The following is a 72,089-nucleotide window of genomic DNA, read 5'->3' on the forward strand; positions in this document are numbered from 1 at the left end:
GCAAACTAGTACAGCCACTATGGAGAACAGTGTGGAGATTCCTTAAAAAACTGGAAATAGAACTGCCTTATGACCCAGCAATCCCACTGCTGGGAATACACACCAAGGAAACCAGAATTGAAAGAGACACGTGTACCCCAATGTTCATCACAGCAGTGTTTATAATAGCCAGGACATGAAAGCAACCTAGATGTCCATCAGCAGATGAATGGATAAGAAAGCTGTGGTACATATACACAATGAAGTATTACTCAGCCATTAAAAATAATACATTTGAATCAGTTCTAATGAGGTGGATGAAACTGGAGCCTATTATACAGAGTGAAGTAAGCCAGAAAGAAAAACACCAAGACAGTATACTAACACATATATATGGAATTTAGAAAGATGGTAATGATAACCCTATATGCAAGACAGCAAAAGAGACACAGATGTATAGAACAGTCTTTTGGACTCTATGGGAGAGGGAGAGGGTGGGATGATTTAGGAGAATGTCACTGAAACATGTATAATATCATATATGAAAAGAATCGCCAGTCCAGGTTCAATGCATGATACTGGATGCTTGGGGCTGGTGCACTGAGACGACCCAGAGGGATGGTACAGGGAGGGAGGAGAGAAGGGGGTTCAGGATGGGGAACACGTGTATACTTATGGCGGATTCATGTAGATGTATCGCAAAACCAATACAATATTGTAAAGTATTTAACCTCCAATTAAAATAAATAAATTTATATTAAAATAAAAGTAGGGAAAGCCAAAAAATAAATAAAGTAAAATATACAATTAAAACTACTGACCCACAAAAAAGTAAAGAGACACAGAAAGTATGTATTTTGATTCCAGACAGTAACAAAACAATGCCATAAACAACTCCACAAAAATAATAATAAATTTGCCATATAAAACAAAAAATAAATACTCTCTAGGTATCTTAAGACCATAAATGCAGTCTGAGATCATTTTGTAATATGACAGGAAAGTTCAGATATCTTTGGACATTTCTCACCCAAGGAATTCTCTACTGGTCTACTGGTTACTAATATACTTTTGTTGTGATGTCATTCACTACTGAATTATTCTACCTGAATTATACTCTTTTGATGATTATGGGACCAAATTGGTGGTTCATAGCCAAGGGTAAATATTCATAAAGAAACAGTACATTTCTACTATGACCAATGAAGTGATATGATTTATTAAGGCCACTTATCAAGGGTAAAGTGTGGCAAAGATAAATGGAGAAGTAGTTGTCAATGGTCCTCAAAATGTTGGCTAATGACATAGAAGTGAGTAAATTTGCCCCATCTGCTCTCTGGGCAATGAACTCAGTCAGTTTTGTAAGCTCATTAGATCTCCATGCAGCCATTAGGCAATTTCAAAATATCAACTGCTGCATTTAAATATCCCCAGTAAGGGAAAAAAGCATAAGGGTGAACATCAAGAATTCCCTGACTTAGCTGAAGTTTTCCATGTTTCCTGGAAATGATGAGACTCGGTAGTCAATATTCTGAAGAGACTACTTAAACCACATGCTTCTTTTTGCTGGCCCTTCAGCTAAAATTGGAAGGGTCTGTGATAGGGCATGTCCAGGTATTTTCTGAAGGGTGTCTGAATCAAAACTAGGTAAAGGCTATGTGGCCAGACAAGTGTTACTAGTGAAGCAAGCTTTTACTCCTCTTTTTGCATGGATAACATCTGTTTTTGAATGCATGACAAAGTGGACACCTCCTATTTACATGGTCTGTGAGCAATGTTTTAACTTAAAGCTGTGTATGACTTAACTATTGATAGCTGCTTTTGCCACTGAGTAAAGCTCTTCAAGCTTGGTGGACAACATTTTAAAAAACACTAATAACGTTAAAAGAAAGGCAATGCCAAAGAATGCTCAAACTACCAAATGATTGCACTCATCTCACACGCTAGTAAAGTAATGCTCAAAATTCTCCAAGCCAGGCTTCAGCGATACGTGAACCGTGAACTTCCAGATGTTCAAGTTGGTTTTAGAAAAGGCAGAGGAATGAGAGATCAAACTGCCAACATCTGCTGGATCATGGAAAAAGCAAGAGAGTTCCAGAAAAACATCTATTTCTGCTTTATCGACTATGCCAAATCCTTTGACTGTGTGGATCACAATAAACTGTGGAAAATTCTGAAAGAGCTGGGAATACCAGACCACCTGACCTGCCTCTTGAGAAACCTGTATGCAGGTCAGGAAGCAACACTTAGAACTGGACATGGAACAACAGACTGGTTCCAAATAGGAAAAGGAGTACGTCAAGGCTGTATATTGTCACCCTACTTATTTAACTTCTATGCAGAGTACATCATGAGAAACGCTGGACTGGAAGAAGCACAAGCTGGAATCAAGATTTCCAGGAGAAATATCAATAACCTCAAATATGCAGATGACACCACCCTTATGGCAGAAAGTGAAGAGGAACTAAAAAGCCTCTTGATGAGAGTGAAAAAGTTGCCTTAAAGCTCAACATTCAGAAAACTAAGATCATGGCATCTGGTCCCATCACTTCATGGGAAATAGATGGGGAAACAGTGGAAACAGTGTCAGACTTTATTTTGGGGGGCTCCAAAATCACTGCAGATATTGATTGCAGCCATGAAATTAAAAGATGCTTACTCCTTGGAAGGAAATTTATGACCAATCTAGATAGCATATTCAAAAGCAGAGACATTACTTTGCCAACAAAGGTCCATCTAGTCAAGGCTCTGGTTTTTCCTGTGGTCATGTATGGATGTTAAAGTTGGACTGTGAAGAAAGCTGAGCACTGAAGAACTGATGCTTTTGAACTGTGATGTTGGAGAAGACTCTTGAGAGTCCCTTGGACTGCAAGAAGATCCAACCAGTCCATTCTAAAGAGATCAGTCCTTGGATTTCTTTGGAAGGACTGATGCTAAAGCTGAAATAACAATACTTTGGCCACCTCATGTGAAGAGTTGATTCATTGGAAAAGACTCTGTTGGTGGGAGGGATTGGGGGCAGGAGGAAAAGGGGACGACAGAGGATGAGATGGCTGGATGGCATCACCAACTCGATGGACATGAGTTTGGGTGAATTCCGGGAGTTGGTGATGGACAGGGAGGCCTGGCATGCTGCAATTCATGGGGTCGCAAAGAGTCAGACATGACTGAGCGACTGAACTGAACTGAACTGAATAACATTAACACTAACAAAAGTTATCTTTATTGAGTACTTACTATGTATCTCTCACTGTGCTGAATGTTCTACATATATTATTTCTTGAGTTAATCCGTCAGAAGCTCTTAAACCAGTGCTAATCAAAATGAAGTATTTGAACCAGTTGCAGTAAATGAACTGTTTGTTATCAGTCCATGATGAGATAAGCATAGAAACTGAGTTTAGAAACTTCTATAACCACAATGACATTGTCACAATATTGAAGAAAGTGCTTATCTCACTGAGATGAAGGGTATTGATAAAGTTAGGTTTTTTGAACTCACATGGAGTTGCATTTGATGCAAGCTGTGTGGTAGTCATGCTCAGTAGGATCATGTGTGATATTTTAAGATCAGTTTATAAAGTAAGACCCACATATGTATAAAATATGACATCCATTTCTTTCATCAAAAGATAATTTTACTATAATTTTTCAGGTTAAAATGTTAGAACTGGCTATCAATGAACATTGAAGAGAGCATATACAGGAAAATGATGTAAAAAAAGAGAGCTGATATATGTTTTAATGTATGTATCATGGATTAGTTTTTCTATACACTTAAAACTAACACTATATTGTAAATCAACTATATTCCAATAAAAGTTTTTTTTTTAATTTGAAGTAACAGCATCATTTATTTCATTTTGAGTAAAAAGTAAAAATGAATAACTTGAGGTTTCTGAAGTTGCTTTAAAATCTCTTTATTCCTTTTAATGTGCTTATGTGAGATATATTTCTCATTTTAAGTGTTATTAAAACAAAGTAGAAAAAGTCACACATATATCATTTCTTATAAGTAGCATTGTCATCTATCCAGTCTAGATTATGTAAATTAATTTTCAAGAGGCATACTCATTTGTCCCATTAAAAACTTTACTTGTTGATACATGTGGTGTCTTCCAAAGTGTGCATATAGACATCAAATATGGGTAAGCCCTATTTCATTCATTTGACCATTGTCTATATTAACATTTTCATTGAATAACCTAGTTTTATAATTAATTTTTTCTTATGTCTGTTATTATTTATTAGCATGTATTTCATGTTTGTTGAATCCAATAAAAATCCAAGTTTGCATTTTGTATTGAATTCATTTTATTTTATTTTCTAAAAATAAATAAATAAATAAATAAAATAAAAAAATAAAAAAGTATTAGTCAATAAAGAAATTAATTTTTAAAATATCTGATCCTGTGTCAAAGAGAGTTTGACTAGTACTGTACTCCACTAAATCCGAAGCATAATAGCAAATTCTCAGTAATAGGAAAAATGATAATGATGGTCATGATGTCATCTCTCATTTAACTAACAGGGAAAATTTAGTCATCATTATCCTCATATTTCAGATAGGAAAACTCAGATTCTAGGAAGTTAAATAACTGGTTCAGCGTGACATTAAATAGTAAGTGATGAAGCCAAAAATATGTCTGATTTTCAAAGCCTATTCTCTCAGTCATTATCACTATATTGCCTTCCCTTTATACACAGTGAGTAATGCCAAACTTACAGAAAATTTGTAATTATGGAAGTACAGGCCAAAGAACAAAGAACTTTTTTCCCCCTAAAACACTGGAGAGTAAGTTGCCAACATAATGCCCCAGCAACCATGAATATGTCATTGTGTATTTTCTACCATATAAGACATTCTCCCACATAACCACAATACAGCCATCAAAATCAGAAAATTTGCACTGCTACTTCACTACCATCTATTTTTTAGACCACCAGTTAAGTCTCCACAATTGTCCCAATAATGTTTTTTTTGTAAAAAAGAATCCAATTCACAACCATACATTGCATTTGATTGTCATAACACTTTAATTTCCTTCACTGGAAGTTCCTCAAACTTTCCTTTGATTTTGACGTTTATAATTTTAAAGATAAAGGCCAGTCATTTTGTAGGTTATACATCTTTTTTTTTTCTGATGTGGTCTCATGAAAAATTCAGGTTATGGATCTTTGACTGGACTATTGCAGAAGTGAAACTGTATTCTTCTCATTGCATCTTATCAGGTGATACACAATTTCAATCTGTGTCACTAGAGATAGTGTTCACATTGACCGTTCAATTAGGGTGGTGCCTATGGGGCTTCTCTGCTGTAAAGTTACTCTTTATTATCTTCTGTAATTAATAATTATTTTGTGGAGAGACACTTGGAATATATGTAAATATCAGGGTCTTCATCATACTTTCAATGCATTTATTTCATCAATATTTATTAGTATAGATTCATGGTTTCTTAGTTTATTCAATGAACTATAACCCATTATTATCATTATTTATTCTTACACTGAAATTGTTCCTAATTTAACCAGTGAGAATACTACTGAAGTCACTTCCAGTATCTTTTTGACATGTCCTCATTAATCCCCATCACTATCTGATAAATTTTTTTTTTGCTTTCTGATGAACAAATTGTTCCAGCTTTATCTTATACTTTCTTTGCCCCAGTCGTGGAATCAGCCATTTCCCCCAAAAGTTCTGAATCCTTTTAAGGAAGGATTTTATTTAGAAGAAATGATGTTCTGGGCAATGGTTGTACTCATTACAGCCCAGACTGTTGTCACTGTTCCCAGACCCTTCAGTGGACAGAACATAAACACAAGTGTGTGCACGTGCACACGCACACACACACACACACACATATGTAAGCATCAAAACACACAAACACATATCTGCATTTCATATGTATCTGTGTATATTAAAACCATGAATTTACACTAAGAACTCTAACCCCAATTACATTACACAGTGTTCATCCTAACTTTCTCCCTTTCTATATTTGTAATTCCTTTTTCCAAGATGAAAAACTTGATTCCCTTTATCCTTAACATAATAAATTATTTGCTCAGTATCCCTATATGTGACCAATTCCAATTACCATTACTACACCTTTCTATATTCAGTTGTTCTCACCCTAGAAGAATTCCAGTATCACCCCATTTGAACTCTTTGCTGGGCTGCCATTGCTATTCCATATATGTACAATTTCCTCATTCCAGCCGTGCTTTGACACTATGTGCTAAGCCAACAATCATGTGTGGACTTCAATTTTACTCCAATCAGCCTATGCTATCCCACTTTGTTGTCCCTCTGAATGGATACTCTTCTCAGCCCAACATACCAAAATGCCCCACACAAACACATTTTCATTTCATTAGAATCATTAATGTAAAAGTTAAGACTTCTATGTAGATCACCAAAAAGTCTGTCAACAACAGCAATGTACTGAATGGTTTATTGCTTGTCTCTAAATCTGTCCTTGGAAAATGGAGCAATAAAGTGGTTGAGTTACTTAAAAAAAAGAAGAAGAAGCACATTACATGTGTTAGAATGCATTCTTCTCTTCAGTCCAAGGTGCTGAGATGGCTTTAATAAAAAATAAGTTTTTTTTCCTATGACTTAAAATCCATTGGTGATAATCACTGCAGAGTGATGTGTACTGATACACCAAGTCTAGAAACAATTCGATCTTCATTGTCTCCAGCAAGGAGAAATAGCCAGCTGATAGCTTACAGTGAATGGTGTCAGATTCATGATCTCCGAAGGAGAGAATTTTGCTTTGGGACCAAAGACACAGCTTCAGTCACCCAGAGCTTCATGTGGCAAAAGTTTTATTAAAGTGGAAAGGGATAGAGAAAATTTTTGACATAGACATCAGAAGGGAGCAGAAAGTGCCCCAGTCACTAGTTTGGATGGGGTTTTATATACTTTTTCAATTGGTTATTAACAATAGATTAAAAGAATATCTCAAGATTTTACAGGTCTTACCAGACCCATATGTCTTTTTTTTCCCCTATATGTCTTAAGATAACCAGATTAGTCATAATGTTCCTGTTAAAAGGGAGAAATGTGTCCTCGAGCAAGATATATTGATGTTATATAATCATTAGTACAGAGTTTAAGGAAAAACATATCCTTGATCAAGATGAGTTGTTTTATTGTGTAATTGTTAGCTCTGGGCTTAAAAAATAATGTCTTATGTGATTAAGATGAAGGGAGGTAGAAAAAAAGATTGCCCTTTTCTCCTCCTCAAGGACCCTGGACCCCTTTCTCCTCCTCAAGGGATTGAACTCCTTATCAACCTACCTAAGAATTGACTCTCTCACACCTATAGGGGGTAGATACAATGCATCATCAGCTGCATCAACAATAGGATATATTTCAAACATATTTATCTTTACTCTGATCCATAAAATCTAATGTTTTATAGAATTTTCCACCATTTGTTTCTTCTGCCTCAGATTCTTTCATAACTGTCCTGCCTATCTCCAAACCCAGGTTCTCCTTCCGATCTCAAACTCTTCATGCCAGTAGGTATAAACTACGAACACAAGAACATCCAATTCTGGAGTGAGCCACCATCGTGTACTGAGGCCATGGAATCTGGACCCAGATTTGGTTCTACCACTTATCAGCTATCTGACCTGAAAACCATGACCTCTCTGTCTTCTTATAAAGGGGTGAAAGAAAAGGAAGACATATGACTTTCTAATGTTTACTTCAGCTTTCCAGTTTTAAGACTTTTGAAAGCACAATATAGTCATCATGATGAAGAAGAAAGACCACTTGTCAGAAATCACCTTTTTAAGATCTAATCTTCTGATCATGTCCTTTGACCCTTAATATATTCATTTCCCTTACTCTTCATATCCAATTCACTAAGACTGTCTAAGACTTGGCAGTTTTACTACCTAAATATCTTTCAAAGATGTGCACTAACTTTCTTCTAGCCTGGTCCAAACAACCATTGTTTTTTGTCTAAACAAATACATCTACTTCCTCATTATTGCACATTAATCTACCTTCATCCCATACCTTCAATACTACAGTCAGGGTTATCTCTCTTTTTTTTTTTTTAATTCAATTGTAACCATGTTGTCCCAACCCATTTGTGCTTATAATTCTCCATTTGTTTTACATTTTCATTGGGATACAAACTAATTCACTGATGTAGCCTGTTTATTAACCTTTGATGGGCCAGCCTGGAACTACTTCTTCATTCTAAGACCTCTTATTATACTTATTGTACTATCTCTTATTCTAGGATCATCTTCTCTCTATCAGTGCATCCAGTGTTCCCTTGTAACACTCTATACTCTAGCCACACTGATATTATTTGAGTTTTTCATGCTCACCAGTCTTCCTCCCACCTTAATATCTTTGCACACATTATTGTGTTCATGGACCACCTGTCCCTTCCCGCAAATTCAATTAATGTTGACTCAAACTATGAATTCATCTTAAACATCACTTGCTCAAGGAAGCCTCCCCTAACCAATTAAATAATTCAAATTTCCATATTATAGAAACTCATTGACTTTATGCTTCTCCTTCATAACACTTTTCTCATTTGTAATTTCAGATCTATTTCTTAGGGCATTTGATAAGTGTATGTCTTCCACACTACTCAAAAAGAACAGGTCACTACTGCCTTCCCACACATAAACATAGTGTGTGGCACATAATGAGTTCTTGAGTCAAGTGGCCTGGATCATAGTTCTAGGTGTCTATTTTGCTCTGTGATCTTTGATATTTCAAGGAGTATAATCTCTTTATTATTCAATCTTCTCATCTTTAAAAGCAATAATCTCTATATCAGAGAGTTGTTTCTATTGGCCAAGTAAGATATAATCATTGAGAAGATGCAATGATTTATTTTTTGAAATTTCAATATATTCAGACCTGTGAAGTGAATGAATAAAACTCATGAAACTAGTACACTATTTATGTTATTGTTACAGTACCACCAAAGAAGTGGAGATGGTAGACATACTTACTGGAGACAATGAAGATCAATGAAGATCAAATTGTTTCTAGACCTGGTTTATCAATGTGCACTACTCTGTGTCACCAATGGATTTGAAGTCAATAAGAAAAAAGCTTATTTCTTGTCAAAACCATTCAGCACTTTGAGCTGCAGAGAAGAATGCATTCTGACACATGTACTGTGCCTATCTTTGGTTGAATACCCTATTTCCTAAGAGTTTGTGGCTGCATTTTCCAATGGAAAGGAATGAGCCTCTGTCAATGATCTTAAAATCCTTTTCTTATATATTATACGTTTCTACCCACATCCTTCTTTCTTCTTGTGCCTATGAAATAATTGTCACATTTTAGTAGGACCTTTCAGTGTTGATGAATTGGTCTTGAGAATTGATAACCTCAGAGATGGTTCCAACCAGAGATGCCCTTTGATTGGCTCCTACTGTTATATGAGAAAGTAAGAGGCACCTAGACCATATTGTTAGAGAGCTAGAGTGAGAGGACGAGAGAAGAGATTTTAAGTTTAAAACTTTCCATGTGTTTTTGTTTTATAAGAGACTTAGCCTCTACCACAAAAAAAGATATTGATAGTAACTAAGTTTTATACCAAGAAGCTATTGTGTCAGGAAGAAAGGAGAAGAAAGGCAGTAGCTATATATGTCTTGCTGACCACTGGATTCTTGGTATCTGCAATGCCTGGCACAGTGGGCCCTCAGTAACTATTTGTTGTAGGAATGAATGACATGAATAAATGACAAAATAAATGAGTAAATGGAAAGACATTGGCAAATGAAATTACAATCACTGAACAAAAACTTCACTAGTCATCACTTATTCCAACAAAGAAGGTTAGTTCTTGCTTTCAGCCTCCATTTAATCTTTTATAATGTGCTCAAGGCATAAAGGTACTTTAACATCAGTTATCTCCAGATTTTCCTGCACATGAGGTCAAAATGTCACTTGCCCTAATAGATGTAGTTGAGGCCAATTAATTTCAATAAAAATTAATGACCAATTCCAAATCAGTGCCTTCAAAATCCATTTCAAAGTGTATTTGTACTTGCTTCTTTTTGGACCCCAAGACTGTCAACCACCCCTCAGTGAGCCACACCTATTAAACATTTCCTGACTCTTTTTTGGTAACTTAGCACATGAAAACTGAGGTAGAAATAAACCTGGAAAATTCCAATAGGATCTTTAACTTGTTTTGATGAATCCAGAAGAAAAGAAATTGAGAAATACACCCATAATCTGTGTAGTTGGAGAGGTCAGAAATTTAATTTTAACCTCATAAAACTGACTGTAACTGAAACCATTTTTACTCAGTGTTTTATTCCATTACACACAAAATGATGACCCAAAGTATTTTTATATGTGCCGCCATATATTACAGTATGTACTGCCATCAGATATCAATATATTTTCATGTAATTTGTACACAAACACACATATACATTATTTACATGATATACATAAGCATATGTATCATGTCAATATATGATCCATGCCACTCTTTTACTTGAAAAGAAATGGAAATATATTAAGTAAATAATAATCAGAGTTGATGTGTTTGTTTGATGTTTTATTTTGGTTTTGTTTGATTTAAAACTCTTAACTTTTAGGAACAATCAAATCTTTTAGGAACAAACCTCATTAAATATGGAGTTTGGTTCTTCCCACAGAAAGATTAAGTTCTGAAAATCTAACTTCCATGTGTTTTGAAATCAAATGATAAAAATGGGGAAAAGATTTGTCAAACAAGACAGCCAAACACAACTACACAGTCTGAGCTTCAGATAGTTCCTACTTAAAGAGAGTGTAAAAACAGAACTACTGTGAGTACATAAAGAAAGAGAATCCATATAGCACCATGAAGGGCAACATTCAGCTCTTTAAATGCCAAGCAGTCAATCTATAAAAAGGAACGTGATTTTAGAGTCCTTGAAATGACTTATAAAAAAAAACTTTCAAAAGACTAAAATGTTGGTGGTGCTGTGCAAATGTCTGACTTGAAATTGAAATTTTAAAAATAAATGTTTACTTTGTTTTCCATTTAGAGAAAAAAATACAACGTCTCCCCCTCATCAAGAATGCTATCTGTTTAACCATTTGCTGAGTGGATAAAATTATTTACCTTCCCATCTTTTTATCCCAGACTGTATGAAGGGTATAGATATAACTTAACAATGGAATCATTCTATTCTTTATTTTTTTTTTTTTTGCTTTTCATGTTTTTTTTTTTAATTTATTTAATTTTAATTTTTGCTTTACAATTCTGTATTGGTTTTGGCATAGATTGACATGAATCCACCACAGGTGTACATGCGTTCATTGATAGTACTCTTGAGTTTTTTGTCCTCCTCCTATTTCCTCCTTCACTTCATTAACTCAACCTAAGGATCTGTGTCATCTTTACTATGTATATTATATAGTCATCCTAATTTGTTACAATCTTATCTACTCTATATTTTATGTTTCTGGCAATTTGGCAGGCTATATGTGCAGAGAAATGCTTCCAGGACAGAACACTGTATTTGTCTAACATATTTCAAACATATAATCTACATATTTCTGGCAATAGAGTAGACTAGAGGAGCAGAAAAATACCTCTTCATACAGAATACCTCAAAGTGCTACATAAAATATCTTTAGATATCCTTTTTAAAGCACTGTCATAAAATAAGAGAATCAATGAAGGAGCTAGAAGTGACAAGAAAATAAAAAATAACAGAGGGAGCCTTTGGCAATCATGTTTTCATCATGTGCCATTGCTTTCCTTGCACTGGGTTACTGCTATTTGGCAAGGAGCAGACACATGAGCCAAGCTGAGCTCATCTTTTTTTTTTTTTTTCTGGAAATTTAAATCTAGGATTCAGAAATTGCAAGTCAGTTTTTGAATATGGTTCTAAATTTGAGAGTTTTAAGACAACCATATACTTCCATAAGGGCATAGAAGCAAGGAAAGTTAGTCTTCAGTATAAGAGAAAAATGAAGTGGAAAAAGAGAATGAAGCAGTAGACAGTACCCCCTGGGTTTCTGACAGCTTTCTATTTCCTGATTCTAGTCCCTTTCTGAAGTCCAGATGTGTTTATACATATGTTAGTCTGATATAGCTATTATAACAAAGTACCATAGTGTTTTTAGGAACAAAAATGTATTTTATTAGAGCTCTGGAGGCTAGAAGTCTGAGATTAAAGTGTCAATAGATTGGTTTCTATTGAGGCTCTGTCACTGGCTTGTAGATAGTCATTTTCCCACTGTGTCTTCAGATGATATTCCCTCTGTGTGTGTCTGTGTCCAAATTTCCTCTTCTAATAATGACACCAGTCATACTGTATTAAGGCCAACATTTATTACCCCATTTAATCTTAATTAACTTTTTAAAACCTCTATCTGCAAATGTGGTCACATTCTGATATACTGAGTGTTGTAACTTCAACTTATGAATCTTGTCGAGGACACAGTGCAGCCCAATCCACTGCCCTTTGCTTCTATGAGACAAATTCATATCTTGGCATAACCCATATAAAGCTTACCCACCATGTGAATCAATTTCTATTGTGTCTCACATAAAGAATTTAAAAATCATCACACAAAACATAAATCAAAATTATTAAAATACTTAGGCATCAGTAAATGCCAAAAAGAGATTCCAAAGTTTTTACACTACAAAATTCCTTTAAAATCTTTCTCATCCACTTATCTCTTCAAAACCTCAGTCATTATCACCTTCCAATATCTTTCCCTTTTCCCTTGAAATATAAACACATGTGTTTGTGTGTGTTTTCTCTTTCTGTTACCACAGTAAAAGAATGTTGACTATTATGCAATGTAAGGAAAATCATTGTTCCACTCTATTACCTCCCTAAGAAGTATTTGTTTCTCCTTCTTTCCTGTATTTCTTCTATCTGATATTAAGCCTATTGTATTACTCAAATTTTGAAGATAAGATTTTACATAGACCTTTCTTTTTTCTAGGGTGTGCTTCCCTGATAGCTCACTTGGTAATGAATCTGACTGCAATGCAGGAGACCCCGGTTCGATTCCTGGGTCGGGAAGATCTGCTGGAGAATGGATAGACTACACTCCAGTACCCTTGGGCTTCCATTGTGTGACTCAGCTGGTAAATAATCCACCTACAATGTGGGAGATCTGGGCTCAATCACTGGGTTGGGAAGACCCTCTGGAGAAGGGAAAGGCTACCCAGTCCAGTATTCTGGCCTGAGAATGGGTCACAAAGAGGTCAGACATGACTGAGCAACTTTCACTTTCAAGGGTAGGAATGGGTTGGTGGCAGTGTACAGCTGTGACATAGCCACCACTCTCCAAAGAACCAGCAAGATTTTTCTCATTGTTCTATCATCCTGCTGCTACTGCTGCTAAATCACTTCAGTCGTGTCCGATTCTGTGCAACCCCATAGACGGCAGCCCACCAGGCTCCCCTGTCCCTGGGATTCTCCAGGCAAGAACACTGGAGTGGGCTGCCATTTCCTATCATCCTAGTACAATATTATTTGCATATAGTTACAGCTGCCCTAATTGTAAATAATATGTAGAGTCACCAGGAAACTTCAGGGTATTAAAAACCTCCTCTTCTACTTCACTTCACCAATAAGATCTCCTCTACTGATTCTAGTACAATTTCAACTCTCTCTCTCTCTTTCCCAGATTAAGTAACTGAAAGGCCAAATCAAATGTTAATGTATGCTCTGGAGAAAATAATCAATTAGTCTACTTAGTAAAGATAATGACCTTAAGTTAGTATGGCAGTGGATTGCTAAGTTTTGATGGGTGTAAGGGGTTGGAGCAGGCAAGAAAGTTTTAGAGTTTGGAAGGCTACTCAGGATGTTCAAGGTAACTAAAGAATAAAATAAGGGCAATTAAGTGTGTGGGAAAGGTATTGTGGGAAACCAAGAATTAAAAAGTGTTGAATACAAACTTTGCTCACATATCTGCAATTTCAATTTTTACATGAACACTATAGCTCAAAGACATCATCACTGTAAAATTATGAGTCTTGGACATGGAAGAATGACATGTGCTCTACTCTTTAGCTCAAATGCCAAAAGATTAGTTCATAAATAAAGCTTTCAAACATTTACTGTGACCAAAACCACTTGACCCTCTTTATTTTATCTCACATCTATTACAAGTCTTTCACATATCATCTATTAATCATCCTAATAGTCAAATAGAGATACCTGAAGCTACCATACTTAGCCTGTATTTGGCACATTATGCTTAGAAATAATGCAAACTTGTATTTCCTTTTGTTTTCACAATATACTCAATAACAAAACTCACTTGGCTCCCTCTGAACTACAATTCAATTGTGTGTGTGAGAGTGTGTGTGTGTGTGTGTGTGTGTGTCAAGACGGTTGTTTGCTTGGCTATTGTTGAATCCTGTGGCATTTCTCTTTGACTTTGTACTAAGATTTTTAGAACTCTAAATTATGTTTGCTGCTCTCCAAAGAGATTTCTTGAATTTGTATATATGATAAACATTGCACTATACTGAATTGGAGAAAGAGAGTCTTGAGGCATCTTTGGAGATTTGCTGCAAGCAATTAGCATGATTTATTTATTACCTGTATTTTATTCTCTATGATGTCTTTCATCCAAGGTGCTCAGAGAGTTATTCGAAATATAAACTAACCCTCAGCCCCCCTGGAAGTATAAAGAGGAAACAGGGATAGGAGGAAAATCCATCTATAGAGTATTCAAAAAAATTCCCCTGTCCAATGCAGTAGAGAAAGACTAGTCTTGGAACTATTCAGCTTAAAGAAACAACCCTTGAAAATGCAACCTGGGAAAAACATCTCCACTAGAACTGGAAACAAGCGTGGGCACTCAGAAGTTATAAATAAATTACTTTGTATTTCTCTCTCATAGAAAATCTCTGGAGAAAAGAACTATAGGAGATAGTTTCTCAGAGATGATAAGGTTTTCAATGCTCAGATGTGATTGTCAGTGGCAACTTTTCCCTGGGCACTGGAAGATAGAGAAAATGACCTTGAAGAGGAATTTTCTTCAAAATTCCTCTTGAAGAAAGGAAGATGGCAATGGATCAATTTCTACTATTGGCAAGTCTCTACCATGAGGTATAAGATAATAGTGTCAGGAATGTGCATATCTGTGTGGGTCAGTGCAGAAGAAGCAAGATTGAGGGAGGTAGATTTAGAACAAATCAAAAGGATGGGACCAAATGTATCAATTTATAGTGATGACTAAACCAGCTCTTGCTTCCTCTTAAATATTCAGGCCCAGGGAGAGTGGAAAACATTGATGTAGAAGTATAGGCTACCTCTTTCCAAACATACTCAAAGCTCTTCCTTTACATTCTATCTTTGTGGAAAGAATGAGAGAGAGAGAGGAAAAGAAAAAGAGCTGCCTGGTTTACAATGGGGATATTAAAAATATAAGTAATGCAAATATCATTTTTATAAATAACACTTATTGAGTGATGACAATGTACCAAGCACTGAAAAACTTTTACATACATAATCTCATTTAATTCTCACAGTAACCTTACAAGGTAGGTACTATTAATATTTTCACATAACAATGGGTGAAATGCAGATTCTGAAAGCTTACATAATTTTTCAATATTATGAAGTTAGTAAGTTACAGAGCCAAGATACTAACCTAGGCCTATCTGATTCCAAAACCTTTACTTTCAATCCCTGCTATATTGTATCTTTCTCTATAAAACACTAAAAGGGGCTTTGGATGCTCTGTTATATAACTGTAAATGCATTCCAATGTGACTGCAGACTTGGGAATGGATGACAGTATAGTTGTAGTGGGAGTTCTGAGAGGAAGATGAAAACCAAACAAAACATAGCAGCAATAACTGCTATGTTATTTACTAAAGAATAACTAAATAATCCTTTCCTTTCCCTCCTTAGCCAATTTTACCAAACTGTGGGGGGAGAACAAAAGGTTAATGGTAGAAATAAACTAAGTTAGGTGACACTGAACAGTGTTACTGATTTGTGGAAACAGTCAATGAGAACTCCCAAGCAGCCCCAGAAAATATCTGATTATATACAAAAGTGTTAACCAGGAGGAATTTCTTTCCTTTGATGTACTTCTTTCTGTATTAAAAGTTACTTGCATCTGTAGCATAACCATGATCTATAAAACTGCTTAAAAAGTGGAAGCTTAATGGTTCTGACTCTCCAATCCGCATCTATAGTAACTCACCCCCTTTGGGGATGCATAAATATATGTGCTGTCTCTTCTGCTGCCTCTGGCCCTGCACTGTCATGTCCTACCTCTTTGTTTTTTCTGTCCATAATACCTTCTCTAATTTTTTCCTCTTTGTCTTTAAACTTATTTACATTTTGTTGCATTTCCTTAGAGACTAGAAATTAAAAGGATACATTAATTTTGTGATAAAATATCAGTAATGATTTAAGAGCTTAACACTTTGAGATCACATTGGCATTAGAACCTCAATAAGTTATTACTGGTAAAATTACAAGCTCCAGATAGAGCTAGTGAAGTAGATACTCTAATTAGAGATCATTGCTAGTAAGCCATTTGAATCACATCATGTAAGAAACAGGAAACTTTGATGATATTATATTTAAAGCCAGACTGGTGCTACATGGAGGCAAAGATGCTAGCTCATTATAACAGCTGTCTTATCAGCCTCAGCTGGAGCATGGAAAAAGCTAACCCCAAAGAAACGTTGATTAGCAATTTACTCCTTGGCATAGAGGGAAAATGGAGAAGGCAATGGCAACCCACTCCAGTACTCTTGCCTGGCAAATCCCATGGATGGAGGAGCCTGGTAGGCTGCAGTCCATGGAGTTGCTAAGAGTCGGACACAACTGAGCGACTTCACTTTCACTTTTCACTTTTCACTTTCATGCATTGGAGAAGGAAATGGCAACCCACTCCAGTGTTCTTGCCTGGAGAATCCCAGGGACGGGGGAGCCTGGTAGGCTGCCGTCTCTAGGGTCGCACAGAGTTGGACACGACTGAAGCGACTTAGCAGCAGCAGCAGTAGCATAGAGGGAAAAAGTCTGACTATACTTTCATCCAGACTGAAGAAAGTCTGTCTATAATACCTCCGTTTACATGAGCAATATCTGTCTTAAAGCTTTTTTCCTTTATTGGAAAGAATAGGTTGAATACACCAGATATCTTCCTTTGCTTTGTATCCACTCTAGCTCCTTTGGAAATAAAAAAATTAAAAGAAATGAATGAAGGTTAAAAAGACAGTGGAAATTTAAACCATTAAAAATTACTCTATGTGGATTTTATCCTCTTTATACCAATAATACAAGCTAGCACATTTTTTGTTATTTGAGATAAAATTTAAAAAATTATAGACAAACATATCTAATGTCTCTTGTTTTCTCTGCAAAGAGTAAAATCAATAATTAATTATGTACTTACCTTCCCCTTTTGTGACAACCTGAACATGACTGGAATGTTGGGTCTGATCAATTTAGACGTGGAAAGTGGAAAAAAACAACTCTGCTAGAAAATTTGGGGGCCATAGCAAAGTGATTCTTTTAAATAAAGAACTTCTTGGCACTTCTGTATCTATTTTTACTTATAGCCCATTTACTCAACTCATTCCATATTCTGCTCTATCACTTTACGCCATTGCTTAAAACCCTTCAGGGGCTTTCCATGGACCTCAGAAAAAAAATGAAATTCCTTAATAAGATGTCTTAGTCCATTTGAGTTGCTACTACAAAATACCACAGACTTGATGACTTATAAACATAATATACATTTATTTCTGACAGTACTTGAGGTGGGAAGTCCTACATCAAAGACCTGCAAATTCGGTGTCTAGGGAGGGCCCTCTTTTTTTTTTCATTCATGCATGTCTTTTTGCTATGTTATCACATGGTAAAAGCTAGGCTTCAACAGTATATGAACTGAGAACAGATGTTCAAGCTGAATTTAGGGAAGGCAGAGAAACCAGAGATCAAATTGTCAACATACATTAGATCATAGAAAAAGCAACAGAATTCCAGAAAAACATGTACTTCCACTTCATTGTCTCTGCTAAAGCCTTTGACTGTGTGGATAACAACACTGTGGAAAATTCTGAAAGAGATGGGAGTACCAGACCATCTTACTTGTCTCTTGAGAAACCTGTATGCAGGTCAAGAAGCAACAGTTAAAATTGGACATGGAACAACAGACTGGTTCACAATTGGGAATGGAATATGTTAAGGCTGTATATTGTCACCCTACTTATTTAACTTATATGCAGAGTACATCATGAGAAATGCTGGGCTGGATGAAGTACCAGCTGAAATCAAGATTGCTGGGAGAAATGTCAATAACTCAGATATGCAGATGACACCACCCTTATGGCAGAAAATGAAGAATAACTAAAGAGCCTCTTGATGAACGTGAAAGAGGAGAGTGAAAAAGTTGGCTTAAAACTCAACATTCAAAAAACTAAGATCATGGCATCTGGTCCCATCACTTCATGGCAAATAGATGGGGAAACAATGGAAACAGTGACAGACTTTATTTTGGGGGGCTCCAAGATCACAGCAGATGGTGATTGCAGCCATTAAAATTAAAAGACACTTGTTCCTTGGAAGAAAAGCTACAACAAACTTAGCATATTAAAAAGCAGAGACATTACTTTGCCAACAAAGGTCAGTCTTGTCAAAGCTATGGTTTTTCCAGTAGTCATGTATGGATGTGAGAGTTGTACTATAAAGAAAGCTGAGGGCCAAAGAATTGATGCTTTTGAACTGTGGTGTTGGAGAAGACTTTTGAGAGTATTGCAAAAAGAGCAAACCAGTCAATCCTAAAGGAAATCTATCTTGAATATTCATTCGAAGGTCTGTTGCTGAAGTTGAAGCTCCAATACTTTGGCCACCTGATGTAAAGAGCCGACTCTTTGGGAAAGACCCTGATGCTGGGAAAGATTGAAGGCAGGGGGAGAAGCAGACAACAGATAATGAGATGACTGGATGGCATGCACATATGATCTTGTAACTAAGTAATTCTCTGCTCTCTAAGCACAACTCACTTGGCACTCAACTATCCAACTCTACTGGATTTCTTTAAGTTCCCCCAAATTGCTATAATCCTTATCCTGATTTCTCAGATGCTTCTGTTTCTCTCTAGTAAATAGCTTAAATCCACATCATCTCTGCTTGGATTTGTTCAATGAACCTTCACTTAATTCTTACCTCTCTATTTTTTCCCATTCCAATTCATTCTCCAGACTGCAGCCATAGTTACTCCCATCCTAACTGACTTATTGTTAGGCCTCTTAAGACATTCTCTAAAACACACATATTTCATTATGTCATATTATTAAGTTTCTTTAGGAGCTCACCACTTATTTTCAGGGTAAAATTTTAAGCTTCTTAGCATTCAATAGGCCATCCCTGATAAAAGATCCTACCTAACTTTCCAGCTACACAACTCCCCATTTCTTCATCTGCAACCCATGTGAGAAAAACATAGATGTGCCTACAGATATCTATAAATATTTCAGGTCCTTTAAAAAATCTCATTCATAGGGAAAATAGATATCCAATACTGATCTATGATTTCAGATGTCCAGAAAGACTCTACGTAAAAATATCTTACACCGTGCCCCTTTCATTGCTTATATATATGTACCTGAATCTCCAGCAATATAACTTTTTAAAAATATTTTGATTAAAAGTAATAAACAGTTTATGAATATAAGTATTTTTTTTAACTTTGAGGAAGATTTTGTTGTTGCTGAAACTCTCTGAAAGCTCTCTGGAAGTGAGTGAAGTCATTCACTCAATCATGTCCGAATCTTTGTGACCCCATGGACTGTAGCCCCTCAGGCTCCTCTGTTCATGGGATTTTCTAGTCAAGAATACTGGAATGGGTTGCCATTTCCTTCTCCAGGGGATCTTCCTGACCCAGGGTTCGAACTCGGGCCTCCCATGTTGAAAGCAGACCCTTTACCATCTGAGCCACCAGGGAATACCTATATTAAAGCTTCAGCTCTTCCATTTATGAAATATCTACCACATGAAATATCAAGAATTAAATAAGATAATACAAAGTTCATTATATACCATATATACTGCTTTGGTAATTCACATGCAACTTATATGGTCACTTCAGCTATGATTAGCTATTATATCTTTGTGTATTTTCTTTTATCTGCTTGCTTTCCTTTATGAAAGCTATCTTTAATATATTGAAAAGTGAGGATTTTAATTAATATTAATAAGTAATTAATTATATTTTGTAGAATATAATGGTATATAATGAACTTTGTACTATCTTATATACTATCTTATATACAACCTAGATAGCATATTCAAAAGCAGAGACATTACTTTGCCAACAAAGGTCTGTCTAGTCAAGGCTATGGTTTTTCCAGTAGTCCTGTATGGATGTGAGAGTTGGACTGTGAAGAAGGCTGAGCGCCAAAGAATTGATGCTTTTGAACTGTGATGTTGGAGAAGACTCTTGAGAGTCCCTTGGACTGCAAGGAGATCCAACCAGTCCATTCTGAAGATCAGTCCTGGGTGTTCTTTGGAAGGAATGATGCTAAAGCTGAAACTCCAGTACTTTGGCCACCTCATGCAAAGAGTTGACTCATTGGAAAAGACTCTGATGCTGGGAGGGATTGGGGGCAGGAGGAGAAGGGGACGACAAAGGATGAGATGGCTAGATTGCATCACCGACTTGATGGACGTGAGTTTGAGTGAACTTTGGGAGTTGGTGATGGACAGGGAGTCCTGGTGTGCTGCGGAGTCACAAAGAGTCGGACACGACTGAGTGACTGAACTGAACTGAACTGTACTATCTTATGTAATTCTTTATATTTCATGTGGTAGATATTTCATAAATGGAAGAGCTGAAGCTTTAAGATAAGTATTTTCTGGTGGCTCAAATGGTAAAGAGTTTACCTGCAATGTGGGAGACCCAAGTTCAAACCTTAGGTCGGGAAGCTCTCATGAATGGAAGAGCCTGGGGCATTACAGTTCATGGGGTCACAAAGAATCGGACACGATTGAGCGACTTCACTCACTTTCAGAGAGCTAGTCATGAACAACAAAATCTTCCCCAAACTTAAAAAAAGAAAAACCTTATATTCATAATTTATATGTTTATTACTTTTAAGTAAAGTGTTTAATAAAAGTTACATTCTCTGGGAGTCCTTTAACTTTATATCTCTCTCTACATACCCTTTTTGGATCTATTTTAAATCCTCTTTGTGTTGCATTCAGCTCAGCAGTGGTTATGCCTTTACTGAATAACATTTTGTTTGTTGAACAAGGAAAGATCTACCTTTAGGGGTAGTAGTTGAATTTTATATTTTATTCTTGGAACTAAGCTATGGCAAGTGAATCTATGACTGGTCACATCTCAATTTTCATCACTGAGCACACAACAAATGCATAAAAAGGTGTGATATCGTAGGTATGATTGTATTCCTGGTATCTCCCTTCAGTAATTTGAGTTCCAGGTAAGTAGTTTCTTTTTTTCCTAAGAAAAAAGTTTTGCCTTATTAACATCTTCAGAATACCAGATTAACCAGAAGAATCAGGAAATCAGTTCATAGATGCTTCATTTAAAAATTTTCAATCATACCATACACAAAGATAAACTCAAATTGGATTAAAGATCTAAATGTAAGATCAGAAACTATAAAACTCTCAGAAGAAAACATAGGCAGAACACTCCATGAATTAAATCACAGCAAGATCCCCTATGACCCACCTTCTAGAGTATCAAAAGTAGAAACAAAAATAAACGAGTGAGACCTAACTAAACTTAAGAGTTTTTGCACGGGAAGGGAAACTCTAAACAAGGTTCAAAGATAAAGCTCAGAATTGGAGAAAATAATAGCAAATGAAACAACTGATGAAGGATTAATTTCCAAAATATACAAGCAGCTCATGCAACTCAATATCAAAAGGTAGGCAGAAGAATTCAACAAACATTTCTCCAAAGAAGACATACAGTTGACTAATAAACACATGAAAAGATGCTCAACATCACTCATTATTACAGAATGCAAATGAAAACTACAATGAGATATCACTTCATATCGGTCAGAATGGTCATCATCAAAAAAATCTACAAACAATAAATGCTGGAGAGGATGTGGAGAAAAGGGAACCGCAGAAGAATTTCTGATACTTCAGTTTTTCTAGTATTCTTGAATTGTTGGTGTGAATGTAAATTGCTACAGGCACTGTGGGGGACATTATGGAGATTCCCTAAAATACTAGGGCTAAAATTACCACAAGAGCCAGCAATCCCACTACTGGGCAGGCACCCTGAGAAAACTATAACTGAAAAAGACACAGGTACCCCAATGATCATTGAAGCACTATTTACAGTAATTAGGACATGGAAGCAACTTAGATGTCCATCAACAGATGGAGTATAAAGAAGCTGTGGTATGTATACATGATGGAATATTACTCAGCCATAAAAAGGACTGCATTTGAGTCCATTACAATGAGGTAGATGGACCTAGAGCCTATTTATACAGAGTGAAGTAAGTCAGAAAGAGAAAAACAGATATCATATATTAATGCATATATATGGAATCTGGGTGGAGAAGGCAATGGCAACCCACTCCAGTACTCTTGCCTGGAGAACCCCACGGACAGAGGAGCCTGGTAGGCTGCAGTCCATGGGGTCACTAAGAGTCGGACACGACTGAGTGACTTCACTTTCACTTTTTACTTTCATGCATTGGAGAAGGAAATGGCAACCCACTCCAGTGTTCTTGCCTGGGGAATCCCAGGGACAGAGGAGCCTGGTGGGCTGCTGTCTATGGGGTCGCACAGAGTTGGACACGACTGATGTGACTTAGCAGCAGCAGCATGGAATCTGGGAAGATGGTACTGATGAAGCTATTTGCAAGGCAGAATGGAGACACAGACATAGATAACAGATTTTTGGACAGACACGGGGAAGGAAAAGGTGGAATGAATGGAGAGAGTAGCATGGAAACATATACACTACAATATGTAAAATAGATAACCATTGGGAATTTGCTATATGACTAAGGGAGCTCAAACTGGTGCTCTGTGACACCACTCTAAAGGAGTGGGATGAGGTGGGAGGTAGGAGGGAGGTTCAAGAGGGAGGGGACATATGTATACCTATGGCTGATTCATGTTGATGTATGGCAGAAACCAACACAATATTGTAACGGAATTATCCTTCCATTAAAAATAAATTAAATTTTAAAATTTCAATCAAAAACAAGTTTCTGGTATCCAAATGCTTAGTGTAATGGAGAGATGATCAATAAAAAAGTCAACAAAGCAGAAACTCTCTGGTTCTACAGTTCTCCCTCATGATTGTTATTTTTCTCGTTCAGTCGCAAGTTTTGTCCAACTCTGAATCACAGTGGACTTCAGCATGCCAGACTCCTCTGTCCACCACTATCTCTTGCAGTTTGCTTAAGTTCATGTCCCTTGTGTCAGTGATACTATTTAACCATCTCATCCTCCATTTCCCCCTTCTCCTCCTGCTGTCAATCTTTCCCAGCATCAGGGTCTTTTCCAGTGAGTCACTTCCTCACATCAGGTGGCCAATGTATTGTAGTTTCAGCTTCAGCAACAGTGCTTTCAATGAATATTCAAGGTTGATTTCCTTTAGGATTGACTGATTTGATCTTGAGTTCAAGGGACTCTCAAGAGTCTTCTCCAGCACCACAGTTCTAAAGCATCAATTCTTCACCATTCAGCCTTCTTTATGGTCCAACTCTCACATCCATACATGACTACTGGAAAAAAGATAGCTTTGACTATATGGACCTTTGCTGACAAAGTGATGTCTCTGCTTTTCAATATGCTGCCTAGGTTTGTCATAGCCTTCTTTACAACAAGCAAGTGTCTTTTAATTTCATGGCTAAAGTCACCATCTGCAGTGATTTTGAAGCCCAAGAAATAAAATCTGCCATCAGTTCCACTTTTTCCCTTTCTATTTGATATGAAGTGATGTAACTGGATACCATGATCTTAGTTTTTTGAATGTTGAGCTTCAAGCCAGCTTTTTCACTCTCCTCTTTCACCCTCATGGAGAAGTTCTTTAGTTCCTCTCTGCTCTCTGCCATTAGAGAGGTTTCATCTGAATACCTGAAGTTGTTGATATTTCTCCTAGCAATCTTGATTCCAGTTTGTGATTCCTCCAGGTTGATATTTCACATGATCTACTCTGCATGTAAGTTAAATAAGAGTGACAATATACATCCTTCTCTTACTCTGTTCCCAGTTTTGAACAAGTCAGTTGTTCCATGTCCAGTACTAACTGGTGCTTCTTGATATGCATACAGGTTTCTCAGGAGACAAGTAAGGTGGTCTGACACTCCCATCTCTTTAAGAATTTTCCACAGTTTGTTGTGATCCACACAAAGATTTTAGTACAGTCAATGTAACAGATATTTTTCTGGGGATTTAGGTCCCAAGATGGTGGAGGAATAGGACCAGGAGATCACTTTCTCCCCCAACAATTTATCAAAAGATCATTTGAATGCTGAGCAACTTCCACAAAACAACTTCTGAACCCTGGTGGAGGACACCACACACCCAGAAAGGCAGCACATTCTCTTCAAAAGGAGGTAGAACAAAATATAAAAGACAAAAAGAGAGACAAAAGACTTAGGGATGGAGACCCATTCTGGGAAGGGAGTAATGAAGGAGGAGAAGTTTACAAACAGCAGGAAAGGCTCTCACTTTCAGATCTGTGGGGAGTTTTGGAATCTCAGAGGGCAACATAATTGGAAGAGAAAAAAAGCAATATCCCAGAGAAAACGCACCTAAGCACAACTCCCAGAGAAAAAATAGCCCAAATGCTCTCATCCACCAACAGTGAGCAGGGGCTGGACAGGGAGGCACAGGTTGCATGCTTAGGGTAAGGACCAGGCCTGAATGCCCTGAGGACAATCTGAATGAGCTAATGTGAGATAGCAACCCAAATTTTCGGATAGATAGAGAGAGGAAAAAAAAATGTCAGAGAGAGAACTTTCTTGTGAAAGGCTCTAATCTAACTCACAGTCTGGCCTGCCCACAGAAAAAAGGATTGAGTGAATACCAAAGGAAAGCTATCTGGCTGCATACAGGCCCCTCCCCTGCCACCAGAGGCAGGGAGGCAGGCATGCAACTGCCAGAGCCAGAAGGTAAGGGGACATCTCAGCCCAAAGACTGGCATCCTCCACCAAACTATGAGCAGGCTCCCAGTTGTTAACCAAGTCTTCCTGGGAACCTGGATGGTTGACATCTGCCAGGAGGGTCAAAACCCGAGATCAGCTCCCCAGAGGAGACACATAGCACACCAGAGATGGTGCTTTTGTGGTGTGCCCGGGAAACTGAGCAGCCAGGAACTAGGGACTTGGTTAAAATGCAGGGCACCTGGAACAGTGTGCTCACACAGCACCTGGTCGCCTGATCTGCTTGGACCTGGGAAGGGGACAAAATGCACACCCGAGTCTGTGCCCTTGTGGAGTACACAAGAGCCTGAACCTAAGGAGCTTAGACCTGAGAAATGCACAAAATGCAGGGACCACTTCAGATAGAACCCCTGCAGAGCAACCTGGAGCCTGACCAGTGTAGGTCCAGAAAGCAAATGCTGCCGTGAGCTAGGGCAAACCCAGTGTGGTCCAAACACTGTGAGCACTCTCCACACATGTCAGTGATATTTGTTTGCAGAGTCCCTCCCTCCCCACAACACAACTGAACAAGTGAGCCTAAATAAGTGACCACCTCCGGCTCCTTGTGTCAGGGGAGAAATTACACACTGAAGAGGCTTGCAAACAGAGGAAGCCAAAACAAAGAAGAGGGAACCACTCTGCGAGTGACAGGTGCAACACATTAAACCCCGTCCTTAACGTTGACTAAGCATGGGAAGGGGCTTATAGACCTTGAGAAGAAGTCAAGCTGGAACAAGGAACATCTGAAACTGAACTGACCCCACACTGCCCACAACAAACAGCTCCAGAGAAATTGCAAGATATATTTTTACTATAATCATTTTTTTTATTTTTTAAGTTCTTTATTACTCCTTTAATTTTCATTTTTATAACCTACTATTACATTGCAAAAAAGACCCTATTTTTAAAGCAAATTTCATATATATATTTATAATTTTGTGGTTGATTTTGTTTTGTATTTTTAATATTGCATTTTTGAGAGTCTAACCTCTACTCTAGATTTTTAATCGTTGCTTTTTTGTGTTTCTTCTCAATTTTGTACCTTAAGAATCTAATCTTCAGTATCCATTTTCACTTAGGGGTGTGATTACTGATTTCTTCTCAATTTTGTACCTTTAAGAATCTAATCTTCAGTATCCATTTTCACTTAGGGGTGTGATTACTGACTTGATTACTGACTTGACCTCCCATTTCTGTGCCAGGTCACCTCTATCTCCTCCCTCCCCCTTATTTTAACTACTTAACTCTTTGAATCTCTCTGAGTGATCTGGGCTGTGGAGAATCCTTAGGGAATTGATTACAGGCTAGATTGGTCTCTACTCTTTTGACACCCCCTCTTCTCCTCTTCTATCTCCCTCCTCCCTCTTCTCATCTCTATGTAACTCTGTGAACCTCTCTGGGTGTACCTCACTGTGGAGAATCTTTTCACCATTAACAAAGATGTTTTATAATCTGTGCTGTATGAATGGAGAAGTCTTGAGGCTACTGTAAGAATAAGACTGAAAGCCAGAAGCAGGAGGCTTAAATCAAAAAATTGAGAACACCAGAAAACTCCTGATTCCAGGGAACAGTAATCAACAAGAGCTCACTGAAAAGCCTACACAACTACACTGAAATCAAGCACCACCCAAGAGCCAAAAAGTTCCAGGGCAAGACATACCATGCTAATTCTCCAGCAATGAAGGAACACAGCCCTGAGCATTAAAATAAAGGCTGCCAAAGCCATGCCAAACCCATAGACACCCAAAAACTCACTATTGGACACTTCATTGCACTCCAGAGAGAAGAGATCCAGCTCCACCCACCAGAACACAGACACAAGCTGCCTTAACCAGGAAACCTTGACAATCCAAGGAAATCTAAACAAGATGGAAAGGCAGAGAAATATTCAACAGGTAAAGAAACATGATAAATGCCCACAACCAAAGAAAAGAGGAGGAGATAAGGAGTCTATGTGAAAAAAAAATTTTGAGAATTGATAATAAAGATGATCCAAAATCTTGAAAACAAATGAAAACAAAATAAATAGACTAGAGACAAGGATTCAGAAGATGCAAAAAATGTTTAACAAGGACCAGGAAGAAATTTTAAAAAGAGCCAATCAATAACAAATAATGCAATAACTGAGATCAAAAGCACTCTGGAGGCAACCAACAGTAGAATAACTGAGGCAAAAGATAGGATTAGTGAGGTGGAAGATATAATGGTGGAAATAAATGAAGCAGAGAGGAAAAAAGAATTAAAAGACATGAGGACAATCTCAGAAACCTCTGGGAAAATGTTAAATGCTCCAACATTTGAAGCATAGGAGTCCCAGAAGAAGAAGACAAAAAGAAAGGCAATGATAAAATCCTTGAGGAGATAAGAGTTGAAAACTTCCCTAAAATGGTGAAGGAAATAGCCACCCAAGTCCAAGAAACACAGAGAATCCCAAACAGGATAAACCCAAGGTGAAACATTCCAAGACACATATTAATAAAATTAATGAAGATCAAATAAAAGGAACAAATATTAAAAGTAGCAAGGGAAAAGCAACAAATAACACATAATGGGATCCCCATAAGGATAATAGCTGATCTTTCAATAAAAGTTATTCAGGCCAGAAGGGAATGGCAGGACAGACTTAAAGTCATGAAAGAGAAAAACCTACAACCCAGATTACTATAGCCAGCGAGGATCGCATGCAAATATGAAGGAGAAATCAAAAGCTTTACAGGCAAGCAAAAGCTGAGAGGATTCAGCAACACCAAACCAGCTCTTCAGCAAATGCTAAAGGATCTTCTCTAAACAGGAAACACAGACAAGGTTTATAAACTCAAACTCAAAAGAACAAAATAACTGGCAACTGGATCACGCTTATCAATAATTTCCTTGAATGTAGATGGGTTGAATGCCCCAACCAAAAGACAAAGACTGGCTGAATGGATACAAAAACAAGACGCCTATATATGCTGTCTACAAGAGACCCACCTCAAACCAAGGGACGTATAGAGATGGAAAGTGAAGGGCTGAAAACAGATATTTCACGCAAATGGAGACCAAAAGAAAGAAAGAATAGCAATACTCATATCAGATAAAATAGACTTTGAAATAAAGGCTGTGAAAAGAGACAAAGAAGGACACTACTAATGATCAAAGGGTCAATCCAAGAAGAAAATATAACAATTATAAATACATTTGCACCCAATATAGGAACACGGTAATATGTAAACCAAATGCTAACAAGTATGAAAGGGAAACTAAAATTAACACAATAATACTGGGAGACTTTAATACCCCACTCACACCTATGGATAGATTAACAAAACAGAAAATTAGCAAGGAAAGAAAAACTTTAAATGATGCAATGGACCAGTTAGACTTAATTGATATCTATAAGACATTTCACCCCAAAACAATGAACTTCACCTTTTTCTCAAGTGCACATGGAACATTCTTCAGGATAGATCACATCCTGGGCCATAAATCTAGACTTGGTAAATACAAAAAAAAAAAAAACACTGAAATCATTTCCAGCATCTTTTCTGATCAAAATATGATAAGATTAGATGTCAACTACAGGAAGAAAACTGTCAAATATACAAACAAATGGAGGCTAAACAACATGCTTTTGAATAACCAACACATCACAGAAGAAATCAAAAAATAAATCAAACTATGCATAGAAATGTATCAAAATGAAAACAACCCCAAACCTATGAGATTCAGTAAAAAGCAGTGCTAAGGGAAAGATTCATAGCAATACAAGCTTACCTCTATATATATACAAGAGAAAAATCAAATAAATAACCTAACTTTACACCTAAAGCAACTAGAAAAAGAACAAATGAAGAACCTCAGGGTTAGTAGAAGGAAAGAAATCATAAAAAATAGGGCAAAAATAAGTAAAAAAGAAATAAAGGAGACTATAGCAAAAATCAAAAAAGTTAAAGCTGGTTCTTTGAGAAGATAAATATAATTGACAAACCATTAGCCAGAGTCATCAAGAAAGAAAAGAGAGAAGAATCAAATCAACTAAACTATAACTGAAAATGGAGAAACCACAACAGACAGCATAGAAATACAAAGGATTATAAGAGACTACTATCTGCAACTGTATGCCAATAAAATGGACAACTTGGAAGAAATGGACAAATTATTAGAAAAGTATAATGGTCCAAAACTGAACAAGAGAGAAGTAGAAGATCTTAACAGACCCATCACAAGCATGGAAATCGAAACTGTAATAAAAAATCTTCCAGCAAACAAAAGCCCATGACTACATGGTTTCACAGGTGAATTCTGCCAAAAATTGAGACAAGAACTAACATCGATCCTACTCAAAATCTTCCAGAAAATTGCTGAGGAAGGTAAACTGCCAGACTCATTCTATGAGGCCACCATCACCCTAATACCAAAGCCAGACAAAGATGCCACCAAAAAAGAAAACTACAGGCCAATATCATTAATGAACATAGCAAACAGAATCCAACAACATATTAAAAAGATCATACATCATGACCAAGTTGGCTTTATCCCAGGGATGCAAGGATTCTTCAATATTTGCAAGTCAATCAATGTGATATACCACTTTAACAAATTGAAAGATAAAAGCTATATGATTATCTCAATAGATGCAGAGAAAGCCTTTTTGAGAAAATTCAACACCCATTTATATAAAAATCCTCCAGAAAGCTGGCATAGAAGTAACATACCTCATCATCAGTTCAGTTTAATTCAGTCACTCAGTCGTGTCCAACTCTTTGTGACCCCATGAATCGCAGCACACCAGGCCTCCCTGTCCATCACCAACTCCAGGAGTTCACTTAAACTCATATCCTTCGAGTCACTGATGCCTTCCAGCCATCTCACCTTCTGTCATCCCCTTCTCCTCCTACTCCCAATCCCTACCAGCATCAGGGTCTTTTCCAATGAGTCAACTCTTCACATGAGGTGGCCAAAGTATTGGAGTTTCAGCCTCAGCATCAGTCCTTCCAATGAACACCCAGGACTGATCTCCTTTAGAATGGACTGGTTGAATCTCCTTGCAGTCTAAGGGACTTGCAAGAGTCTTCTCCAGCACCACAGTTCAAAAGCATCAATTCTTCAGCACTCAGCTTTCTTCACAGTCCAACTCTCACATCCATATATGACCAGTGGAAAAACCATAGCCTTGACTAGACGGACCTTTATTGGCAAAGTAATATCTCTGCTTTTTAATACACCTCATCATAATAAACCCATATATGCTAAACCCACAGCAAACATTATCCTCAATGGTGAAAAATTGAAAGCATTTCCCGTAAAGTCAGGAATAAGATAAGCGTGCCCACTCTCACCGCTAATATTTAACAAAGTTTGGGAAGTTTTAGCCACAGCAATCAGAGCAGAAAAAGAAATGAAAGGAATCCAGATTGGAAAAGAAGAAATAAAACTCTCACTATTTGCAGATGAAATGATCCTCTACATAGAAAATCCTAAAGACTCCACCAGAAAATTACTAGAGCTAATCACTGAATATAGTAAAGTGGCAGGATATAAAATTAATACAGAGAAATCACTTGCATTCCTATACACTAACAGTGAGAAAACAGAAAGAGAAATTAAGGAAACAATTCCATTCACCATTGCAACAAAAAGAATAAAATACTTAGAAATAAATCTACCTAAAGAAACAATAGACCTATATATAGAAAATTTAAAACACTGATGAAAGTAATCAAAGATGACACAAATAGATGGAGAAGTATACCATGTTCATGAATTGGAAGAATCAACATAGTGAAAATGAATATACTACCGAAAGCAATCTTTAGATTCAGTGCAAACCCTATCAAGCTACCAATGGCATTTCCCACAGAACTAGAACAAATAATTTCACAACTTGTATGGAAATACAAAAAAATAAAAATAAAAAACCTTGAAGCCAAAGCAATCAAGAAAGAAGAATGGAACTGGAGGAACAACCTGCTTGACTTCAGACTATACTACAAAGCTACAGTCATTAAGACAGTATGGTACTGGCACAAAGATAGGAATATAGATCAATGTGGCAAAATAGAAAGCCCAGAGATAAGTCCACACACCTATGGACACCTTCTCTTTGACAAAGGAGGCAAGAATATACAATGGATAAAAGACAATGTCTTTAACACGTGGTGCTGGGAGAACTGGTCAACCACTTGTAAAAGCATGAAACTAGAATACTTTCTAACACCATACACAAACATAAACTCAAAATGGATTAAAGATCTAAATGTAAGACCAGAAACTATAAACCTCTTGGAGGAAAACATAGGCAAAACACTCTCTTACATAAATCACAGCAGGATCCTCTATGACCCACCTCCCAGATTAATGGAAACAAAATCAAAAATAAACAAATGGAACCTAAGTAAACTTAAAAGCTTTTGTACAACGAAGGAAACTATAAGTAAGGTGAAAAGACAGCCTTCAGAATGGGAGAAACTAATAGCAAATGAAGCAACTGACAAAGAATTAATCTCAAAAATATACAAACAGCCCACACAGATCAATTCCAGGAAAATAAATGACCCAATCAAAAAATGGGCCAAAGAACTAAACAGACACTTCTCCAAAAAAGACATATAGATGACTAACAAACACATGAGAAGATGGTCAACATCACTCATCAAATCAAAACCTCAATGAGGTACCATCTCACACTGTCAGAATGGCTGCTATGAAAAAGTCTACAAACAATAAATGCTGGAGAGGATGCAGAGAAAAGGGAACCATCTTAAACTGTTTGTGTGAATGCAAACTACTTCAGCCACTATGGAGAACAGGGTTCAGTTAAGTTCTGTTCAGTCACTCAATCGTGTCCGACTCTTTGCGACCCCATGAATCGCAGCACGCCAGGCCTCCCTGTTCATCACCAACACCCGGAATTCACTTAAACTCATGTCCATTGAGTTGGTGATGTCATCCAGCCATCTCATGCTCTGTCGTCCCCTTCTCCTCTTGCCCCCAATCCCTCCCAGCATCAAAGTCTTTTCCAATGTGTCAACTCTTTGCATGAGGTGGCCAAAGTACTGGAGTTTCAGCTTTAGCATCATTTCTTCCAAAGAACACCCAGGGCTGATCTCCTTCAGAATGGACTGGTTGGATCTCCTTGCAGTCCAAGGAACTCTCAAGAGTCTTCTCCAACACCACAGTTCAAAAGCATCAATTCTTCAGTGCTCAGCCTTCTTCACAATCCAACTCTCACATTCATACATGACTACTGGAAAAACCATAGCCTTGACTAGATGGACCTTAGTTGGCAAAGTAATGTCTCCGCTAAAAACCTGGAAATATAACTGCCATATGACCCAGCAATACCACTGTTGGGCATACACACTCAGGAAACAAAAATTGAAAGAGACACCTGTACCCCAATGTTCATCGCAGCACTGTTTACAATAGCTAGGACATGGTACCAACCTAGATATCCATAAGCAGATAAATAGATAAGAAATCTGTTGTATAAGTATACATACACAATGTAATATTACTCAGCTATTAAAAAGAATGCATTTGAATCGGTTCTAATGAGGTGGATGAAACTGGAGCCTATTATACAGAGTGAAGTAAGTCAGAAAGAAAAACACCAGTACAGTATATATATATATATATACATGGTAATGATGACCCTATATGGGAGACAGCAGAAAAGACACAGATATAAAGAACAGACTTTGGGACTCTGTGGAAGAAGGCAATGGTGGGATGATTTGAGAGAATAGCATTGAAACATGTATATGAACATATGTGAAATATATCACCAGTCCAAGTTCAATGCATGGAACAGGGCATTCAAAGCTGGTACCCTGGGACAACCCTTAAGGATTGTATGGGGAGAGAGGTAGGAGGGGGCTTCAGAATGGGGGACACATGTACCCCTATGATTCCTGTCAATATATGGCAAAAACCACTACAATGTTGTAAAGTAATTAGCCTCAAATTAAAATAAATATAAATTAATATTTTAAAAAAGAAGTTTTACTTGAATCCCTTTGCTTTCTCCATGAACAAATGAATGTTGGCAATTTGATTTCTGGTTCCTCTGCCTCTTCAAAACCTATCTTGTACATCTGGAAGTTCTCAGTTCAGATACCACTGAAGCCTAATTTGAAGGATTCTGATCATAATGTTGCTAGCTAGCATGTAAAATGAGTGCAATTGTACACTAGTTTGAACATTCTTCAGCATTGTCTTTCTTTTCTTTGAGATTGGAATGAAAACTGACCTTTTTTATTCCTGTGGCCCTATAGAGTTTTCCAAATTTGTTGACATAATGAGTGAATCACTTTAGCAGCAGCATCTTTTTGGATTTTGAATAGCTCAACTGGAATTTTCTCAACCTCTCTAGTTTTGTTTTTAAAATGCTTCCTAAGGCCCACTTGACTTTACACTCCAGGATGTCAAGCTCTAGGTGAGTGATCATACCATCATGGTTATCTGGGTCATTAGGATTTTTTGTACAGTTCTTCTGTGTGTTCTTGTCACCTCTCCTTCTATTAAGTCCTTACCATTTTTCTTATTTATCATGCCCATTCTTGCATGAAATATTCCCTTGATAGCTCCAATTCTCTTGAAGAGATCTCTAGTCTTTCACATTCTATTGTTTTCCTATATTTCTTTGCATTGTTCATTGAAGAGGGCCTTCTTATCTCTCCTTGCTATTCTCTGGAACTCTGCATTCAGTTTGTATATCTTTCGTTTTTTTCCCTCCTTTTTCACTTCTCTTTTTTCCTCAGTTATTTGAAAAGCCTTCTCAAACAACCAGTTTGCATTCTTGCATTTCTTTTTTAGAATGATGGTTTTGGGCACTGTCTCCTGTATAACATTATGAACCTTCATCCATAGATCTTTAGGCATTCTGTGTACTAGATCTAGTCCCTTGAATCTATTTATCACCTCTACTGAATAATCATATGGGGTTTTATTTAGGTCATTCCTGAATGGCCTAGTGGTTTTCCCTACTTTCTTCAATTTAAGCCTGAATTTTGCAATAAGGGGCTCATGATCTGAGCCACAGTCAGCTCCTGGTCTTGTTTTTGCTGACTGTATAGAGCTTCTCCGTCTTTGGACTCAAAGAACATAATCAATCTCATTTTGATATTGACCATCTGGTGATGCTCACGTGCAGAGTTATCTCTTGTGTTGTTAGAAGAGGGTGTTTGCTATGACTAGCATGTTCTCTTGACTAAACTCTGTTAGCTTTTGTCCTGCTTCATTTTGTACTCCAAGTCCAAACTTGCCTGTTATTCCAGGTATTTCTTGACTTCCTACTTTTGCATTCCAACCCCTATGTTGAAACGGACATCTTTTTTTTTTTTTTTTTTTTTGGTGTTAGTTCTAGCAGGTGTTGTAGGTCTTAATAGAACAGGTCCACTTCAGCTTCTTCAGTATCAGTGGTTGGGGCATAGACTTGGATTACTGTGATGTTGAATTGTTTGCCTTGGAAATGAATTGAGATCATTCTGTTATTTTTGAGGTTGAACCCAAATACCATATTTCAGACTATTTTGTTGACTATTTTCTTGTCTACTCTATTTCTTCTAACATATTCTTTCCCACAATAATAGATATAATGGTCATCTTTATTAACTTCATCCATTCCTGACCATTTTATTTCACTGATTCCTAAGATGTTAATGTTAAATCTTGCCATCTCTGCTTAACCATGTTCAATTTACCTTGATTCATGGAGCTAACATTCCAGGTTCCTAAGCAGTGTTGTTCTTTACAGCATCAGACTTCCCCCAAATTTGGGAAAGAGGAACAAAGCCAAATTTTCATTGATGCATTCCCAGATTAACCTTTATATGTAACCCATCACAAATGGAATTTTAAAACTCACAGAATTTAAAAAATGAGTAGTATGCTGTTGCATAAACTATATTAATGATACATTAAAACTGTAACTGAAACAAAGTATAGAAATAAGACCCATAAATATAAACAGTTAGATTGAATACACCTAGAAAACAAAACTTGATAAGAATCTGTTCTGAAAGGATATCATCTGTCCTAGCATAAGTTGATAATTATGAAAGATTTAAACAAAAACTAAGTGCTTTCAATTCAGTTCACAGATATCTAGTGCCAACTTTCCCACTATTAATTTATTCATTAAAAAATATAAGTTCTTCAGACTTATGGACATGGGAGGGAGGAGGGGGTGAGACGAATGAAGAGAGTACCATGATAACATATGCACTACCATATACAAAATAGATATCCAATGGGAATTTGCTGTATGACTCAAGGAACTCAGACCAGTGTTCTGTGACAACCTAGAAGGGTGGGATGGGTTAAGATGTAGGAGGGAGGTTCAAGAGGGAGAGGATATATGTATACCTATAGCTGAGTAATGTTGGTGTATGGCAGAAACCAACACAACATCGTGAAGCAATTATCCCTCAAAAATAAATTAATTTTTTAAAATACACACCGAGGAAAGCAGAATTGAAAGAGACATGTGTACCCCAATGTTCATCACAGAACTGTTTATAATGGCCAGGACATGGAAGCAACCTAGATGTCCACCAGCAGATGAATGGATAAGAAAGGTGTGGTACATATACACATGGAATATTACTCAGCCATTAAAAAGAATACATTTGAATCAGTTCTAAAGAGGTGGATGAAACTGGAGCCTATTAAACAGAGTGAAGTAAGCCAGAAAGAAAAACATCAATACAGTATACTAATGCATATATATGGAATTTAGAAAGATGATAATGATAACCCTATATGTGAGAGAGCAAAAGAGACACAGATGTATAGAACAGTCTTTTGGACTCTGTAGGAGAGGGTGAGGGTGGGATGATTTGGGATAATGGCATTGAAACATGTATAATACCATATATGAAATGAATTGCCAATCCAGGTTCAATGCATGATACTGGATGCTTGGTGCTGGTGTACTGAGATGACCCAGAGGGATGGTACGGGGAGGGAGGAGGGGGGGGTTCAGGATGGGGAACACGTTTATACCTGTGGTGGATTCATGTTGGTGTATGGCAAAACCAACACAATATTGTAAAGTAATTAACCTCCAATTAAAATAAATAAATTTTTAAAAAATTGAATTAAATTAAGTTCTTCTTATTATTACTCCAGTATACTTCTACATCATAGCTCACAAAGGTGAGTAAAATACAGTCTCTATTTGCAAAAAACTCAGAATTTAATAAGACAAATGACAGTTACATCAATAATTATGTCACAAAATGGAAAGAGAAATAATACAGTCTATTGTAGAGAGAAAAGAGGAGAGGCAGCTTTATAGGAAGTTTCATGAAAGACTGAGTCTAGAGTTGCAAAAAAAGCATACTTGGAAATGTTCCAAACTCATTGCAGTGCTAGTTCCAAATTAGATGATCGCATAAATCCTTGCTGCCCTGAACAGTACTAAATTAAAAGGACTTGCATAGAGTGAATATTTGGTAGTGAAGTTGGGTAGAGTTAGAGGTTTAGATTGCAAGTAATTGTAGATAAAATACTCACCTGTCACCTGCTTCACCTCTTTCATTGTCTTGCTACATGTAGCCTTACTATCTTACTATCTGTAGTCAAGAAATGCTAACGAAACTGATAATCTAACAACTTTCAAGAACCTTTGGTTCTAAGAGAAACAAAACATAATAAAGGAAAAATAGTAAACACATACTTCTGCTTAATTTTTTTTTTAATTCCTCTTAGTTTGGTCACTAAATTTGCTTTACTAGTGCTAGTTAAACTTCTATAAGTCCTAACAAAGATGAATTGTATAGACTAGATTTATGGCTTCTCTCCAAACTAATTTCTCTATGGGAGTTTGAACCTGAACCTTTAATCATAAACAAGTGAGGTGGATGATAAAAATTAAAGAAATGAAGAATTTCAGAACTAAATATAATCATTACTGTATTCTTTTGATCCAAAAGAACTTAAGCCAGAGAGAGATATTGATACATTAAAAACAATTATTTTGAAAATACAAGAAAAAAGGAACTAAAAAAATCTTGGTATTGAATGGTGACATATAACAAGCATAATTTTCATTAGGTTTTAATCTCAGGTAAACAGTGTTTCTTTCTACCACAGCCATCCCACAATTATTGGTGTACATAGCAACACATGCAGTGGCATTTTTCCCTGTAAAATCTCACTTGATCATTTTACCTATATCCAGTGGAATATCAGAGATTCAGATGACCAAGTTTATAGTGCCAGATCTACATCTTACAAACTGTATCACCTTATATTAATTATTTACCCTTTCTAAACCTCAGTATTTTCAATTATTCAAAGTTAATAGTCTTTCTTACATCAAAAATTTGTGGATAGCATTAAATGAGGTAATCAGTATGAATGCACTTTGAAAACCCAGAGATATTATGCAGAAGACAGTAATGGCTTATTTTCATGAAGGTTCTTGACTGTAATCTCTCAGAGGCTTGACTGTGCCCTACACAGTCAGATAATATGTATTGTACATGTACAACATACTTAAAGAAACAAACACACACAAATATAGTATCACCGTGAACTTATGATAATAAGTGATAAACTGCTTTCTTCCTACTGGAGTATTCTCTGCTGGTAATAACTTAAAGATACATTAGCTGTTCAGAGCTGAAAATTTTTAATTTAATATATGATTGTAATAGTAATGGCACATGATAACTCATTAGTGCTCACTTAGTGTATGCTAATGATAATACATTAAATAATATCTCCATAATGGCAGTGCATTTAAACTACCCCCTCCCTCAGATGTGCCATATCTCTTCTCCCAGAGCTAAAGATTCAAGAACTAAAGATTTAAGCCCAGTAAACAATGATCAGATTGTACATGATACTGTTAAATAACCTCAAGACAAGTAAGCTTTCAGACGCTAATGCTTACAAGAATATTCACTCAGTGTCAAGGGGTATGTCTTCCAAATAACGTTTTCATTTTCACAGTATCTCTATACCATACCATTTTTGCTGAGGCCTGAGAAGTAACTCTAATGTGATAGAATTCGGGTTTGCAGTAAAAGAAGAAAAAAAAAGTAAGCAGCTGTTTAACTCCAGGAAACTTTATTTAAGTACCCCTCGGATAACATCATCTCGTAATTGTGTACTGTGCATTCACATTTAGACCTGGTCAAAGTTGAGTTTACTCACTTTACTAGAGATTATCAATATGTGAAATAGTTATTAGCTCTGCAAATAAAAATTGAGACTGACTACCCAAAATAAAAACTCAGGATCCAGAGTCAGAGAGAGGGCCAGCTTGACTAGAAACATCCGCTCTTGAAAAATTCACCCTATCTTATTTGGTTTATGCTCTATTTAGCCAAGTTGTAATAAAAGGCACTAAAAGATCTGAGAATAATATTATTTGGTGACTAGGGTTGGGGAAGTGCTGATATAATCACTGAGAATGATTTGAGCAATCAGGTAACACAGCATGTGCTCCATTGTACCATAACAGCATGCAAAGCATCAAAGCCCAAAGCCTACAAATTATCCTGCAGTGTATATATACCCTCAGAGCTCTGTTCAAGTCATACATGGATCCGAAGCAAGACTTTTAGAAACCATTTCCAAATATGGATCCTATCATATTTGTGTCATCCACTGTGCCTACACCCTTCAGTATTATCCAACTAAAGTAGCAATTATTGCTGATTTACCTGCTATTTTCTCATCATTAGAGTAGCACAAAGGGACAGAGGTGAGGTTCCCATGGGAACCATATGCTGGTATTTCTTGCCTTTCATAAAGGAAACACAATCAGAGTTGCATCATCAGCACTTATCTACTCATCTAAGCAAGTGTAGGTGGACACCTATACGATGTGAAAATGACAAAAATGACCCACTAGCAACTGGACATGAACTCTGGGTTGTTTTTTCTCTTTTTCTGAATTATAGTAAAGAAGTAAATTGAGTCAACTCTACTGCCTCATTCAGGCTGCTTAGTTACCAAAAAATCTATCAATTTTATAAGAGATTGTCCAGGATAAGGGCAGAAACTGCCTAAATCTTCCAAACATTTTATTACCTAAATCTTTCCTTGAAAAACACTAAATGAAACTTTCAAATTAGGGTAATTCTGTATTAACAGTCCTGAACTGAAAAAAGACAGATGTCAATACAAATGAAATTAAAGAGGAAATTCTAAAGCTTAGGGAGGACTGGTTCAAAAGACAAACAAACGAAAAGCCCATCAAGCATAAACTGCTTATTGACACAATAATATGTAAAACGTTTAGAAAACTCAAACTATATATGCTAATCCAAATGGTGAAGCTTTTACCTCTGCCACAAATCTCCTGCTTTATATAGCCAAACTAACTGATGGCTCCAGGCCTTGACCCTCTGGATCCATTGTTGTGTTTACATGGAAGTAACACTTCTCATGAGCTAGTACCAACCAATGAAAGCATGACAGGGGTATAAACAGAGATCTGTTACTGAGAGATACAGGACTTTTCCACTGGGCAACTTTAACTCAAGGACTCTGCTGCAGTCTTTTTACCCTATCTCTTTCTTCACTTCTCTCCTTTATGAGTGCCTGATCTACATCAGGATCTGAAAGTGCTCTCATTTTTTGTATCCAGCTTTTTCCCCTTGACACCTCAAAGGCATTTCTCCCAATAAAACTATCGTATATCCAATTCCATCTTGGTATCTTCTCAGAGGACCCTAACACAAGTAGATCCAAGAGAGGTCTAATAAACCAGGAAATATATGGGATTTAGAGACTGGCTCACTCAAAACCCAGTGGGAAAAGAATGCTAACTCGAGTGCTATATGGGATAAAAATACTCCCCTGGCACAAGCCAAACTGATAAATTTCACTGGCAATGACATGGCAAAATGTTCCAGTGAAGGGGAATATTTCTGCAGGAACAATGATTCAAGCACTTCTAAAGACATGCAAAGAATATATTTGTAAGAACAATGTAGTAGATCTGCTGTTTAGTAATCTGCATGAATGACCTGAAAAAGGTTAATGAGAAACTTGAAAGTTGTTAACAAAGAGTTAAAAGCCCAGGGTTAAAATCACAGAACCTCTGGTAGATTAATAGAGGTGTTTATCTCCTGAAGTGGAAGAGCAAACAGTACTGAGAAGCAGACACATGATGATAGAGTCACAGAGTTCCAGAGACATTTAAAAGCTCAGCAAAGGCATGTCTTTTATATTTAGGTTAGGACCCTAGGTAGAGAAACCTAGGAAATTAAAATGCAGAGGGATATCTATATGAATTCCCTTGAAAATATTTACTCTCCAGACTCCCAAATCCCCCAAACTTGTACCCTTTTCTATATATCCCACTCTATTCTAGAAGAGCTATCACTTCTACTGAGTTAGAAAATGTTGTAGAGACCTCTCTCCTGCAAGATTACAGCCTCCATCTTCCCATCCCTCAGGAGTTGTTCTTACCTTCTCTTCTGGCTGTGAGGTATATAACTAGGGTTAAATTTCAAGATAACCTGTGTAGGTATGTGCTGGGCCAAATACGAGAGAGAGAAAGAAAACAGTTTATACTCTGAAGGAGCTGGAAAATTAGCTAGCTTATACCATCAGGAATCAGGGTAATACTCCCGGGATTGGATTTTGAAGGTGCCTAGTTTACCAGAATATAAAATGAGATAAGCAAGAACTCATTGACTTAGTGGTATTTTCTGGGAACATAGATTTAACACTCTTGCAAGAACCCCAAAGGATGGGGCAAACTCATGGCTAGTGTGGTTCTTAGATGGGGAAACAGTGTCAGACTTTATTTTAGGGGGCTCCAAAATCACTGCAGATGGTGACTGCAGCCGTGAAATTGAAAGACGCTTACTCCTTGGAAGGAAAGTTATGAGCAACCTAGATAGCATATTCAAAAGCAGAGACATTACTTTGCCGACTAAGGTCCATCCTGTCAAGGCTATGGTTTTTCCTGTGGTCATGTATGGATGTGAGAGTTGGACTGTGAAGAAGGCTGAGCACCGAAGAATTGATGCTTTTGAACTGTGGTGTTGGAGAAGACTCTTGAGAGTCCCTTGGACTGCAAGGAGATCCAACCAGTCCATTCTGAAAGAGATCAACTCTGGGATTTCTTTGGAAGGAATGATGCTAAAGCTGAAACTCCAGTACTTTGGCCACCTCATGCGAAGAGTTGACACATTGGAAAAGACTGATGCTGAGAGGGATTGGGGGCAGGAGGAGAAGGGGACGACCGAGGATGAGATGGCTGGATGGCATCACGGACTCGATGGACGTGAGTCTGAGTGAATCCGGGAGTTGGTGATGGACAGGGAAGCCTGGCGTGCTGTGATTCATGTGGTCACAAAGAGTCAGACACGACTGAGCTACTAAACTGAACTGAACTGAACGCATATATATATAATTCAGAAAGATGGTAATTATAACCCTGTATGAGAGACAGCAAAAGAGACACAGATGTATAGAACAGTCTTTTGGACTCTGTGGGAGAGGGAGAGGGTGGGATGATTTGGGAGAATGGAATTTAAACATGTATAATATCATTTAAGAAATGAATTGCCAGTCCAGGTTCGATGCATGATACTGGATGCTTGGGGATGGTACACTGAGATGACCCAGAGGGATGGTACGGGGAGGAGGGAGGGAGGGGGGTTCAAAATGGGGAACACGTGTATACCTGTGGTTGATTCATGTTGATGTATGGCAAAACCAATACAATATTTTAAAGTAATTAACCTCCAATTAGAATAAATAAATTTATATTAAAAAAATTCTCTAACATAAGGCAGTGCCTAAAAAAAAAGAAAGAAAGAAAAATGGCTATTTGAGGAGCCCTTACAAATAGCTGTAAAAAGAAGACAAACAAAAAGCAAAGGAGAAAAGGAAAGATATACTCATTTGAATGCAGAGTTCCAAATAATAAGAAGGGATAAGAAAGCCTTCCTCAGCGTCAATGGAAAGAAATAGAGGAAAACAATAGAATGGGAAAGACTAGAGATCATCTCAAGAAAATTAGAGATACCAAGGGAACATTTCATGCAAAGATGGGCTCAATAAAGGACAGAAATGGTATGGACCAAACAGAAGTAGAAGATATTAAGAAGAGGTGACAAGAATACACAGAAGAACTGTACAAAAAAATCTTCATGACCCAGAGATAATCATGACAGTGTGATCATTCACACTCACCTAGAGCCAGACATCCCAGAACGTGAAGTCAAGCGAGCCTTAGGAAGCATCACTATGAACAAAGCTAGTGGAGATGATGGAATTCCAGCTGAGCTATTTCAGATCCTAAAATATAATGCTGTGAAAGTGCTACACTCAAAATGTTAGAAAAGTAGGAAAACTCAGCAGTTCCCATAGGACTGGAAAAGGACAGTTTTCATTCCACTTCCAAATAAAGGCAACACTAAAGAATGCTCAAACTGCCGCACAACTGCACTCATCGCACACGCCAGTGAAGTAATGCTCAAAATTCTCCAAGCCAGGCTTCAGCAATACAGGGACCATTAAATTCCAGCTGTTCAAGCTCGTTTTAGAAAAGGAAGAGGAATGAGATATAAAATTGCCAACATCCGCTGTGTTGTCGAAAAAGCAACAGAGTTTCAGAAAACATCCATTTCTGCTTTATTGACTATGCCAAAGCCTTTGATGGTGTGGAATGCAATAAACGGTGGAAAATTCTGAAAGAAATGGGAATACCAGACCACCTGACCTGCCTCTTGAGAAACCTGTATGCAGGTCAGGTAGCAAAAGGTAGAACTGGACATGGAACAACAGACTAGCTCCAAATAGGAAAAGGAGTACGTCAAGGCTGTATATTGTCACCCTGCTTATTTAACTTCTATGCAGAGTACATCATGAGAAACACTGGGCTGGATGAAGCACAAGCTGGAATCAAGATTGATGAGAGAAATATCAATAACCTCAGATACGCAGATGACACCACTCTTATGGCAGAAAGTGAAGAGGAGCTAAAAAGCCTCTTGATGAAAGTGAAAGAGGAGAGTGAAAAAGTTGGCTTAGAGCTCAACATTCCGAAAATGAAGATCATGGCATCCAGTCCCATCACTTCATAGCAAACAGATGGGGAAACAGTGGTTGACTTTATTTTTCTGGGCTCCAAAATCACTGCAGATGGTGACTGCAGCCATGAAATTAAAAGACGCTCTTACTCCTTGGAAGGAAAGTTATGACCAACCTAGACATTATATTCAAAAGCAGAGACATTACTTTGCCAACAAAGGTCCGTCTAGTCAAGGCTGTGGTTTTTCAAGTGGTCATGTATGGATGTGAGAGTTGGACTATAAAGAAAGCTGAGTGCCGAAGAATTGGTGCTTTTGAACTGTAGTGTTGGAGAAGACTCTTGACTTGACCCTTGGACTGCAAGGAGATCCAACCAGTCCATCCTAAAGGAGATCAGTCCTGGGTGTTCATTGGAAGGACTGATGTTGAAGCTGAAACTCCAATACTTTGGCCACCTGATGCGAAGAGCTGACTCATTTGAAAAGATCCTGATGCTGGGAAGGATTGAGGGCAGGAGGAGAAGGGGACGACAGAGGATGAGATGGTTGGATGGCATCACCGACTCAATGGACATGGGTTTGGGTGGACTCTGGGAGTTAGTGATGGACAGGGAGGCCTGGTGTGCTGTAGTTCACGGGGTCGCAAAGAGTCAGACATGACTGAGAGACTGAACTGAACTGAACTGATGCCCTCACAATACTTCAGTCCCAACAGCACCTTAACACACTGGTGTGATCAACCACATTTGTACTCTAATAAAAACCTTTTAGGAGTGACGGTTTTAGGGCATATAGGTAGGGCACCATGATGGATTATTAGAAACTACCCATCTCCACTGCTTACAGCATTTTAATAGATTGGTAAAGACTTTGCTTTCATTTCTCATATAGATATAGATATAGATATTATAGATATAGATATGTAGGCTTCCCTGGTGGCTCAGACAGTAAAGCATCTGGCTATAATGTGGGAGATTGTATTTGATCCATGGGTCAGGAAGATCCCTGGGTCAGGAAGATCCCCTGGAGAAGAAAATGGCAACCCACTCCAGGACTCCTGCCTGGAAAATTCCATGGACAGAGGAGCCTGGTAGGCTACAATCCATGGGGTCACGGAGTTGGACATGACTGAACAACTTCACATTCACTTTCACTTTCATGTATATATATCTTTTCTTTCTGAGCCACAACTTTGCAAGCTACAAAGCAAAATGTTTCAAGGGTTTGAAATTAACAATGAGTGAGAAACATGATTGAGTTGACGTGCTCAACTCATAGTCACACTATCCTATAAAACTCATTTATTTTATACTACACCTTTTCTGGAATTTTAAAACCTGTTTATCACAGGATAGCCAAGTTTACAAAGCCAGCTGTTTATTGTAAATTTTAACCAGGTAACTGAGCTCCTCAAAGTGTGTTCAAAGCATTTGAAGTTGGTCCCTGGATGTCTGTGCCTCATTGCTTTCTGTTGGTGAGCCCAGGATGGAGGTGTATGTCTTCCTAAGGAACCAGTGTCCCCTTCCATGGTATGCACATTGGTGCAGATCTATATCAACTCTATATCCTGAACACCTTAGACTTTTCTAGTTCTCCAGGAATAGAAATTGCCTACTTTCATCTTTCATGTGATAGAGCTAATACTAAATATTTTGTCAGAGGCCAGTTTGAATGTATAATAATAATAATAGTGCCCACTAATTAGTGAGTACCTATTACTTGCCATGCACTGTTCTAGGTCCTTTACAGAAAATTCCTGTGTTAATCACCTAAAGAGCTCAATGAGGTGGGTAAGCTCAAATAGATTTATGCTTCTTTTCTAAGATACTGGCTGCCAGTGTGAGGGGTGGGGGAAATACAGAGAGTTTGATTTTAAAAAGGCTAAAACTTTCAGCTATAAGATGAGTAAGTTCTGAGGATCTACTGTAAAACATGGTGACTATAGTTGATAACCCTATATTATAAAATTGAAATTTGCCAAGAGTATAACTAAAATATTCACACACACACACATATAAGAAAAATATGTAAGGAGCAGGAAAAAAATATTAGAGTCATCTGTTGCAAAGGTGACATTCACATCTGCAGTCACTACCCATGGCCCCGGTGCAGAAACTAGCCTATTTTAAGAAATTCCTGCTGAAATATGGGAAATTGTTAACCCAATAGCAACTTAAATGTCTACATTTATTAAAGGGATCTACTAATGATGCAAAGTTGAAGTTATCAAGAATGGTGAACAATACAATGAAACACATAAAATGGTACCTGAGATAACTAAGATTTGACAACTCTCCCAAGTCAACTAGAGAAGCCAAGAACAGCAGATGATTTTCTCTTAAGTAAGAGCTTGTTTGGTCTTCTTATCTGAAATTAGAACCAACTGTGCTGAAAGCTTTAAATAGTCTTTGATTTTTCCTTATATTAGGATAAAGCCCCTGGCTTCATTTGCAGATAAGACATACTGGTCTTCAAGTAGCCCAGTTTCTGAATATAGACAATAACAGCCATGCATATGTGTTCACATGTACCTAAAGCCAGCTATACAAGAATAATTACTTAGAGTGAACCAAAGAGATTACATTGAACATTGTGCATGAGTGATTGTTGAATCTTATGGTAAAATTTTCAAAACGAAAAAAATACATAATTTTTGTTACCACTATTACCTTCAGGGAGCTCATTAATATCTTAAGACATCAAGGTCATATATCAGCTCTGAGGACGTGTTGATTTTTAGGGGAAATTAGCATCTAATAGCCATTCATTCATATAAAACCAACAACTTCATTCAAAATACCTATTATTTTCCAGAACAGTAGACCCACAGTATCTGAGGATGCAGACTCTTCAGATATGGAGGGCTGACTGTTCTTCTCCATTTAATATATGTGACCTGTGCATCTTGGATTTGGGTATCCAGAGGAGGGAGGATGTGTCCTGGAACCAATCCCACATTGATATTCCATAGATGACTCTACTCGATTGTGGCTTGTGGGAATACTTGTGATGCAGTTAATAAGGAGTGGGAAGATTGCTACCTAGATAATTATGTTGACATCAGCCAAATGTCATTGCTTCAATATGAAATAATGGCAAGTATATCTTCTTTTAAAATGAAATAATAATAGTCTCCTTTTTTATCCCTAGATATCATGGTTCACAAAGTTATCTGGTTAAGGGAAAAATCCTTTTGTGAGAGGGAGGAGAAAGAAAACTATTTTCAAAGTTCTAGCAGCTCTCATCTTAACAAAACATATTACCCATGTACATCTCAGGGCTTATAGGGTACATGTAAGTTGTGCACTAGTGAAAATTAAGTAAATTGGTCAAGCCACCTGTTTTTGAAATAGAAATCATTATGAAATTGGCTTCAACATACCAAGAGTAAAAACATAACAAGTACTGAACCTCTAAGCAAACCTGAGTGGGTCTGTTATTGAACTAGATGACATAGGCTTACTTATTTTAAAGTAGATAACAGGGAACTCATCTGGCATTCTGTGACAACCTAGAGGGGTGGAATCGTGTGGGGTGGAAGGGAGGCTCAAAATAGGGTGTATATATATATATATATATATATATATATATATATATATATATCCCTGGGATTTCTTTGGAAGGAATGATGCTAAAGTTGAAGCTCCAGTACTTTGGACACCTTATGCGAAGAGTTGACTCATTGGAAAAGACTCTGGTGCTGGGAGGGATTGGGGGCAGGAGGAGAAGGGGACGACCCAGGATGACATGGCTGGATGGCATCACGGACTCGATGGACGTGAGTCTGGGTGAACTCCGGGAGATGGTGATGGACAGGGAGGCCTGGCCTGCTGCGATTCATGGGGTCGCAAAGAGTCGGACACGACTGAGCGACTGAACTGAACTGATGTATACTTATGGCTGATTCATGCTGTTGTACGACTGAAACCAATGCGACAGTGCAAAGCAATTATCCTCCAATTAAAAATAAATAAACAGAATTTTTACTGGCCTCAATGCTGATGTACATTGTCTTTGACTTTCTTAAAAGGAGAGGAGACAAGAAATCACAAGTTTCCAAATGTGCTCTTTTTTCCCTTTCCACACTTCCCACAGATAATAGAGAAGAAAAAGATTTTCTTTCAAAGTAAAAAAAAACTAGTATAATCTAATATTGATTAACTTGTAATTGTATGCCAGATGTAAAGTTAACCTTTACAACAACCCCATAAGGCAAGTACTATTATTATCCATGTTTTATAGATAGGAAAATGTAGATAATGAAAATAAATAAGAAAATAAAGAAGGTTAAATGATATATTCAAGATCACACGGCTAATAGATATCATAACTAAATTTAAACTCAAATCCAAACATCTCAAAATAAAGAAAAGAAAGGAATAAATATGTTTAGGATGAGGAGAGAACTTGAGTTTAGCCTTCTAGGTCAATTTAAAATGGTAAAAAATATATTGAGACCAATTGATTTTTGCATGGAAGTTAAGTTGCCCAGGGGACTTCTATTAACCTGGACTGTTAAGTTGATTTGTATACCCAGTATCTATTCTAGTGACTGGAACATAACAGGTGCTCAAAACACATTTGTTAAAAGAATGCTTGATTGCACAAATACACTAATAAATGTCATAGTGATTTTTAAACACTGATATCTAGTTTCTTTACAGGGACATAGTTCAAACATTCACAGATTTGAGCAGAATAATTGAAATGAAAACATTAACAAGGATTTAGAGGAATCTATAGGTAGGCTATGCAAGTTCTGAAGACCTTTAGTCAAGATGTGAAGGATAATATCAAAAACTGACTATTAAAATCTTGCATGTGAGATGCAGACCTGAGCTGCAAGATAAGCTTTCAGCGTTCTTTGCTATACTTTATTCCTGTGGTGAACAGCCTATTCCAGCTTCACTTTAGAGATGATCTTACCTTCCTAACTCTACCTATTGATTAAAATATTAAGGACAACCCTTATGTTCAGCTGAGTATAGCATCATTATTTCATAAGGCTTCCTTTTTTTTTATTTTTGATGTGAGGAAGTTCAGTTCAGTTGCTCAGTCGTGTCCAACTCTTTGCGACCCCATGAATTGCAGCACACCAGGCCTCCCTGTCCATCACCATCACCCGGAGTTCACCCAGACACATGTCCATCGAGTCCGTGATGCCATCCAGCCATCCCATCCTCGGTCGTCCCCTTCTCCTACTGCCCTCAATCCCTCCCAGCACCAGAGTCTTTTCCAATGAGGCAACTCTTTGCATGAGGTGGCCAAAGTACTGGAGTTTCAGCTTTAGCATCATTCCTTCCAAAGAAATCCCAGAGTTGATCTCCTTCAGAATGGACTGGTTGGATCTCCTTGCAGTCCAAGGGACTCTCAAGAGTTTTCTCCAACACCACAGTTCAAAAGCATCAATTCTTCGGCACTCAGCTTCTTCACAGTCCACCTCTCACATCCATACATGACCACAGGAAAAACCATAGCCTTGACTAGATGGACCTTAGTTGGCAAAGTAATGTCCCTGCTTTTGAATATGCTGTCTAGGTTAGTCATAACTTTTCTTCCAAGGAGTAAGCGTCTTTTAATTTCATGGCTGCAGTCACCATCTGCAGTGATTTTGGAGCCCCCCAAAATAAAGTCTGACACTGTTTCTGCTGTTTCCCCATCTATTTCCAATGAAGTGATGGGACTGGATGCCATGATCTTCATTTTCTGAATGTTGAGCTTTAAGCCAACTTTTTCACCCTCCTCTTTCATCAAGAGGCTTTTTAGCTCCTCTTCACTTTCTGCCATAAGGGTGGTGTCATCTGCATATCTGAGGTGATTGATATTTCTCCCAGCAATCTTGATGCCAGCTTGTGTTTCTTCCAGTCCAGCATTCCTCATGATGTACTCTGCATAGAAGTTAAATAAGCAGGGTGACAATATACAGCCTTGACGTACTCCTTTTCCTGTTTGGAACCAGTCTGTTGTTCCATGTCCAGTTCTAACTGTTGCTTCCTGACCTGCATACAGATTTCTCAAGAGGCAGGTTAGGTGGTCTGCTATTCCCATCTCTTTCAGAAGTTTATTGTGATCCACACAGTCAAAGGTGTTGGCATAGTCAATAAAGCAGAAATAGATGTTTTTCTGGAACTCTCTTGCTTTTTCTATGATCCAGCAGATGTTGGCAATTTGATCTCTGGTTCCTCGGCCTTTTCTAAAACCAGCTTGAACATCAGGGAGTTCACGGTTCACATATTGCTGAAGCCTGGCTTGGAGAATTTTGAGCATTACTTTACTAGTATGTGAGATGAGTGCAAATTTGTGGTAGTTTGAGCATTCTTTGGCATTGCCTTTCTTTGGGATTGGAATGAAAACTGACCTTTTCCAGTCCTGTGGCCACTGCTGAGTTTTCCAAATTTGCTGGCATATTGAGTGCAGCACTTTCACAGCATCATCTTTCAGGATTTGAAGTAGCTCAACTGGAATTCCGTCACCTCCACTAGCTTTGTTCGTAGTGATGCTTTCTAAGGCCCACTTGACTTCACATTCCAGGATGTCTGGCTCTAGGTGGATGATCACACCATTATGGTTATCTGTGTTGTGAAGATCTTTTTTGTACAGTTCTTCTGTGTATTCTTGCCACCTCTTCTTAATATCTTCTACTTCTGTTAGGTCCGTACCATTTCTGTCCTTTATCGAGCCCATCTTTGCATGAAATGTTCCCTTGGTATCTCTAATTTTCTTGAAGAGATCTCTAGTCTTTCCCATTCTGATTTTTCCTTGATTTCTTTGCATTGATCGCTGAAGAAGGCTTTCTTATCTCTTCTTGCTATTCTTTGGAACTCTGCATTCAGATGCTTATATCTTTCCTTTTCTCCTTTGCTTTTTTGCCTCTCTCCTTTTCACAGCTATTTGTAAGGCCTCCCCAGACAGCCATTTTGCTTTTTTTGCATTTCTTTTCCATGGGGATGGTCTTGATCCCTGTCTCCTATACAATGTCACGAACCTCAGTCCATAGTTCATCAGGCACTCTGTCTATCAGATCTAGGCCCTTAAATCTATTTCTCACTTCCACTGTATAATCATAAGGGATTTGATTTAGGTCATACCTGAATGGTCTAGCGGTTTTCCCTACTTTCTTCAATTTAAGTCTGAATTTGCTAATAAGGAGTTCATGATCTGAGCCACAGTCAGCTCCTGGTCTTGTTTTTGTTGACTGTATAGAGCTTCTCCATCTTTGGCTGCAGAGAATATAATCAATCTGACTTCAATGTTGACCATCTGGTGATGTCCATGTGTAGAGTCTTCTCTTGTGTTGTTGGAAGATGGTGTTTGCTATGACCAGTGCGTTTTCTTGGCAAAACCCTATTAGTCTTTGCCCTGCTTCATTCCACATTCCAAGGCCAAATTTGCCTGTTACTCCAGGTGTTTCTTGACTTCCTACTTTTGCATTCCAGTCCCCTATAATGAAAAGGACATCTTTTTTCGATGTTAGTTTTAAAAGGTCTTGTAGATCTTCATAAAACCATTTAACTTCAGCTTCTTCAGCATTACTGGTTGGGGCATAGACTTGGATAACTGTGATATTGAATGGTTTGCCTTGGAGATGAACAGAGATCATTCTGTCGTTTTTTAGATTGCATCCATGTACTGCATTTTGGATTCTTTTGTTGACCATGATGGCTACTCCATTTCTTCTGAGGGATTCCTGCCCACAGTAGTAGATATAATGGTCATCTGAGTTAAATTCACCCATTCCAGTCCATTTTAGTTCGCTGATTCCTAGAATATTGACATTCACCCTTGCCATCTCTTGTTTGACCACTTCCAATTTGCCTTGATTCATAGACCTGACATTCCAGATTCCTATGCAATATTGCTCTTAACTGAACATTTACTACAAGGAGATTTTCTCCTCATTATTTAAAGATAAAATGTGATAAGGATGATGGGATTAGCTATTCTCTAGCAGCACAAAGCAATTTCTTTAAGTAGATCAAAATAAGCAGAAGGTATTCTGCAGCCTTTGCTAGGCACATAGTCACACCCCTAGCTAAAGGCAGATTGTTTGAATATATGCAGCAATGCTACAACTCCCATTTCCTTTTGATCTATCCATAGGGGAAAAACAGACACTTCAGTAATGTAAAAATAAGCCTCTTTTCAATTCCATATAATGTCAGTCCAAAATTGATTGCCCTGGCTACAGATCTACAGGAAAAACATACTTCTTTTCAAACCAACTGTCCCTGAATGCCTGCTTCCTTTCTGGAGTTACTGAGTGTCCCCTCCTGGAAAAAAAAATTCACTTCACTGCTTCCCCCAACCAGCTGAAATAAAAAAGAGATAAATTTACTTGGACATGAACTGTTGGAAAAGAATTATCAGAAAGCCTTTGTGAAATTAACACAAGAGCTACAGATTTGAAAGCCAAAACAGAGCAAAAACATTAAACATGCTGAAGGTGTGAGAGACTTTTATAAAACACATTGCCACACACACATACAGGGCCAGTCAGGTCTGACCTCCTTCAGCAAAATCATTTGATGTTCTGCTTGCTTTGTCCAATTTTTTGATCTCCTATAAAATAAAAATCAGGTAAATGGAGTTTGATTGGGATATGTGGTTTATTGTTAAAGCCCAAAATATCACACTAAGGCTATTATTGTCTAAAGCAATTCACATGAGCCATCTTCTCAACAACAGAACACTTCCTAACACTTAGGAGTAGTATCTAGGCTTCTAGATTCTAAGAAAGGCACTGCATTTCCTAAGTGAATCCATGGAAGTACAACGTTCAAATTCATCTATCAGGTTACACAGCCATTGTCCAATAAGCACAGATAAAACACCACTTAAAGATTTGTCTCTTTTCACTTTATTTTTCTAACTCTGGTGGACACACTGTCACTGCAGTTCCCCTTACCCTAATCTGCACATTGAGCTTGTTAGTATCTTAAGTTCCTAAATTCCTCTTCAGATACAGATTGTTCCTAGTGTGGAGAAATAGGCTGATAGAAAAAGGCAATGTTTTCTTCTTGTTAAAGGATGGCATATAGAAGGATCCCCAATTATGAATTAGAGAGTTTCCATAATAACTCTGCTGAAGTGAAGTCATGGTGATCCATAGAATCACTATGTCATAATTACCCAATGCAAACAAACACACAGACACACACACATACATGTAGTTTACACATATGAACACTGATGTGAACACATGCCACAAATCACCATGATCTCTTTGTGCAATGAAAGTTCAAACATTCCTTTAGCAGAGCCCAATCTTTGGATACATTACAAATATTAATTCTTCTCAGGGTGAAGGAATAGGATGAATTAGCAGATGGGGATTGACATATATACACTGTGTATAAAATGGGACATCCCAGGTGGCACAAGTGGATAAGAACCTCCCTGCCATTGCAGAAGATATAGAAATGCAGAATCGATCCCTGGGTCAGGGTGATCCCCTGGAACAGGGCATGGCAACCCACTCTAGTATCCTTGCATGGAGAATCCCTTGGACAGAGGAGCCTTGTGGGCTACACTTCATAGACTTCAAAGAGTCAGACACGATTGAAGCAATTTAGCACATACACATGTGTGTGTGTATAAAATAGATAACTAATGAGAACCTACTGTATAGCACAGGGAGCTCTACTCAGTGCACTGTGGTGACCTAAATGGGAAGGAAATCCAAGGAAGAAGGGATATATGTATATGTATAGCTTATTCACTTTTCTGTAGAGCAGAAACTAACATGATATTGTAAAGCAACTATACTTCAATAAAAACTAATTTTAAAAGAAGAAGCAAACAACCCAATCCAAAACTGGGCAGAAGACCTAAATAGACATTTCTTCAAAGAATATGTAGGACGGTTAAAAAGCACATGAAAAGATGCTCAACATCACTTATTATTAGAGAAATGTAAATTGAAACTACAATGAGCTATCATCTCATATCACTCAGAATGGCCATCTTCAAAATGTCTACAAACAATAAATGATGGAGAGGGTGTGGAACCCTCCTACACTATTGGTGGGAATGTAAATTGGTACAGCCACTGTGGAGAACAGAATGGAGGTTCCTTAAGAAACTAAAAATAGAGCTACAATATGATCCAGCAATCCCACAGGGGCATAATATCCAGAGAAAAACAGGGTTTGAAAGAAAACATGCATCCCTATGCTAATTACAGTGCCATTTACAATGTCCAAGAGGTGGAAGAAACCTAAGTGTCCATCAACAGATGAAAGAATAAAGAAGATGTGGCTTATATATAGGCGTCCCTGGTAGCTCAGCTGGTAGAGAATCCGCCTGCAATGTAAGAAACCCCGGGTTGATTCCTGGGTTGGGAAGATCCCCTGGAGAAGGGATAGGCTACACACTCCAGTATTCTTGGGCTTCCTTGGTGAGTCACATGGTAAAGAATCCACCTGCAATGTGGGAGTCCTGGGTTCAATTCGTGGGTTGGGAAGATCTCCTAGAGGAGGGCATAGCAAACCATTCCAGAATTCCTGCCTGGAGAATCCCCATGGACAAAGGAGCCTGGTGGGCTACAGTCCATGGGTTCACAAAGAGCTGGACATGACTGAGTAACAAAGCTCAGCACAGTGCATACACAATGGAACATTACTTAGCCATTAAAAAATAAAGTAATGCCATTTGCAGTAACATGATTGGACTGGAGATTATCATAAGTTAGACAGGGAAAGACAAATATCATATGATATCACTTGTATGTAGACTCTAAAAAAATGATACAAATAAACATATTTACAAAACAGAGACTCACAGACTTAGAGAAGAAACTAATGTTTACCAAGGAGGAAGGGTGGGAAGGAAATATAGATTGGGAGTTTGGGATTAACATGTACACACTATTATATTTAAAATAAATAACCAACAAGGAGGTACTGTGCAGCACAGGGAATGCTTCTCAGTATTATGTAATAACCTAAATAGGAAAAGGTTTGAAACAGAATAGATACATGTATAATTGCATCAATTTGCTGTACACCTGAAACTAACAGAGCATTGTTAATCTACTATGTGTACATGCACGCTAAGCTGCTTCAGTTGTATCTGACTCTTCGCGATCCTATGGACCGTAGCCTGCCAGGCTACACTGTCCATGGGATTCTCCAGGCAAGAATACTGGAGTGGGTTGCCATGCCCTCCTCCAGGGGATCTTCCAGACCCAGGGATCGAATCCATGTCTCTTATATCTATCTGAATTGGCAGGTGGATTTTTCAACTCTAGCACCACCTGAGAAGCCTGTTAATCCACTATAACATAAAATGAAAATTTAAAAAAAGAAAATAATAATATAGAAAAGATGGACTGATTCGTCATTATAAGAAATTCTGAGGGCAGAAATAAGGGAAAGATTATGCACAGAAGAAAAATAACATTATTGTCTATCATGTTTACAAGTGATGTTTTATGATAATAGTTAAGATTTAATAATTTGGAAGATAAAAATGATAACTAATTTAGATAGATGCTGATAAAGTATTTGTGAAATTAGGTGTGAAATCACAGCTGATAAGGAAAAAATAGGGACAAATACATATCCAGAAAAAATATCCCAAAATATTTGCAAAGATCATTTTTGGTTGGTGAAATTATCTGATTTTTTTTTTTGAGCTCTTTCACCCAAATTACCCATCACTGATTGTGTGATTGTTTGTAGTTAGAAGAAAAACTATGACAATAATAAGAAAGAGGGGATATATGTATACCTATGACTGATTCATGCCAATGTATGGTGGAAACCAACACAATATTGTAAAGCAATCATCCTTCCATTAAAAATACATACATACATAAATTAGAACAGCAACAAGAAAAATAGTTAAGGCTGGCAAAGAGATAAGAAAACAGACATAAAGATGGGAATATAAATCGATAAAAAATTTGTGAAAGTTAAGCATATGGTGTTAAAAGCTTTAAAACTGTTTGGATCCTTTGCCCTACTAATTTTATTCTTAGAAACATTATATGAAAAAATCAGAAACAAAAATGTGTAATAAAATGTTTTTAAGGCATTATTTATAATAGAGAAAAACTGGAGACAATTAAACATTTAGTTAAATAAACAATGGCATATCTATTTAAAGAATTATTATCCAGTCACTAATATATATTATTTTTAAAGGATTGGTAGTGAAATATGTTTTTATATGATGTTAAAGAAAATAATCAAGATACAATTATATAAGCAGTGTGATACTGAGTTTGATATATGTTGTGCATGGGTAAGACTAGGTGTAAATATATACATTAAAATATTAACAGTAATTATCTGTGTATGGTAAGTTAACTGTGTAAGGTACTTTTCTTTTTCTAATTAATGTATTTATTTTAATTGGAGGTTAATTACAATATTTTGGTGGTGTTTACCATACATCGACATGTATCAGCCATGAGTGTACACGTGTTCCATCATCCTGAACCCTCCCCACCTCCCTCCCCATTCCAGCCCTCTGGGTTGTCCCAGAGCACCAACTTTGAGTGCCCTGCTTCATGCATCAAACTTGCACTGGTCATCTATTTTACATATGGTAATATACATATTTCAATGTTATTCTCTTATATCATCCCACCCTCACTTTTTCCCACATGGTTCAAAAGCCTGTTCTTTACATCTGTGTCTCTTTTGCTGTCTTGTATATAGGATCATCGTTCTAAATTCCATATATATGCATTAATATACTGTATTGCTATTTCTCTTTCTGGCTTATTCATGTAAGGTAGTTTTCTACAGTTTCTTTTACATTTTGCAAACTTTCTACAGAAAACTTTCTATTATTTTTATAACAAAAATATTTAGGTGGCTTTGGACCCAAGTACACACCTGGATTGGATTTGTATCCTAGATTAGTCCCTTCCTAGCTGTGTGATATTGACAGATTATTTAAACCCTCCAAACTTCAGGGTTTTTTTCAATCTGTAAAATACAATTAATATCATTTATTTCACACAATTGGCTTGCAGAAAAATGAGATAACGTTAGCAATCTGTATTATCCATAGTTACTTTCCTTCTGTCTCTTCTTCTTTTATATTCTCACCACAATACCTAGTGCATTCAAGCAATGGTCTTTGATTAATAAAAATAAATTTACAATGGCAAATTTTAAAAGCTGTACAAAAATTAAATTTCACACACTATGGACAGAATAACTATATAGATGTCACAAATTTAAAGGACTTAGGTAGCAAAATTTCCACAGGCACCACCCTTAACATACACCTATTTTGATGTGACTTTTTGTTTGCCAACATTTGCAAATCAGAGTATACGGGAGAATCTATATTTCTAACTTCTTGAAAATAAGAAAATCTAGCAACAGTGGATGCAAATTCCCACTTAGGGATATCTATGGGAGAACAACAGTGACTCTCTTTAGATAGACATATATTTTGAAGGTTTCTGCAATTTCCAGCATTCTATTGTTTCCCCAACACCAGGTCTACTATACTTATGTTCATTAACTACTTGCTTTCTATTTATGTTTATATTACCCAATTTCATTCACCAAGCCAATAAGAACCAAGGGAAAAATCTTTTCCTCTAAATTCAGATATTGAAGTGAAATTTTAGACTTAGCACTATTATTTTTTATATTCATGCTTTATTTTCTTTCCAAATAATTCAATGGAAATATATTTAAAAGTTTAAAAATTACTTACAAGCCAATAAAACACCACAAAGCTAACTGAATTATCTACCCCATCTGGAAGCATTAAGGTCCATTTAACAGCTAAAAAACCTGTTAAAAGTAAAATCATGATTTTACTGAAAAAAACAGTTGTAATTTTCCCTCTTCTACAGGGTCTCTACATTACTTAATATCAGAACTCAGTACCACGCAGTATCTACCATTTGATGTATGAGAAGAAATAAGCCAGAGTTGGCCATGATAAGACTGGTTAGCTCTAAGAGTCAAATCTCATTGAAGAGAAAGAGAGAGAGAAAAACGAAAGAAAGAAGGAAGGAAGGAACGAAGGGGAGAGGAAGGAAAAACAAGAGAAGGAGGGAGGAAAAGAGGAAAAGAGAGGAAAAGCTAAAATCTGGGAAGTAGGAGGAAGGCAAGAGGGGACAAGGGACAGAAAATACTAGGAAGACAATGGCTGACATAGATAAGGCTTCAGTTCAGTTCAGTTCAGTTCAGTTCAGTCGCTCAGTCGTGTCTGACTCTTTGCAACCCCACGAAATCACAGAACGCCAGGTCACCTTGTCCATCACCATCTTCTGGAGTTAATTCAAACTCAGGTTCATCGAGTCAGTGATGCCATCCAGCCATCTCATCCTCTGTTGTCCCCTTTTCCTCCTGCCCCCAATCCTCCCAGCATCAGAGACTTTTCCAATGAGTCAACTCTTTGCATGAGGTGGCCAAAGTACTGGAGTTTCAGCTTTAGCATCATTCCCTCCAAAGAAATCCCAGGGTTGATCTCCTTGAGAATGGACTGGTTGGATCTCCTTGCAGTCCAAGGGATGCTCAAGAGTCTTCTCCAACACCACAGTTCAAATGCATCAATTCTTCAGCGCTCAGCTTCTTTACAGTCCAACTCTCACATCCATACATGACCGCAGGAAAAACCATAGCCTTGACTAGACGGACCTTAGTCGGCAAAGTAATGTCTCTACTTTTGAATATACTACCCAGGTTGGTCATAACTTTTCTTCCAAGGAGTAGGCGTCTTTAAATTTCATGGCTGTAGTCACCATCTGCAGTGATTCTGGAGTCCAAAAAAATAAAGTCTGACACTGTTTCTGCTGTTTCCCCATCTATTTCCCATGAAGTGATGGGACCAGATGTCATGATCTTCGTTTTCTGAATGTTGAGCTTTAACTCAACCTTTTCACTCTCCTCTTTCACTTTCATCAAGAGGCTTTTTAGCTCCTCTTCACTTTCTGCCATATGAGTGGTGTCATCTGCATATCTGAGGTGATTGATATTTCTCCCAACAATCTTGATTCCAGCTTGTGTTTCTTCCAGTCCACCATTTCTCATGATGTACTCTGCATAGAAGTTAAATAAGCAAGGTGACAATATACAGCCTTGACGTACTCCTTTTCCTATTTGGAACCAGTCTGTTGTTCCATGTCCAGTTCTAACTGTTGCTTCCTGACCTACATACAGATTTCTCAAGAGGCAGGTCAGGTGGTCTGGTATTCCAATCTCTTTCAGAATGTTCCATATTTTATTGTGATCCACACAGTCAAAGGCTTTGGCATAGTCAAGAAAGCAGAAATAGATGTTTTTCTGGAACTCTCTTGCTTTTTTCATGATCCAGCGGATGTTGGCAATTTGATCTCTGGCTCCTTTGCCTTTTCGAAAACCAGCTTGAACATCAGGGAGTTCACGGTTCACGTATTGCTGAAGTCCGGCTTGGAGAATTTTGAGCATTAATTTACTAGCACGTGAGATAAGTGCAATTGTGCGGTAGTTTGAGCATTCTTTGGCATTGCCTTTCTTTGGAATTGGAATGAAAACTGACCTTTTCCAGGCCTGTGGCCACTGCTGAGTTTTCCAAACTTGCTGGCATATTGAGTGCAGCACTTTCACAGCATCATCTTTCAGGATTTGAAGTAGCTCAACTGGAATTCCATCACCTCCACTAGCTTTGTTCGTAGTGATGCTTTCTAAGGCCCACTTGACTTCACATTCCAAGATGTCTGGCTCTAGATTAGTGATCACATCATCGTGATTATCTGGATCATGAAGATCTTTTTTGTACAGTTCGTCCATGTATTCTTGCCACATCTTCTTAATATCTTCTGCTTCTGTTAGGTCCAGACCATTTCTGTCCTTTATTGAGCCCATCTTTGCATGAAATGTTCCCTTGGTAGTTTTAATTTTGTTAAAGAGATCTCTAGTCTTTCCCATTCTGTTCTTTTCCTCTATTTCTTTGCATTGATCGCTGAAGAGGGCTTTCTTATCTCTTCTTGCTATTCTTTGGAACTCTGCATTCAGATGCTTATATCTTTCCTTTTCTCCTTTGCTTTTCACCTCTCTTCTTCTCACAGCTATTTGTAAGGCCTCCCCAGACAGCCATTTTGCTTTTTTGCATTTCTTTTCCATGGGGATGGTCTCGATCCCTGTCTCCTGTACAATGTCATGAACCTCATTCCATAGTTCATCAGGCACTCTATTAGATCTAGGCCCTTAAATCTATTTCTCACTTGCACTGTATAATCATAAGGGATTTGATTTAGGTAGGTCATACCTGAACGATCTAGCAGATTTCCCTACTTTCTTCAATTTAAGTCTGAAATTGGCAATAAGGAGTTCATGATCTGAGCCACAGTCAGCTCCCGGTCTTGTTTCTGCTGACTGTATAGAGCTTCTCCATCTTTGGCTCCAAAGAATATAATCAATCTGATTGGAGCCCTAAAAAATAAAGTCTGACACTGTTTCCACTGTTTCCCCATCTATTTCCAATGAAGTGATGGGACCGGATGCCATGATCTTCGTTTTCTGAATGTTGAGGTTTAAGCCAACTTTTTCACTCTCCTCTTTCACTTTCATCAAGAGGCTTTTTAGTTCCTCTTCACTTTCTGCCATAAGAGTGGTGTTCTCTGTATACCTGAGGTTATTCATATTTTCTCCTGCAATCTTGATTCCAGCTTGTGCTTCTTCCAGTCCAGCATTTCTCATGATGTACTCTGCATAGAAGTTAAATAAGCAGGGTGACAATACACAGCCTTGACGTACTCCTTTTCCTATTTGGCACCAGTCTGTTGTTCCATGTCCCATTCTCACTGTTGCTTCCTCACCTGCATATAGGTTTCTCAAGAGGCAGGACAGGTGGTCTGGTATTCCTATCTCTCTCAGAATGTTCCACAGTTGATTGTGATCCACACAGTCAAAGGCTTTGGCATAGTCACTAAAGCAGGAAGAGATGTTTTTCTGGAACTCTCTTGCTTTTTCCATGATCCAGCAGATGTTGGCAATTTGATCTTGGGTTCCTCTGCCTTTTCCAAAACCAACTAGAACATCTGGAAGTTCACAGTTCACGTATTGCTGAAGCCTGGCTTGGAGAATTTTGAGCATTACTTTACTAGTGTGTGAGATGACTGTGATTTTGTGGTATTTGAGCATATGTTGGCATTGCCTTTCTTTAGGACTGGAATGAAAACTGACCTTTTCCAGTCCTGTGGCCACTGCTGAGTTTTCCAAATTTGCTGGCATATTGAGTGCAGCACTTTCACAGCATCCTCTTTCAGGATTTGAAATAGCTCAACTGGAATTCCATCACCACCACTAGCTTTGTTCACAGTGATGCTTTCTAAGGCCCACTTGACTTCACATTCCAGGATGTCTGGCTCTAGGTGAGTGATTATACCATCGTGATTATCTTGGTCTTTTTTGTACAGTTCTATGTATTCTTGCCACCACTTCTTAATGTCTTCTGCTTCTGTTAGGTCCAGACCATTTCTGTCCTTTATCGAGCCCATCTTTGCATGAAATGTTCCCTTGGTATCTCTAATTTTATTGAAGAGATCTCTAGTCTTTCCCATTCTGTTCTTTTCCTCTATTTCTTTGCATTGATTGCTGAAGAAGGTTTCTTATCTCTTCTTGCCATTCTTTGGAACTCTGCATTCAGATGCTTATATCTTTCCTTTTCTCCTTTGCTTTTCACTTCTCTTCTTGTCACAGCTATTTGTAAGGCCTCCCCAGACAGCCGTTTTGCTTATTTGCATTTCTTTTCCATGGGGATGGTCTTGATCCCTGTCTCCTATACAATGTCACGAACCTCCGTCCATAGTTCATCAGGCACTCTATCAGATCTAGTCCCTTAAATCAATTTCTTTCTTCCACTGTATAATCATAAGGGATTTCATTTAGGTCACACCTAAGTGGTCTAGTGGTTTTCTCTACTTTCTTCAACTTAAGTCTGAATTTGGCAATAAGGAGTTCATGATCTGAGTCACAGTCAGCTCCTGGTCTTGTTTTTTTCTGACTGTATAGAGCTTCTCCATCTTTGGCTGCAAAGAATATAATCAATCTGATTTTGGTGTAGACCATCTGGTGATGCCCATGTGTAGAGTCTTCTCTTGTGTTGTATATTAGCCTTTGCCCTGCTTCATTCCGCATTCCAAGGCCAAATTTGCCTGTTACTCCAGGTGTTTCTTGACTTCCTACTTTTGCATTCCAGTCCCCTATAATGAAACTCCAGTACTCTTGCCTGGAAAATCCCATGGGCGGTGGAGCCTGGTAGACTGCAGTCCATGGGGTCGCTAAGAGTCGGACACAACTGAACGACTTCACTTTAACTTTTCACTTTCATGCATTGGAGAAGGACATGGCAATCCACTCCAGTGTTCTTGCCTGGAAAATCCCATGGGCGGAGGAGCCTGGTGGGCTGCAGTCCGTGGGGTCGCTAAGAGTCAGACACGACTGAAGCGACTTAGCAGCAGCAGCAGCATAATGAAAAAGACATCTTTTTTCGGTGTTAGTTCTAAAAGGTCTTGTAGGTCTCCATAAAACCGTTCAACTTCAGCTTTTCAGTGTTACTGGTTGGGGCATAGACTTGGATTACCGTGATATTGAATGGTTTGCCTTGGAGATGAACAGAGATCATTCTGTCATTTTTGAGATTGCATCCCAGTACTGCATTTCAGACTCTTTTGTTGACCATAATGGTTACTCCATTTCTTCTGAGGGATTCCTGCCCACAGTAGTATATAATGTTCATCTGAGTTTAATTCACCCTTTCCAGTCCATTTTAGTTCACTGATTCCTAGAATGTCAACGTTCACTCTTGCCATCTCTTGTTTGACCACTTCCAATTTGCCTTAATTTGTGGACCTGACATTCCAGGTTCCTATGCAATATTGTTCTTTACAGCATCGGACCTTGCTTCTCTCATCAGTCACATCCACAACTGGGTATTGCTTTTGCTTTGGCTCCATCCCTTCATTCTTTCTGGAGTTATTTCTCCACTGATCTCCAGCAGCATATTGGGCACCTAATGACCTGGGGAGTTCCTCTTTCAGTATCCTATCATTTTGCCTTTTCATACTGTTCATGGGGTTCTCAAGGCAAGAATACTGAAGTGGTTTGCCATTCCCTTCTCCAGTGGACCACATTCTGTCAGACCTCTCCACCATGACCCACCTGTCTTGGGTTGCCCCACAGGGCATGGCTTAGTTTCACTGAGTTAGACAAGGCTGTGATCCTAGTGTGATTAGATTGACTAGTTTTCTGTGAGTATGGTTTCAGTGTGTCTGCCCTCTGATGCCTTCTTTCAATACCTACCGTCTTACTTGGGTTTCTCTTACCTTGGACGTGGGCTTATCTAACCCTATTCGTAATTAAAGTGTTGATATAGATGCTGTTGGCATAAAAATGTATCTACTCTACAACATTATAATGAGTGGAAAAAACAATGTTATAAAAAATATTTAGCATGATATCATTTAAGCAAAATTGTCTATTAATATCTATGTATATATTTGCATAGGAAGATGCTTATAAGGTGTTTATAACTGGAGTTGAGATTTGTGGTTATTCTCGGCTTTATTTGTTCTACATTATTTGAACATTATAATAAGCATTTTACAAATCAATTCTTTTACTTTTTAAAGGCAGCAGTGCAATTGTCCACTTATCTAGTTGGTACAAACCCTGGATCACTGTATCAGACAGTAAAGGCAGAGAAAAAATGTCTTCCTGCTTTTATCTGTGTGACTAAGACTGGTGGTTCAGGAACTTTCAGCCTGCAAACCAGCTTCACTCTTCTTAAACTTACTAGAATTTCACTTTAGTTCCAGCAACCATTTATCAGTCTTGGTTTTCCAAAATTTCTTGAGCTCCTATTAGTTTTCATTTTAGTAGGAATTGTGAGCATCATCTTAAGTTCTGCTTATGTGCGTCCTAAGTCACTTCAGTTGTATCAAACTCTTTGCAACCCTATGGACTGTAGCCTATCAGACTCCTCTGTCCATGGGATTCACCAAGCAGGAACATTGGAGTGGGTTGCTGTGCCATCTTCCAGGCGATCTTCAAAACTCAGAGATCGAACCCGTGTCTCTTGCGCCTCCTTCATTAGCAAGCGGGTTCTTTACTACTAGCTCCACCTGGAAAGCCCACGTTCTGTTTAGCCAGATGCATTTAAACTCAAAGTCTCCATGGCAATTATTAGAATCCTCTTTCTCTGTGAGACAGATGGCACAAAATAATTGTGGATATGCTGATAAAAAAGATAAGAATAGAATTACTTTTTTTTTTAATTAGGCTGATAGGACAAGGATGTGTCAACTGCAATTACATTGCCATTTACCAAACCAGGAAGCATTTCCCATTTATATCTGCTTGATTCATTCAAATAGCAGTTCTGGGTCTGCTTTGGGAGAAAGAAAAGGCAAAGACAATGCCCCTGTCTTCATAGTCAATGTCCCTATCTCCATAGTCTAGGAGGCTGGGCTCTTAGAAGTTTATTACAAAAGCAGATTGATCTTTGTAGATCACTTAGAAAGCACCTAGGGCATATAATTTAACTCCAAGAAATAGGGCAATAATCAGAAAAGGATACAGTTTACTGTAGTTCTAGCTTGGAATGTAGCAGTCAACTCACTCCCAGTCTTCCAACTTGGGTTATTACAACACTATAACATCATACACTTTAACATAATTATGCCAGATTGAAATGAAATCAATTAGGACAAGGGAAAAGCTATCAAAAATATGGGAAAATCATTCTAAGGACATTGTCACTCATTTTCAAATCAATGATGAGAAATATAGGGATTGAGAGATTGTGTGTGTGTGTGTGTGTGTGTGTGTGTGACAGAGAGAGGGGGAGAGAGTGAGAGAGAATAAAAATTCTTTGGACCAGCAAAAACTGTCAGGTGAAAGATTTTGTAAAATGATTTCTAATATTGGTTCATTATACACCTATAGTTTACTAATGAAACTCACTAGCACTCACTAATTTTATTTTTCATTAGAATTGAGACCAGATTAATGTACTTTTGAAATATATGCAACAGCATGAATTGATCAATATAAAATAGTTACTCATCACGAATGTAAAAACAATCAGGTTTTAACCTATACCAGGCACCCTGTATCCTGTACTTCTCAAAGTAAAGCTATTTAGTTGCATGTTGTTTGAAGAAGTGAAGAAATAAACTTTTTTGGTTTAACCAAAATATTTTATAAGTCTACTCTGTTTAATGTTGTTGACATGTCACAATAATATTAAAGTATTATGAAAGACATGGTTCAACTTACTTGGGAAAAAAAAAAGAATCAAAACTAAAATTAAGGAAAACAGCCAAGCCTTTGAAACATAATTACAGCTACCATGATTGTTTTGGAGCAGGATGCCCTTTGGGACTGTAACAAAATTCTAAGAACCCCAGTGAATTTTCCTGAAGGAATAGGATACTATAGAGAAATAGGCCTGGCTCTAAGACCATCCAGATAAAAATCCTTATCCAGAGCTTTTGCCACAGCAGAATCCTTGTGGATAATCTGTTTAGTTTTTTGAAAATGAATTTCATCTATGTTTTCTGAACAATCTCCTGACACATCACTTTTAAGTGAAATTCACAAAAAGAGCATCACCCCAGTTGAAGTTTAATGAAATAATTGGCAAAACCCTGGAGACCCAATCTACTGCAAATCATGAAAAGAGTCAAAGTCAACTTTCCCTCATTCATAGTAATAGGAGACAGGAAAAATTAATTTCAAATGTTTCTTCTACTAATCTGCTAGGAAGCCAATGAGTTATCTGAGTTAATTTTAGCCCTTCTGGGATAAATATTAATGGTAATCAAAATAACAAAAATGAATAATAAATTCTGATCACATAAGCCACACACATTCACTAGGGGGACAGTGTGTGTGTGTGGGTGTGGGTGTGGGTGGGGGTGTGTGTGTGTGTATAAACAATGACATTAAACAATGTCTTGTAAGTGATTTCAAATGGTCATTTCTCGGCAAGCAATGTGAGAGGCTGTAGGCCAATATTTGCTCATGCATGCTCCTCAATACCCTCGTAATACAGATCTGTACTCTAAACACCAAACCCATTTGGATTTATATTTGTAAACTGGAAGTGTATACTGTGGTATGCCAAAGTCTGAGGGATAACAAGCAAGGGCACTATTATTCTTCTTCCTTACAACTTCATCCCCAGTAATAGTCTTAATTCACTGTACCTTACATCAGTTTGATGCTCTTAATAACTCACAGTCCATGAAGTACTTTCTTCCTTTTAGTACTGTCATGAGACATGGAATAAAACAAACTTGTCCATGCAAGATACAATTTATCTACTAACAGTTCACACTTCATTAGCTTGTCCCCCTCTTAAGAAATAAATTGATTCTGAGGCTAATGGTATTTACCATTTAAATCTATGATTTGTGCAATAGAAGAGAATGCATAACAGAAAGAGTTGTGCTTTCTGTTCACCCAAATCTGTACATGTAAAATGTACTTATCTCTTTTGAACTAGAAATGACTTCAAGCATCTTGATACTGGATCAGAGACTTGGGGGGAAAAAAAACTCAGTATGGATAAACTCTCAGAGTGGCATACCAAAAGAATTGAGCTAGGATTCAACCTACAGCATGCCTGATTTCAAAGCCTGTAATTTTTATGCCACCATGACAGCTTAGAAATTTTATCTGAGTTCTAGAAAAAGGAGATGCCCTTCCTGAAGAAACAATTTTGTGATGGTGAGGAAATTCCTGGAAATATGCAAAAGCACCTGAACACTGGCAAAAATGTCAACTTTCTCAGAACAATAGAAATTAACTAAAAATGCAAAAATCTGAATATTTAGTCAAGAAAAGTGGCTGAATGTGAATTTTATGTTATTTCAACCTGCTCAGTTCCCATGTTCTTCAGCTCTGAAGTAACCTTGGAAACTGACAGCCTCACAATGACCAAAGTTATGGAAATTCACAGCCTAACAGAACTGGAGGGTGAAAAGTTGGTTTGGAGCTCCTAAAAGCCCTATCTCATAATGATTTTCTTAATTAGATCTGTCTCGGGACTGCCTGAAAAGCTTCATCATCAAGGCTTATCTTTACATGCTCAGACTGAGAGCTCACTCTGTGTTTGTCAAAAACAATCAGCAGCAATTAATTGAATATTGATGCTGCCTGAAGTGGCAATATATTAAGTTGGAGGTAACAAAAATATGACCCCTGAAAAAAAAAAGGAAAAACTGGAAATGAAGCATTACTGGGGGCTTTAATAAGTCACTAATATGTCTATGAATCTAGAACATCATGTGCATGCACAAGACTATGTGCAGAAAGACATGGACAGGCCCTAATCTCTCTGCCATTGATGTTCTATGCAAGAGGAAGCATGCCGCAAAACACATCCAGAGTCCCTTGACAAAAAGTCTCTGCCAAAGAAACATGTTAGTTGTCATGTATGACAAAGAAGATGACTTTGGATAATTAATTTAAAAGAAACTAAACTAACTGACCCGGAGAAGGCAATGGCACCCCACTCCAGAACTCTTGCCTGGAAAATCCCATGGACGGAGGAGCCTGGTGGGCTGCAGTCCATGGGGTCACTGAGGGTCGGACACGACTGAGCGACTTCACTTTCACTTTTCCCTTTCACGCATTGGAAAGGAAATGGCAACCCACTCCAGTGTTCTGGTCTGGAGAATCCCAGGGACGGGGAGCCTGGTGAGCTGCCGTCTATGCGGTCGCAGAGTCGGACACGACTGAAGTGATTTAGCAGCAGCAAACTAACTGACCACCACCAGCAACAAATAAAAACAACATAAATTATGGTGTGGGGGTGAGATTCCCAGAGTTACCACATTATATATTTTTAAATGCCTAGTTTCCAACAGAAACAGGAAAGTATGGTGCATACACAGATTTTAAAAGCAGGTAATAAAGTTGGTGCTCTGGGACAACCCAGAGGGATGGGATGGGGAGGGTTCAGGATGGGGGGCACATGTGCAACAATAACTGATACATGTCAATGTATGGCAAACACCACCACAATATTGTAAAGTAATTACCCTCCAATTAAAATAATTTTTTTTTAAAAAAAAGCAGGTAATATAACTGTCCCTGGGACACTAAGGCATTGGACTTACTAGACAAAGTAAGTAAGCAAATATGCTCAAAGAGTTAATGGAAATCATGAACAAAGAATTACAGAATAAGAGTGATGTCTCAGCAAATAAAAATATCAATAAGAGATATAAAATGATCAAATAGAAATTTTAAATTTGAAAAGTATTATAAATAAAAATTAAAATTTACTTAGCTCAACACCAGATTTTACATCAATAGAACATTCTACCCAACAAAGAAGAGTGTACATTCTTCTCAAATGTACTTGTAACATTCTTCAGGATAAACTGTATATAAGGCAATAAAGCAGTTTTCAGTAAATTTAACAGAACTGAAATAATTTTTAAAAGTATGTTCTTAGACTACAATGGAGTGAAATTGTAAAGCAACAGAAGAAAATTTGGAAATTTTTAAATTTTGTGGGAATTAAGCAACATATTCCTAAATAGCATTAGGTCCTAGAAGAAATCAAATAATTTAGAAAACACTTTCATATGAATAAAACTAAAAACACAATATATTCAAACTTATAGTGTGCAGTGAATCACTGCTTAGAGGAAATTTATACATGTAAATGCCTATATTTAAAAATACATAATAAAAATAACATTAAATTTTCACAGTAATAAACTTGAAAATAAAGATACAACTACATTCAAAGGCAACAGAAAGAAGTAAATAATAAAGTTCAAAGAGGAAATAAGTGAAATGGAGACCAGCAAAACATTAGGGAAAATTAATGAAGTGAAAGTTGTTTCTATACAAAGAACAACAAACTTGAAAAACCTTAAGCTAGCTCCCCCGGCGGACCGGGAAGTAGCTGAAGGCTGGGCGATGGCAGTCTTGGAAGTCCCGCTGGCAGACAGACCCGAAGCCGCGGTACCCCCGCGGTAGACCAGATCAGGGTGGCGGGCTCCGGGTCCCGAGGGATGGAGGGGTCTAAGACATCCAGCAGCACCATGCAGGTGAGCTTCGTGTGTCAGCGCTGCAGCCAGCCTCTGAAACTGGACACGAGCTTCAAGATCCTGGACCGTGTCACCATCCAGGAGCTCACAGCTCCATTACTTGCCACAGCCCAGCTGAAACCAGGAGAGACCCAGGAGGAAGAGGCTAACTCAGGAGAGGAGCCATTTATTGAAACTCGCCAGGATGGTGTCTCTCGCAGATTCATCCCCCCAGCCAGGATGATGTCCACAGAAAGTGCCAACAGCTTCACTCTGATTGGGGAGGCATCCGATGGCGGCACCATGGAGAACCTCAGCCGAAGACTAAAGGTCACTGGGGACCTTTTTGACATCATGTCAGGCCAGACAGATGTGGATCACCCCCTGTGTGAGGAATGCACAGACACTCTCTTAGACCAGCTGGACACTCAGCTCAACGTCACTGAAAATGAATGTCAGAACTACAAACACTGTTTGGAGATCTTAGAGCAAATGAATGAAGATGACAGCGAACAGCTTGGGTTAGAGCTAAAGGAGCTGGCATTAGAGGAGGAGAAGCTGATCCAAGAGCTGGAAGATGTGGAAAAGAACCGGAAGATAGTGGCAGAAAATCTCGAGAAGGTCCAGGCTGAGGCTGAGAGGTTGGATCAGGAGGAAGCTCAGTATCAAAGGGAATACAGTGAATTTAAAAGACAGCAGCTAGAACTGGATGATGAGCTGAAGAGTGTAGAGAACCAGATGCGTTATGCCCAGACGCAGCTGGACAAGCTGAAGAAAACCAACGTCTTTAATGCAACCTTCCACATTTGGCATAGTGGACAGTTTGGTACAATCAATAACTTCAGACTGGGTCGGCTGCCCAGTGTTCCTGTGGAATGGAATGAGATTAATGCTGCATGGGGCCAGACAGTGATGCTGCTCCACGCCCTGGCCAATAAGATGGGTCTGAAATTTCAGAGGTATCGACTTGTTCCCTATGGAAACCATTCATATCTGGAGTCTCTGACAGACAAATCTAAGGAGCTGCCATTGTACTGTTCAGGGGGGCTGCGGTTTTTCTGGGACAACAAGTTTGACCATGCAATGGTGGCTTTCCTGGACTGTGTGCAGCAGTTCAAAGAAGAAGTTGAGAAAGGCGAGACACGTTTTTGCCTTCCTTACAGGATGGATGTGGAGAAAGGCAAAATTGAAGACACAGGAGGCAGTGGTGGCTCCTATTCCATCAAAACTCAGTTTAACTCGGAGGAACAGTGGACAAAAGCTCTCAAGTTCATGCTAACGAATCTTAAGTGGGGTCTTGCTTGGGTATCTTCACAGTTTTATAACAAATGACTTTTCTTTTTTGCTTTGTTTGCCTTAAAGGCTTTCAATTTTGTTTTGTTTGCAGAAAAAGAAAGTGTTAAATTCGGGTACTATTAAACAGCATATGTTTACAATACCAAAAAAGAAAAAAATCTACAAAAGCCACTTTATTTTAAAATATCATATAACAGTTTCCAGAACTACAACATGCCATGTATAGCATCTGGTCTTTGTCACAGTTTTGACTCTTAACCCCATGCCTTCCTTTTCCTTTGTCCCCTCGAAACAAATAATTTAAGTTTGCTTTTTTTTTTTAACTGAGTTGAATTGAGATTGATGTGTTTTCACTGGAGTTTGTCTCTCTCGACTTCCTGTGCTTAGAACATGAACTAGAAGCTTTTGTCTCCACTGAGAGGACAAGAAGTGTGAGATGCACAGTTGGATAACATGAGAAAATGACACAAGCTTTGGTCACCGTGTGATGTGATCAGAAGCTTGAAATTTAACACTTCTTACTTGGTTCTAGTACTGAATGCCTGCTCTGCTCTGTGTTAAGAGATATGAAATGGTGTTTGATACTGTTTGAGACCTTGGTGGAGAGATTTAATTATTTGTAATAAAAGATCAACTGCAGTCTGATAACTGCCCAGAGGTGCACTGTTGGGTTTTTCTTTAACTAAAATAGAGTACTTTGTATTCTGGGAGAATTGAGTTCAAGTGCAGGTATGTGGAAAGTCTGTTGAAATATGTGTAGAGGTGGGTGTTAGTTTTTTAAAAAGACTCTAATGGAAAAATAGACAGCTGTAGAGAAAGCCCTATTTGTGTAGCTCTCTGTAACAGAACAGAGATGTTAAACTAATTTTAAGGGGAAATAAAGTCAACATCCTTGATGTTCAGTCAGGGTCACCCATATGGTCTTAGTATTTGAGCCCCTGGTTAATACTAATTTCCATGTCTGAGGTTCTGTCTTAATAAAATGAATAAAGAAAAGCCATAAATATCTTGTTAAACAAAAATAAACTAATTTCACTGATCCTCAAAAAAAAAAAAAAAAAAACCTTAAGCTAGACTGACAAAAAAAAAAAAAGAAAGAAAGAAGAGACTTGAATTATGAGAATCAGAAATATCAAAGGAGATCTACTACTGACTTTTAGGGTTGTAAGGGATTATAATGATGAACAGCTCTATGCCCATAAACTAGACAGCCTTAACAAAATAGATAAATCCCTACAAAGGTAAAAGCTACTAAAACTTACTCAAGAATAAACAGAATATCAAGTAAACTTATAACAAGTAAGTGAAAGTGAAAGTTGCTCAGTCATGCCTTACTCTTTGCTACCCCATGGAGTGTAACCTGCCAGGCTCCTCTGTCCATGAATTCTGCAGGCCACAATACCACAGTGAGTAGCGTTTCCCTTCTCCAGGGAAACTTCCCAACCCAGGGATGGAACCCAGGTCTCTCACATTGCAGGCAGATTCTTTGCCAGCTGAGCCACCAGGGAAGCCATAACAAGTAAAGTGGTTGCATTAATAATGATAATAACTTTCCCACAAAGGAAAGCCGAGACCCAAATTGCTTCATTGATGAATTTAACCAAATATTAGGAACAGTTAACACCAGCACTTTACAAACATTTCCACAACATAGAAGAGGAGGGGCCAATTCACAACTCATTCTATGAAACCAATATTACCCTGCTACCAATAACAATTCAAAGACATAATAAGAATAATAACAAAACACTATATAGGAACATATCTCAGGTGTGTAGATACACACAAAAAAATCCTCAGCAAAATATTAGCAAACTAAATTCAACAACATATAACAAAAAGTATACACAATAACCATGTGGGATTTATCCCAGGAATATAACACTAGTTCAATGCATGAAAATCTATCAGTGTAATACATCATACTAATAAAAAAGGGACAAAAGCCATATGATCACCTTAAAAATGTAGAAAAGTCAAATAATTTGCAAAATCCAAAATACTTTTATGATAAAAACACTAAAAGAATGCAAGAGAATCTGTTCAATCTGATAAAAATATAATCCACAAAAAAGCTCACAACTAACATCATGTTTAGCAATGAAAGGCTGAATGCACTACCCCTAATACTAAGAACAGGACAAAAATATTTACTCTTCCCATTTTTATTCAGCATTGTAGTGGGCGAGTAGGCAAAATAAAGGAATAAAAAATATCCATATTAGAAAGGAAAAGTAAAATGATCTCTATTTGAGGATGACCTAATCTTATATTTAGAAATCTCAAGGGACCCATGGGCTTCCATAGAAGCTCAGCAGTAAAGAATTTGCCTGCAATGCAAGAGGTGCAGGAGACGCAGTTTCAGTCCCTGCGTCAAGAAGATCCCCTGGAGTAGGGCATGGCAACCCACCCCATTATTCTTGCCAGGAGAATCCCGTGGGCAGAAGAGCCTAGAGGGCTATAGTCCATAGACGCACAAAGAGTTGGACACGACTGAAGCAACTTAGAATGCATGGACGCACACAAATGGATACACACACAAACACACACACACACATACACTCACACACAACAAAACAAACAAAATACTATTAGAATGAAAAACTAGTTGAACTAGACTGAAGGATAAAACATCAATTTAAAAAATCAATTGTTTTACATTAAG

The 72,089-nt window shown here is 37.8% G+C and overlaps 1 protein-coding gene and 1 long non-coding RNA gene across 2 annotated transcripts; one reads left to right on the forward strand and one right to left on the reverse strand.

Moving 5' to 3' along the window:
• Positions 1–26,316: 26,316 nt before the first annotated feature.
• LOC120882308 lies at positions 26,317–44,688 on the reverse strand. The gene is made up of 3 exons (XR_005725472.1): positions 44,679–44,688; positions 29,510–29,516; positions 26,317–26,476 (listed from the first exon to the last, which is right to left on the reverse strand). It is a non-coding gene; the product is annotated as an uncharacterized LOC120882308 (long non-coding RNA).
• A 23,298-nt stretch (positions 44,689–67,986) lies between these two features.
• LOC120882309 (beclin-1-like) lies at positions 67,987–70,463 on the forward strand. The gene has a single exon (XM_040266284.1). The coding sequence runs from the start codon at positions 68,114–68,116 to the stop codon at positions 69,458–69,460; it is 1,347 nt and encodes a 448-aa protein (XP_040122218.1). The 5' UTR covers positions 67,987–68,113; the 3' UTR covers positions 69,461–70,463.
• The last annotated feature ends 1,626 nt before the right edge of the window (positions 70,464–72,089 follow it).

This window comes from Oryx dammah, unplaced genomic scaffold (genome assembly GCF_014754425.2).
Source record: "Oryx dammah isolate SB20612 unplaced genomic scaffold, SCBI_Odam_1.1 HiC_scaffold_23, whole genome shotgun sequence".
NCBI lineage: Eukaryota > Metazoa > Chordata > Mammalia > Artiodactyla > Bovidae > Oryx > Oryx dammah.

Bases quoted from the DNA above. Each gene is read 5' to 3' on its own strand.
- LOC120882309 (XM_040266284.1), top strand. From the start codon at position 68,114: ATGGAGGGGTCTAAGACATCCAGCAGCACCATGCAGGTGAGCTTCGTG.